The 72,089-nt window shown below is 37.3% G+C and overlaps 2 protein-coding genes across 7 annotated transcripts; both read left to right on the top strand.

Moving 5' to 3' along the window:
- Positions 1-14,227: 14,227 nt before the first annotated feature.
- On the top strand, positions 14,228-28,037 carry LOC139713939 (melanoregulin-like). Of its 6 annotated transcripts, none has more exons than XM_071625667.1 (7): positions 14,230-15,087; positions 15,387-15,704; positions 16,104-16,136; positions 20,656-20,815; positions 23,013-23,103; positions 23,710-23,876; positions 24,327-28,037. In XM_071625667.1, exons 2-7 carry the CDS (start codon positions 15,595-15,597, stop codon positions 24,426-24,428), a joined length of 663 nt encoding a protein of 220 aa, XP_071481768.1. In that variant the 5' UTR covers positions 14,230-15,087; positions 15,387-15,594; the 3' UTR covers positions 24,429-28,037. The 6 variants fall into 6 exon arrangements, with proteins under 6 accessions (XP_071481792.1, XP_071481768.1, XP_071481775.1 ...); XM_071625674.1 differs by having other exon boundaries at positions 14,230-14,596; positions 14,872-15,704; XM_071625683.1 differs by having other exon boundaries at positions 14,230-14,596.
- An 11,254-nt stretch (positions 28,038-39,291) lies between these two features.
- On the top strand, positions 39,292-54,150 carry LOC139713693 (RNA cytidine acetyltransferase-like). Its single transcript, XM_071625402.1, has 10 exons — positions 39,292-39,402; positions 41,201-41,334; positions 42,753-42,801; positions 43,464-43,566; positions 44,351-44,458; positions 45,262-45,431; positions 46,954-47,172; positions 48,207-48,280; positions 49,969-50,049; positions 53,399-54,150. Exons 1-10 carry the CDS (start codon positions 39,292-39,294, stop codon positions 53,526-53,528), a joined length of 1,179 nt encoding a protein of 392 aa, XP_071481503.1. The 3' UTR covers positions 53,529-54,150.
- The last annotated feature ends 17,939 nt before the right edge of the window (positions 54,151-72,089 follow it).

Below are 72,089 nucleotides of genomic sequence, written 5' to 3' on the forward strand. Positions count from 1 at the left end.
AAATAAACGAAATTCGAATAAAGAATTTAAAAAAGTTACTGTGTTTGTATGTACACCAACCAATGTGAGAGTCTTGAGGCCATCATCTCGTCCAGTTTTCTTCTGTGGTTGCAACCAACATTTTTTACTTTCTTTCATTTATTTTCCAACAAAAATTCAACAACGGGAGAGCATGTACCTGTACATAGTTTAAAATAGTAAGTACAACATTGTAACAAGTGCTTTCTTCGTGTTAGGATTTTATATACGATTTGATAACACTTAAAGCGTTTTTCTTTTGTCTGATTGTGTCAGCGTTATAGTTTGACTGTTGTACTTAGTTTGAAGTTTAAGCTCACGTTAACATGTAAAAGTGCAAAATAATGCTGCGTTCAAAGGTCAATATAATTAATATCATGTTTGATGTTTTTATTCCACTACTTGGATCCTAACGATTTAACTCTAGTTTTCCTTTTTTTAACTTAACATTGCAAAGTAATGATAAAATGAAATAATAGCGTGATCATGTACTTTTCTTCTGACATCATAATAACAAGAAACTGATGAGATGATGGAAAATATACAAACTATGCAAAATCTTCAACGTACCGAAATTTGGATCAGTGATTATTAAGTGTTGTTTTATCTTTATTTGGCTTTCATTGTGTATCTGTATGCACCGGTGAGTGCTTGTGTTCTTTTTTTTTTTGTACAGAAATACCAGTTTTAATTACTGTCCTAAATCCCCATATTTCGTTTGAATGAAAATGAATAATGTATACCATTGAAAAAAATGTGTATGTGCTGGTGTGGGGTATTATAAATAAATTTAAAAAAAGAGAGACTTAAGGGGCTGGTATAGTTTAGGTTAAGATGGGGGTTCAGGTTTGAACTTTTTGATAGGTAATTAGAAACCATTCACACGAAATAGTAGAGAGCATACTATACTAATAGGAATTCAGAGTTTTTCTGATGAAAGTCAGTTTTGAAATGGCAGAGATAACATAAAACAAAGTGATACAAGTTGTCCTAATAAAAGGCAGTACCCCTCTTCTATTGGGACCATTTTGTTCCTCAATATTTCAGCTTTTTCAACAATAATTTCAACCAAATAAACTTCTTAAAAATCTTCGTAGTATTTTATGCTCTTTAATATTTCATACCATTGATTTCTAAATATCTCGCAAAAGGTTAAGACCTGAATCCTCATCACAACTAAAGGCAAATCGTCCCATTAAATTGCCATAAATTGGCCACTCATAAATTTCACGTGTTTAAGATCGCTGACTTCAGGATGCAAACATCTTGAGCAATTTTGGCAGAACATGAGTCAAAATTTCGCAATCGCTTTGTGCGTGCGCGGGCGATGAGTTGCAGTTATACTCACCAACACTTATCAACGCAGACTCTATGACTCGGTATCAGTAAACAAACCCCAAAAGGGCTAGCACAAAACTGCGTCACTCCCAGCTGACGAGATATTTTGAAATTGCATCCCAGGTAAGCAGTTTCTTTAAGGGTAGTTTACCTCTGTTTTTTTTTTTTTTTTTGTTCTCTGACTCACTTTTGAAATTGTTGGTCTTCACATAATTATTATATTCGCAAAGGATTATGATCTCGCTTACTCTCACTCTATTCTCCTTCATTTTTCAGTGTCATAAACATGACATTGTGAAGAGTGACACACAGTATGAAGAGTATATTATGATTAATTACTTTACAACAATACTTGCACATACTTGTATACCTGTTCCATTGACAAAGACACGTAAATTTCCTTATATTTTGTAGGGAACTTGAAAACAATACATTCAACTCAGACTCATTGCAATGGTAATGTTTAACAATAACAAAAATAACAGGTAAAAAAAAATGTTTCATCGCGAGATTTAACAAAATCTGTGTGAATTAAGACCAGAATATTGTGTTTTCATTACGATTGGTGTATTTAGGTCCCGTTTACGTTTATGCAGTTGCTGCGTACTTTCAGAGAGTATGAGTCAGTCCGTTGTACCGATTGTTTCCGCAGTATGGCCGCAGTATGGCTGACATTCAATGTACCTCAACTTCCGCCAAAGTCACTCCATTCACGTTGTCATAACATGCACATGATTTTATTCACATTATAGCGCTGCTGCCAAGTCTAGTGCCAACATGCGTAGTAGAACTACCCAGTTTGTATGGCGAATGTACGATATTTTCCCTCCAATAAGTAAATTTCAACCTGATTTTTGGAGGAGAAGGTATAAGATTCCATGGACTATCTCACAGAATAACCATACAAAAGCAATGTGTTTCCTCGGAAGCAGGTACGCAAAGTTGCTCTGCGCAAGTGGGCTAAAACTGGTCACCATAACAAGACAATTTTCAGGTAAGAGAGTCCAAGCTAGCCCACAAAATCGCCTATATTACATTATCAACCATGCTTATTATTTCGTTTTGCACGTTCTCACTGCACCGTTGCATCATACTTGTGGACAAAAGTGGATAATAAATACAAGAACAAACTTCGTTTGCCGATTTCCATCTTGACTCGATCATTCACACTTTTCTCTACCACATTACTCCTGCATTATCTTTTCAGAGTCTTGACTTCTTTTCATCAATTAATACACTTATCCATTTATTGATGAATCCACTTGTTAGTTTGTCTATAAGACGTATTTATTGACTCATTTATTTCATATTATGAGCGCAAAGACTCGGGTTGTGAATCACCATCAGGTCGGACTTGGAACAGTCCAATGTGGAGTCTAACACATGAAATTAAAGGGACGGTACGTGATGTGACTGATTAAACAAGTAAGACGAAGGGCACACAGGAAGTATACTCCCCAAAGTGTACACTCACAAAATCAATGTCAAGGGTTGGACCACCAATCAACCATTTACCAGTCAGATTCTTTGACCTCAAATGGAAAAGCTTTCTGCCTTCTGTAAATCAATTCAATTCAATCCAATTTAATAGCTTATTTATTTACATCAAAGAAGAAAAAGAAAACTCGTTCCAAAGCGGTACAGGCTGTCAATTTTGATTTTTTTTATTTGTCTCATAAGGACAGTTCGTCGAATACATTATAAAGTATATGCACGAATCAATTAGTTGATCCTTGAGGCTTATGATCAACTATAACAATTTTCCTAGGTGTTTCGTAGATCTACTAACAAATTCTTTGAAATCACGAATGAACCTGCCACGAGGAAGATGCTTATGTTTTGCTTTTGCCTTGTTTCGTTTCGTGTGTGTGTTTTTTTTTTTCCGTCTTGTTTCTTTCTCCCAACGCTTTATCTCCCATCCCCGCCGACTCCGAGCTACGGCTACTTTAAACTATCTAAAGAAACTAAGAAAGAAGTTTATCGTTAGAATGTACTTTGCTTTGGCAGAGACAGCATGATTTCTTCATGAGTGCCTTATTCATTTGCTTATATATATGCATATTTATTTATGTATTTATTTATTCATTCATTCATTTATTCAGTCATTCATTAATTTATTCAGTCATCTATTTGATTAACTTGATAGGTAGATGTTTATGCATAGTTGGTAACCCACTTAGCGACAATAATGTTGTGGCCTATGAAAAGAAACGATGGGGCTGGCAAGGAGAGAAAAAATTTTACTCAATCAATCTTTCATAACAATTCATTTCGTGAAGCATAAAGCTTGACGTAGGTGGCGCCCCCGTCAAATTTGATCGTTGAGATGTCATGCAAAAAAAAAAAATCTAGGTAATAATAACAGGGTCCCTACTCCTAAAACACTTCTAAAAATCAAATAATATCCAAGTTTTCAAGGCAGATTACTAGATACTTCCTGCCATAAGACGAATAGCCTGTGACTATGAGTCAAGGATCATGGTGTCACGTGCTTCGATACAGTAATTCTAGATCTTCGTGCGGACCAACTGTACGCAATATTATCGTTTTCAACAGAATAATAAAAAGAGTTTTTCCCCTTTATATTATGTGTATATATGTCATGTGAGTATCTTTTTTGTGGATAATACTTTTGTCAGAAGTGGGGGCGGCTCACACTCCTCTTAGCAGCTGTGATTGTTAAACCAGTATTGTTAGTATTACTATATTAACATCATCATCATTCTTATTAACATCACTTCCATATTGGTTCATAAAAATGACATTTCTTCTTCTTCTTCAACAGAGTCTGTTTTTCGTGCTAAAGTGACCACGAAAGAATCGGGACAATCCGAGCCACGAGTCGACATCTCTGAGAGCTGTTCCAACCAGCACGTGCCTTCAGCAAAGAGGTGACTTTAGTTCCTAGTACTGATAAGGAAAAGAAAGAGCGATAAAAAGTAGATTGCAGAGTTAGCTGAATGTGTTTTAACCCTTTAATGACGGGAAACTTAAGTTTGTCATGGTGTTTTTCCTGTGGAAATGGCGATATCTTCTAACCAATTAAATGTAAATACATCTCACTGAAAACAGACGGCATGACTGTTTTTCATTATGATACCTTGCATGCATGCATGTATTTGAAGCTGATAGTATGACTATTTATATGCATTGTATAATGATATTATGTTGGAGAAAAGTAACAGAACGGATGTTTGATGTGAGCGTATATATCGACTATCAGGTCCTATAATGTTTTGGAAGAAGGATCACTGTCTCCTATTTGTTTTTAGCTGTCTGGTTTAAAGGTGCTGTATACCAGCCGTCTGTTTATTAGTTTAGATGAAGTCGCTGTTGTGCCCTTCTGCCTCGGTCATACGGTGGTGTATTCAGTTCTTTGGTTATTGAGTTCAGTGCGTGTACAGCGACTTATAGCTAGTTCGCAAGAACAAAAATAAAACGTAACGCACACGCACACAAACGAACAAATAAACAATATGAACACATGCAGCATATCATTTTTCAACCAGCGTTATGGTTCATTATTCCAATCGACTCTGTATAGTTGTATTTCACATTGTGCGGAGAAAATGTGCAGAAATTTGTTAGGTTGGTAGCTTAAATGAGAATAATATAGCATCATCAGCATCATCATCACAGTTATTCTTATTGTGTTTCTTGTCTTATTTTAATCATTGTAACATCGTTATGAAAATCATCATGAGTATATATTATGAAGTTGTGGAAATTAAATCAAAACATCACGTACACCGACTCTTGCTTTCTTTTGTATCGTTTCTGTTGTTAAAAGGATATAATAATTATGAAAAATACCTTTCCACACATATTTTTTTGATTTATTTTCTGTTTCCCTGAGGATTTTATGCATACACTATCATGAAAGGAAAACTAAAATGATTTATCGATTAAAGAAACCCTTTTACTAAATAAGCATATATTATACGATAGGCCGAACTCAACCACATCTGTCCTGGTGTCACCAAAACAGTTAGCTCTAGGCATAGCGCTCCCGATGACCTTCTGTGGCTGTTGAAAAATCTAAGCTCTATTAGTGGAACACTATGCCATGTTCAATTAAGTTGGCCTTATTTAATGGAGTAAAATCAACTGGCCGGAATGGTAATGGATTCATCAAGACCGGGATTTAGATAAACTTCTTTTCCTTACCCTGCATGATGATATCATATATTAGTCCCAAATACACATTGAGGCTGACAGACTTAAGCTCTCACGTCTCCTAATGAACTAACACAATATTCTTTATGTTTCACCTTTTTACCACGGCCAAGCAGATAATGTTGTTGCCGGTGCTGGATTGTTTGTCTGTATATTTTTGTATAATAACTCAAACAGTTATGAAGGATTTTGAGGAAAATTTTCAGGGAAAATTGACAATATCACAAAAGAACAAATGATTCAATTATGATTATGATAACTATAAAGACACTTATTTGTTTCAGCCATAATCTTATTTGTGTAATTATACAATCCTACATGTGCGATTATCGAGATCGTTTTATCTAATGACATTAACGCAAATGTGTTTGTATGTCTATGTATGTATGTATGTATGTGCGTATGTGTGTGTGTGAGTGTGTAACATATAATTCAATTTGTTTCCGGAAATAATTTTTACGCTGAATATGACCGAGGACATGGTGTTGTGTCAAATAGCCGAGATCACCTTGTACAGACAATGAACTTGAATGAAAAAGCAATCAGAAGAAGATTACATTTTATATTGATATTCTGTCTGCTCCAGAATGGACTATATAGAGATAATACACCAAGAGATTGCTACATGGGAGGATAGTCAATCACTGAAGCTGGCAAATATCGCTAAAAAGAACGCTAAGATTGACACCAAAGGAAAAGGAGAGGGGAAATGCGGAAAATGCAAGAACAGATGGACCAGTCATCACACCAGCGTGTCTTTCAATTTTAGGCCCTTGTCACGAAACGAAAAAGTAAGTCCCATTAGAGGCTTGGTTCCATTACTAAGTAATTGTTCCACTGAGAGATTTTTTTTTTCATTAGAAGCTTCTCAAAAGAAGATTGTTCGTTTGATTGAGTTAAGCATGTTCCCAAAACTTTTTCCCACTAGAAACTTGTTCCCATTAAAAAAAAAAAAAAAATGTTCCTACTACAGAAGATTGTTCTCATTCGAAGCCTGTCTCAATTAGAAACTTCCTGCAAAGCTTGTTCCAATTAGAATATTGTTCCCATCACTATAGCTTGTTCCCATTGGCAGCTTCTTCTTTTTTTTCTATTCATCGGAAGCTTATTCCCATGACACATGAGAAGCTTCTTCCCACGAGGAGCTGGGTCTCATTAAAAGTTTTTTTTTCCACTATAGAAGCTTGCTCTCTCATCCCTGAAAACCATTTCAAGATACAGTGATATTTGCGATTTTCCTGAATTTACATTAGTCAATTATGTTCCCAGTCTCACGATTGGTCGTTGCGTCTCCTTACTAGTCATTGTAGCGATTCAATTAACATTCAGATTAACGAAATGCATCAGTTCTGAGAGTCTGAGATAGATTTATAGGACAACGGATGAAATATGTCTTTGCCAATCTTTACTTCCTCAGTACGTCACTATTTGGAAACAGAAGTGCAGAAGATGTGACAATGCTTACAACATGGACATGAAGGACGACGAGTTTCGAAGAATAACCAGGACAGCCTTAAAGAGGTAAAGCCAGAGAATTCCAGACTTCTGATGCTCGTTCCTTTGGAAACTAGAGAAAACTTTGAAATCCTTGTATTGAGTTGAGAGAGCTGAAAAAAGTATGTGCATGAATACGTGGAATGGAAATAAAATAAATACTGAAAAAACAAGTGTATGCTGATTAGACACAAGATGCATGCCTCATGTACAGCGGCAAAGCTTTGAAGAAAGAGTCTCAAACGGGATGGAAGCACAAAAGTGTGGTTTGTCTGTCATTACTGTGAATGTCTCTTTAAATGTATGGCCTTCTGATTTATTTCATTTATCAGGTTAAATTGTGATCCCCTCTCATACTCTATGTTTTATTATGTTTCCTTTGTTGCCTTTTTATTTTCATAGAATGGAAGACCGTCAGCGTGGTATCAGAAGGAATAAGGACCCCAACAAAATCCGCGAAGGCCCCCCTCACAAGTGTCACCTATGTGAGAAATGCAACTGGGGCGATGGTCCATGCTGCGTGGATGGGAATGAGTGTAACAAGATAGGGACGAGGCGTTTGTAGCCTATATTGCGTTATATAGACACAAGAAGTGAAAGAAACTGATGCAAAACGTCAATCATATCATTATTCGGGCTTATCGGGTATCATTCTTTCTATTACACACTCTCTCTTTCTCCATCTGGGTCATTGTTATTGCCTGTATTGTGTATATGTTTCTCTCCTGCTTTCTTTCTTTCTCTCTCTTTCTCCCGTTGCAAATTTCTCTTTACTCTTTTCTCACTTAATTTCAGCTCCTAATACTCATTTTCAGAGAGAACCCATCTTTTAGTTTTCCAGTCATGGAGAAAATGCGATATGAGTATTACTGTGATATCCTGCTTTGACTGTTCTTACACCTTTCAGTAGAAAATGAATATTTTTTTGTTCTAATTAGCCCCAGGGGCAAGAATGAAAATAGTAAAAATCAACGCAAGTACATTATATATAAATTATCAGTGCCCTCAACTTCCTTTGATTCCCCTCACCTATTCATCTGTTGAACAGGGACCAGTTAAGTCGTTCCGTTAGTAATGTCTCTTACATGAGCTCGTCAAGCCTGCATGCATGTTGATACTTTGAAGGGGAATTTACCCAAGACATAAATTATGTGCGTTCAGTATACTGATGTATGCAGACTAACCCATTTGTGAGGTTTGGTACAAATCAGACAATTCTTTGGGAAAATAGAAATTTTGTACAGTTTGCGTTAAATCCATGTCATCGTATAGTCGGTGGTATCACGGTATGGGTATACAATACCAAAAAATACGAAGAGAAGTCTACATAATCTATTTGATGTTTTATAACTGACATATCGTGTTAACGGATGTATTTTTCTCATTCTTTCATATTGTTTTCATAATCATTCTTATCAGTGGTTAAATTGTTAATATCAAGAGCACAATTAATTATTGTACTTTGCCGGTTGCAAGCAGACAAAAATACACATTACATGCCTGCATGCAATGATAATAAGGGTAGTTGGTTTATATCAAAATCAGAGAAATGTAATATTCTTTACTCTGATATCACACTGTGTTTGTAGATTTCTAATCGATCAATGATGGCACATGGTTTTGAACTATTCTTTTTTAACACACTACGCGTGAACCCTTCGAGTGATTCCACAAACTTTACTCATGTATTCTTCTAATATTTCTGCGTTTTCTGAACCCACATGATATTTTGGGGTAAATCAAATTCTTTGTTTATCCCTGTTAAATGCATTCTTTAACATGAGAGATGATAATGATGGGCATTCTGATATAACAGACATTGTGTTTATTGTTATAAAAACATTTTCCAGCCCCAAAAATATAAATAAGAAAGAAAGCAGTGCGATATGGTCAGGTTTATTACACGGAGTAGAATGAACGACGACGTCTTCACTTTTTTGTATTTTTTGAGACGTTAAAGGAAGGAGCTGTTCATCTCATGACTCTAGTTACCGGTTTGTTTGTTTGATTGTTTGTTTAGCCAGATTAAATTTTAACGATGATTGTTGACTTGGAATGTCATTGACCTTTTCTTTATACAACTACTTGGCCAATCTCAGCCAACCTTTCATTCAATTCTCTTTGTTTTATGAAGTCTTATGAAATAAACACCCTAGTGACGCATAAATATTATCGATACTTCATATAAAACCGTATGCCCAGCTTACCATACACTGGAGGCATTGTAAAGCAAGCAAGCAAGCAAGCAAACAAACAAACAAACAAACAAATAGGTGATTAAAGCTTAGAAAAAAAGAGGAAAAAATCTTGAAAATATGACAATGTAACAAACTTTAGAGTATTGAAACGTAATTTACGTCAATACAATCTCACGGCGTTTACATTCATCTTGTTTCGAAATGACTACTAGTACTTAAAATCAAATGTCATGAACATTAAGTTTATTCAAACTCATAATATTCATTGTACTTTTTACAACTATTATAGCCTTTTATTGTGGGGCAGATATGTGAAAAAGATGCTCGCATCCGGCGGAAAGTATGAAATTTTGCATATAGGGATATATGGGGCGCTGCTTTCAAAAATTGCCGGATCCAAGAAATCTGGCCACGGGGTCGGCCGCCATTTTGAATTCCAATATGGCCGCCGTCAAAGATCCCTATCTTCAGTTCTGAATGACATAAGCCATTGAAATTTGATACATAAATGCGTGGTGATATGATGACCTCAATAACAGACTTATTTGATATGTCCGACAAGCTGCACAGCAGCCAATTTGAATTTTCCTACATAGTTACCATGTTGGAGTGTCGAAAATTTCTATCTCGGGTTTGTAAATTAGGCTACATGATTGAGAGCGCGTTTGTAACTGATTGAGTGCGTGCTGCTGTATTTACATTGTGACGTCAGTGAAAGGTGCATTATGCTTTATTTTTGCTGCATTTTTTTGGCATGCCCGTGAATGTCAGTCGTGATGTTTGTCTTCGCAGCCATATTGGAATTCAAAATGGCGGCCATTCGATGTTTGTCAGACACTTCATATTGATCAGTCATTATATTCAATAATAAATTATGTCAAAACGCTCTTGGGTACCAAATTTTGGTGCCACAGTTCATTCAGAACTGAAGATAGGGATCTTTAAATTTGTTTTTTGATGACGGCCATATTGGAATTCAAAATGGCTGCCGACCCCGTGGTCAGATCTCTTGGATCCGGCAATTTTTGAAATCAGCACCCCAAAATACCCCAATGCAAATTTCATACTTTCCGCCGGATGTGAGCATTTCGACCAATTTTTGCTACATATCTGCCCTATGTGAAGACGAAGAGAATCACCAGTTACCTATAATACAAAAACGTAAATCGGTAGCATCATTACATGTCGTTCACACACACACGCACACATAAAGCAAGTACAATATATATATATATATATATATATATATATATATATATATATATATGTATATATATATATATATGTATATATATATATATATATATATATATATATATATATATATATATTTGTGTGTGTGCATGTTCATATGTTCGTGTGTGTTTCGTTACTGTCATCGTGTAGATGATATGCATTGTATCATTATTATCTTGTAAAAATATCTCTCTCATTAAAGGGAACGCAAACCCAAAGAGCAATGTGGATTGAGTAAAAGCATTAACATTAGTAGAACACGTCAGTGAAAGTTTGAGGAAAATCGGACACTCGATGCAAAAGTTATGAATTTTTAAAGTTTTGGTGTTTGAACCGCTGGATGAGGAGACTTCTAGAGGTTATGACGTATGAGTGGACAACAATACGAAGAAAATATAAAAGGAATTCCACAAAATTTCACTTTTCTAGCAACATGAAAGAGTACTTAACTAAATGCTTTCAGAAAGCAGGGGGGATAAGTGCTACCCCTAACATATGTCAGTATCAATTTGATTGAATGTGTAATTTTCATGAAAAATGAATTTTTATGGAATTCCCTTTATATTTTCTTTATATTGTAGTCCGCTCATACGTCATAACCTCTAGTAGTCTTCTTACCCAGCAGTTCCAACACCAAAACTTTAAAAATATTCATAACTTTTGCATCGATCACCCGATTTTCCTCAAACTTTCACTGATGTGTTCTACTAATGTTACTGCTTTCACTCAATCTTTGGGTTTGCGTTCCCTTTAAGAAAATATGTGTGTTTATTTGTCTGTAAATCCTATCTTAAAATTTGATGAGCAATGTGTATGTATATGAATGTTTATGACATGCTTGTTGGTTTATGCGTATATAAAAACTTTTTAGTTGAATATAATCATTATCTGCTGAGCATTCATTCACTGAGTTTTTAAGCTTGAAAAGGTGTGTAATTGGAGGCTGTAAGAGTTTAGCGATATGATATAGGGTCTCTTACGAAATTGTTTATAGTCATCTTGTAACAGGCAGGTACATGGATAAAAGTCACTGAAGTGTGCTGCCTTGTGTAATTGCGGTGTGGTGGCTTTTCACCTTCAAAACCAGTTAACAATAGTTTTCTAGCCAGGAAAACAATTCAGTATTCACAGGTTTAATTGAAAGATTAATCAAGATAATGTATACATGTGGGTTTGCAGACTAGTAAACAAATACGCTATTTTTTCAAACGGGCTGTTCACGAGCATGATGAGAGGGTAGTATGAGAACTGAGACGACAAAGGAGGTGTAACTAACACAGACTCTGGCTGGAAACAGGGGGTAGAATCGGAAGGCTTGTTTATTGTGTAGGAGATGGGGTCGCAACAGAGTGAAGCGAGTGGTAAGAACACGTATCGTGATTCATTCATTCATCCATTCATTCATGCTTTATTTTCATTTCCAATCAATATACATAGGTAATACAAACGTCAAATGATAACAGATCATGTAACATTATAATGCATCTTGTTTCATAAAGGACTTGGTGGAAATGAAAATTGAGGGGCTGCTAAAAAGCGAACTTGTATAGTGTAGTCCCCTCACGTAGTCAAGTTACATTACTACAATACATTAATACATAGCTTACAAAACTACAATCCATGTACCGTACAAGTCAATCATCGGAAGTATACACTTTCATTATATCGATGGTAACATGATGGTAGTATATGGAAAGAAAAATAAAGTAAAATAGTGGCATGAAATATGGCGTGGGGAGGTGTGGTGAGAGAGGGGGGAGATGGTATGTAACGACGTTTGCATCAAGTTCATCATACTAATCACCCTGTTCTGTATCAAGAACTAGCAAAATTCCTTTAAGTGTGAACTTCTCTTTGCTAAACGGAAACTGGGTATTTCCATTTACCGCAGAGTAGATATGTCTTGCTCGTGGACTTTGAACGGACTTGTTGAGAGAATGATAGGAGTAATATAAGTAAACACAGTTTTGGTCATGATCACGTTCGCTGATCTCTCGACCTCGAACGTTCCCACTCTGACGGTATATAGACAAAGTTTGAAGTTTGAGGCGATACTGCCTTGCGCTCTTGAAGGCCATGCAGGCATGTCTGAACACTAGCCCTTGGCCTCTCATAGATACATGTACAGCTTTCGTACATAACATATCAAGTTCCCGTAGGCAACAATGGTAATAATATTGATGATAATACATTACATTTGTAATGGGCTTAATACAGTGTTTCTAAAAGAGAAGGTATGAGTCCCGCGTTGGGTCAAGTTAAATTCCTCGTGAGTGTGTCTTGTTGCCATCTAAACGTCCTTATTCCAATATATTAATCACTTCGTTTTGTACGGGACTGTTTTTATAGTGATCAATGTCAGTGAAACTAAGCTCACGAATGCATTCAATAAGCCAGTTCGCAGTTTCACTTTGCGCGTGAGCAGAAGAAAAGTCATTCGTACCAACAGGCATGTTTGATTTGAATTCACTGGGATAAGTAACTGTGATATAAATGATTATCCATGTAATCCTTATAAATGCTGCTTGCAGCACATCCACCTGACAGCAAGCGTGGTACTTGGCAATATCAATAGAAAGAGATTATTAATACGTTAAATGCGTAATAATAGAATGGATTCCTTTCTAAAGTGTTAATTGACAGATCATTCAGGTCATCTGGTCTGCGCAAGTTCATTTTTTGTTTGAACAGGATCAATGAATTCCATAAATCGTTAGGTAAAGCTTACGCATCATGTCGCTCTCCAACGAGTGAAGTGCCCCTAACTGACTGAGAAAAAAAGAAAGGTCATTCGGACCAACGTGCCCATAAGCTAACTCAGAACTGGCTTATTGCCACATTATTTAATGATATTAATGCAGAATCCGCAAGGATTTTGTGTGTGTGTGTTTTTTTTTTTACAAAAAGGCATGGAAGGAACATAAGAAACTATGTCGTACAATACTCTCCAGTTTTATATCTTCTTCTTCTTCATCATCTTTTTCTTCTCCTTCGTTGTCGTATCCAACATCTATAGCCATTAGATATTTTGCCACGACTTGGCACATTGCAGAGCTCGATATGACATCATTCAACGAACGGTGCTTTATCCACGAGTTCAATCAAAATGTAAAACGCAGGAGTTAACGCGCTAATTTTTCTTAAGAAATCTCTTCGTGCACAGCTTGAAAAAGACATCGGAATATCAAGGCTTTCTCGCGTTCTCTAAAATCTTAACAGGAGTATTTTAACTTCAGTTCTTGTATTTTTGTTTTTTTTATCTTGGACAATACTGTACTAGTAACAAGCATAAAGGCATCCTTTTTTCTGCCCTTATGGATATGGCATTTGAATGTTGTAAGCCAGTCCAACCAAGAATTATTCACACTTCACATGTAAGAGTATATCCTCCGATACGGGAATTTTAGACCATGAGTAATGCCTAAAAGTTCAAGTCCGTTCTAGAAGGTTGTTTGCTTTTTACTTTTCATGCGAAACCCTCGTATGAACATACTAGACACATGTTGTTTGGTAGTTTCTATAAGTGTAGACTACAAGCAGGCAGTTTTCATATCGGGTTTCAAATTACCTAGTTTTTAACATCATCCACTTCCGCGTTTGGTTGTTGGATTTATCATTCCTTTAGAAGGAAGAGACTAAATTAGCGACGCGCGTATAAAGTTGGTAATATTCAATCATACCGGCACACAATTTCTGACATTTCAAGTGTTAACGCGGAAACTACTCTCTATTACCACTTCCTTGTTAAAGTCTCTTTGGTTTAGTGTCTACTTGAATGCTCAAATTAAATTTCGTCGTCTTTGCGTTCAGTTCTGTATGCAGCAGTGCACTTTTGAGGCTGCATTGCTGCATTGTCATTCGTCTTAAGGCTTGAGAACATTGCACCCTGTTAATACTTGCACTGTATCAGCAATGATTTGCATTTTTGCTGCGACCAAAATCGGATTTCGCAGATTTTCGTTGATCACTTCATCACCTTCGCACATTTGTTTGGACTATGCCCCTGAAATATAGACCTGTGTAACTCGTGACCGAGTATCCATACGTCATCGAGTACTTGCTTGTGTGAACATGCGGCTGGATCAGTTGTCTGCTAATCACGGGTCTGATTTGTCTCGTCCTCCGAATGTTGTCATGTACGTATATACCTGTAGTTTTAGAGTATTTGGAACTTTTCATGGAGCGATAATTATTCCGACCTCATTGGTCGATGTTGAATTGAACTTCTAATGCAATTCTGATGAGAAGTCAGTTTGTCTACTGAATGATAAAGCTATAGCCATGAAGTATTAGTGTCCGCTAAGCGCCAACGTGGGGAATCGACCTAGTAATCGATTTATGTTTTCGACTGTTGCAACGCCTTCATAGATATGAATTGAAACAGATAGACACACTATCTCTCAAATGATAGGGTGCATCATGTCTTCGCCCTGGTCTGTCAAAACTCCGTCTGAAAAATGGCTGCCACGACTGGACTAACCTCAGATCGTTTCCATCTTCCTAGACTGACCATTGTTCAAAGCATGAAGCACGCCAGTCCGCACTGAGCTGAATACATCGATTAGAATGGCGTCTACTTCTCGCTTCTGAGGGCTGGCTTCTTAGGCTCTGTTAGTGTGCTTGTAAGGTATTGTTATTCACGAACTCTCAATTACGTAACAAGTTTACCATCCCACAATATCCACTAACATAGTTGAGAACTGTCTGTAGTTTACCGGCTATTTAACAAACTACATGTACAATGTGAAGCCATTGCATTTACTGATCTCATCAGAATTGACAACAATCAATTACTTCATATTTGGAGGATGAAAGGGAGCAACATTCAAAGGTTTTCTTAAACGCTGACTCTGTGATTTTAATGGTATAACATGTGATGTATCATCGTAGACGATGATATTGTGTGAAACTTCTAAACATACACAGGAATCACACAAGATTATCAGGGCCACATATCATAATGTGTGAAGAGCTTGATGGACTTGGATACAGATTATAAAGCAGATGATCGAGGGTGTCGTCGAAAGCCTGTTTGACCAGCAAGTGCATCACTGCGGAAAGGATAATAATACGAACAAGAAGTAAACAATCTGACGAGAGCAACGACCTGTTTGGTCAGCCCATCCGAGGCATAATGGCCATTTGCTGCCCATGGCGAAAACGAGATCGATATGACGATATCGATGATCGGTACGAGCGGATCTCGCAGACACCGAATGAATCGTCTTCTCTACTAGGAAATGGGTAAGTCACCAACTTCTTACACTGAATGATGCTGTCAGCTTAGTATTTGATATGTTGCTTATAACTTTTTTTTCCCTTACAAATGAAATAAAGTTATGGTCTCGGGCTACTGAACAAAATGGAATTATGCTCGATAGCACTGCACAAATTATTTGTCATAGCACATCGTCAAAATCGTAATGATCCAATGATTATTACGTCATAGCACTTCATTATGTTAAATTGGTATGTAATTCAGAATACACAGTTAATTTCGACATAACATAGAATATAATATATCTAATATAATCATATCGCGTAATATTATGTTCATTATTATGCATACGAAACACATCTTTTTCTATTGTCCCTTCGAACAATTTTTTCAAACTATGCTTTTGTTGTATTTTTCTTGCTTAGACGAGTCGGCTATATACCCGATCAACATCCCAAGTAAGCAACACTTATCTTTGCCAAAAACCCACCACGTTATCTGCAGGTCTCTATCATTGTTTAACGGGCCTGGGAGATTTATTTTTCAACGCTTTTATAGTCGTCTCACTCGTAATTCACGGTCCATGGGGTACCATTGATAGCATTGTACGCATCTATCAAAGCCAGATTATTACCCAGGCATGTTGAAGTGCATAAAATCTATACCTGGATGATCAACTTTAAGCCATCTAAAGAGAATGAAACCGAGATAAAACCATGTTGGTTGAGTGAGTGCAAGAATCTTAAAAATAATAGGAACACATCTGTGAAGTTTCAGGAAAATCGGAGAGTTGGTTCAAAAAGTTGTCATTTCTGTTTGACGACTCTACAACATTTCGTGACGTCATTCATAGACACGATATATAAAGAAAATACAACATACTGAAAAAGTATGTGATTTTATTGCAGAAACTTATTGCCCTTGCAGAAAACTGGACATTATTGACATCAGTATCAAGAGAAAGAAATGTGTACTTTTGATCTTTTAAATGAAATTTTGTCGAATTCTATTCAGTTGTAATTCTATTAATATACTATAATATTATTTTCATTATACGATTGTCCATGCAATACGGCAGCTTTGTTGTTGTTGTTGTTGTTGTTGTTGTTGTTAATCTAAAGAAAGAAAGAAGAGAGAAAAAATGGGGCCCTATACAAATAATTTGCCAAAGACAGCACTTAACATAGAACAAACATTATAAATCTTAGAGAGATATAAACAAGAATATTAAATATACCAAGTCTCCACGAGCTTTGATAACTGCTGTACTTTTCAATCCAGCAATGGCGGCGCTGAATCTTTAAAAAAAAAAATCGAACTTTTCAACTGATTGTCAGCTTTTTCTCAAATGCCACCACACTTGTTTTTTTTTATTGCTAATATTGCCGCATTTACGCAATCCATACTGTATATATATGTATATACGTATATATATATATATAGATAATGTGGCATTATCCCCCTTTATGACAGTGTGGAAAAACAACGCAGTGTGGCAGCAGAAGAACTGAAGCCATAGTATACGCATTTCAGAGGAAATCTCCTTTTGAGTTACATGTACCTAAATAGCTCCCCATTCGCAACGTCAAATGTCATGTTACACGTATAGACAGGCCTGAAACATGGTGAAAGTAGAGTATTTTCACACACACACACACACGCACACACAAAACCAAGCTAACAAACCCTAGCCTATACAAAGAACATAGTGTATTATGTGCCATGACTCGGTATCTTCATGTGAACGCTGACTTAAGTGACAATGTTTTAATAACTCTTCATAGTTCACACCTCTATCTTACTAACCACACCCTACACCTGAACCCGCAGAGGTCGGTGATAACGTTGACTCCCTGTGGTCAGAAATACGTTAGATTTTTCTAAGTTAGTTTTGAAACCACACCGACCATTTATATCATTTAATAAATGACGTCAGAATGGATAGCTCTTGTCTTGATGGTATTGTTTTCATACAAAATATCAATCCATAGATAATTGCAAATCTTTCCTTGCTGTTGCCGTACCTTCCAGTGTGAAGGAATTTCTCTTGATAGTGTGCTCTTATCCGTGTTAAAAAACTGCATGTCTCGCAATACGCTGCAGTGCCGTCCTTCTTCTTTAAAGGGGATGGCTAGTAACTGATCAGTGGGAATCAGTGGGAATACAGGGGGATGATTGTTCCAATCCTTGTGGGATTCATTTCAGAGTACATTATATCTATTGTTGGGTGAAAATTATTTGCTTCAGAATGGTCACATATTCAAGTAATGTGCTGTTTGCTTTTTCCAGGTTAGCATGCTTGTACAGTGACGGGGCATTAAACTGCACATTACTTGAATATGAGACCGTTCTGAAGCAAATAATTTTCACACAACAATAAATATATATAATCATGTACTCTTAAATGAATCCCACAAGGATTGGAACAATCATCCCCCTGTATTCCCACTGATTCCCACTGATCAGTTACTAGCCATCCCCTTTAACGTGCTTGTTTTGTATCTAGGATCGCTCTCTTTGATGACGGCAAAACCGATATACCTCCCATACATACTACATACATACATACATACAACATCTTTGTGTGTCTACTCTAATAGTACCAGTTACCACTACTGTCTTGGTTATTTACTTAGTGCTGAATAAGCATCCTTCCTTCATCTAGCTATCACTGTTGTAGCGTTGTTTCTACAGTACTTCTAAAAACTGTATACATGTTTCAGTTCCATTCTTGCTGCTCATCTTAATATTTGTTACAAAATTTTTCACTGTTGCAAAGCCACTCTGTAGTGTCCTGTGCTGAAAACGTTCTTACTGTATTGTTGTTCTGTCATGGATCTGTTATAGATTTTTGCTCGCCCTATAATAGAGAATTGCTGTTGCGTGTCATTGTTCGTTTGGTTTCCCTTTTTGTATAATAATGTGATCACCAGTCTTTGTCCACCGAAACAAACATGTGTTGCAATAAGCAAAGACATACAGTGTTAATTAGTTTTGTCACGTGTTGAATTGCAGTATCAACGCGGAAGTAAAATCGGAAGATGCCATAGTTAAATGGATGACATAGTTTTGGTTGAGTTGGGGATTCAGTTGTGTTTTTTTTTGCAGTATATTTAGAGACCACTTAGATAAAATGTTAAAGAGCATACGATTTTTAGAGGAATTTAAAGTTTATTTGAATAAAATTGGTTTTAAAATGGCTGTGATATTCAGAAACAAAGACAGCCTAATAAACGGTTTGGATTCACCTTTTATTGGGACCACTCTGTTTTACTTTGTTTTTGGATATCTCACCCATTTCGAAACGAATTTTCATCAAATAAACTTCAAATTGTTCTTTTCATTTAATGCTCTCAAATATTTCATAAGTGGTTTTTAATCATCTCGTATAACAAGTCGAAACCTGAATCCCCATCTCAACCAAAACTATACCATTCTTTTAAAGGTACATTTGCACACATGATATGCGCGCTGATTTTAGTTTCTGTCACCTTACGAAATGAAGACGTTTTGCCATCGTATATCAACTATTGAAATACACGTTACATTGTTTATATGTTTTCTAGATGACGTCAGGGATCAGCAGTCAAGTTTTTCCATAGTAACAAAACTCACACGCAATCTGATGCAAATCACTCTCATTTCTTAGAAAACAAATCAGCAAATATGAAAATATACGAGATACTGCCTAGTAAAATACAGTTGCGCTTATCAATACATTGCAGGGAATGGCTGGACGACCATAATCATTCTCGTTGTAAATCAGCCTGCCCTATCTTTTTTTACTGGTGGCATTGTCATGCTGGTGAAGACAAATAAGAGAAAAGAATAATTACAATTACATTTAATCATGTCCAACTGCATTCACCTGGCTTTCATAGATTAAATTTTAAAAAAAGAAAGAAAGAAGGTAGCATCAGTAGTATGATGTCGATGTTACCTGCTACATTATCCTGTCCAGTGTGTGTGTTAAAGAGGACATCCACCCCAAATAATCACACGTCAAATAAAAGAAGAAAATATTCCCTACAGAACGATATAAAAATGACAAAAATCGGATAAGAAATAAGAAAGATATGACATTTTAAAAATTTCATTTTTTTCGGAAAACATTTCTTGACCAATCCTTTTGAATATTCAAATCAGCAATATGACGATGTCATGTTCTCACAATTTTATATTTTATGTACAGAAATTACAAAAATCTCATGTTTCAGCTGAATGAATATAAAACTTGTCTTAAAACCACCCGAAATAAAAAAAGAACAAATGTTAACTCTGACATTATCTTGATATGGGAACATGCTTTTATTTGTACTAGCTACAAATAAAAATTTTCCGAATTGTATTACATCGTATAATATACAATACAAATTGTGAGGGTATGACATCATCAACTCGTTCATTTGAATATTCAAAAGGACTGGTCAAAAAATGTTTTCAAAAAAATATTGAAATTTCAAAATATTATATCTTCCTTAGTTATTGTTCGATTTTTGTCATTTTTGTACCATTCTAAGTAGGATAAGGAATATTTTTGCCTTTCTTTTGAAGTTTGTTCATTTTTGTGGTTGATTTCTTCCTTTTAATGGTGACCATATCATAATTGGTTGATGACATATCCAGACATCAGCGGTAAGTGTGTCATGATAACACTAGCAAAGCTGGCATGAGGTTAGAGTTTGTCTCCAATCAGTTCTTGTCATGTTCTTGTCAACATGTTTTAAAAAACTGCAAACATGGCATGTCCTTTAAACTTTGCGATATGACATGTTAACTACAGATCCCTGCATGTGCAACCCTTATTGTATGCTCATGGTCCAAACATATCCTACATCAATTTGCATTAATTGTACATATGGAATAATTCCCGTGTTTGTTGTCCTATTCCTTCCCAGTCCTTTTGAGTCACGACTTTGATGCTTGACCTAACCATCTCTTTTTATATTTTAAATAACTTGATAATTGTTTTGACAGTGACGGGACGCTGGTCGACGCCTACATCGCCAGTTACCGATCATGGGAGGACGACGTCAATCTCTGGTCCGACCCATACGACATCACTCACACGAGATGTGATCAGGACAAGGAACTCGATTCGCTCATCAGGAAGTGGCGGACTACGGCTTCACAGTCGGTACGGGCAACGCAGCAGCCACGTAGTCGTTCCTCAATAAATGTGATCACACAAACAGCAGTCATCATTTGAGCAGCAAAAGGGCTTAGTTATTATAACGCTGCACATTGTCTACAGAGTTAAAAACCATCTGGCTCTTAAGTCACCATGTATTCTAATCATAGATTGATTTTTGCATAGAGCACTGTTGACGATTATTGGTCCGAACCTTGAGGGAGCATACATTGTTGGGCCATTATCGTCTGTGAATAAATGGTTGGCTGATACTGTTACAATGTTAATAATGGTGAAGTCCTCTGAGAGAACAGTGCATACACCGCAAAGACTGTCATTGTTCCTTTGTTATTATCATTGTTTATATGTACCAAAATATGGATCGAGAATAATGTTGGGAATCGTTTTGTCCTTGTTTGTACGTCAAAATAATCATCATGAATATTTTCAAAGGTCAAGTATTCGAAGTGTGCTTTCAGGAGGAAAGTTTTCACTCTCTTTTTGCGCGTTTGTACAGGCCATGTATCGTGTAACCCTTTATTATTTAAGTTTTCTGTACAATTTCCTCTCGACTTTTCTACTAAAAAGTCATATCTGAAAGTTAACCAATACCGGCCTGACGTCATTACTTACTTTCTGTTAGGAAGCTTCATCATTCCAAATCTTTACAAACTAATCAAGTGCAGTCATCTTAGTCATTCATTTCCGACATAGATCATTCCATACTTAATTCTTATCAGAGCCTAGTTTCTTCATGTTTGAGTAAAGTTAACTTCTGGGTGCAAAGTGGTCTACTCAGATGCATGCTTGGGGGAGGCCAAATCAAATAAAGATAAGGACATGCCGAAGAGGAACCAAAGTCTGCGTTGCATGACCTTTTAACTTTCAAACAATCATCTCTAGAAGATATTTTGTTTGTTAACTGTTTGAAACTTTTAATCAGCAAGTTTGTGACGACAAACGTGACAAACTGCACGTATTTTTGAATGAGCATGAATAGCTTGATATCAATATTCTTTTTCATATTTCCGCTATTTTCCCCTCGTTTCCCTTTGATTGTTTCTGCCTTTGGTCTTCATGTAAAGAGGTTGTAGGCATCAATGTTTAGGGGTTCTTTACATTACATTCCTCGTATTGATTTCGTTATTATTGTGGTTGGGATTTTCTTTCTATAAGACCTTGAAGATACCTTTACCCTTTTTTTCGACCTCATAGATCGATAAGTCGACGACGAACGTATTCCCAGAATATCTTTTGCGCGATATCGTGACCTTCAAATTCAGACCATGAATGATAAATAATTGTTACCCCTACGTAATCAAGTGTGGTGTAGATACACTGGAATAAAGTTAAACACTCATTTTAACCCATGTACTATCCTATACGGCGTCTGGCAACAAGACGAGACAATCACGACAATATTCACGAAAGCTCTGTTGTATAAATAATGACACGGTTAAAAATATTTGCCCAGAATTGATTTCTCAACAGTGATATATAGATGCCCCGAGAAGAAGTCCGAGGGCATATAACACTGCTGAAAAATCATCGAGGGCAAATAGTTTTAACCGTGACGAGAAAAAACGCCTAATTTTGTTTCATATTATACCTCGTCCCATTTAACTTTTCAGATATTCATGCAAAATTAAGGTAATGGATATGAAATTGTGGTGCTACCGGTCAGAAAATTAGGAAAAGTATCATTTATTTTCACAATGCGAAAACAAAGATACGCGCTCAAGATACCTTTGAGCAGCAATACGCAAATATCTATACGCGATGACTGCTAGATGGCTGCTTGGCAGTATATCTAAAATTATTGACTGCACCTCTGACCAATCAGAATCGAGGTTCATCTAATGAGGTATATAAAGAGAATATTACTTTCAGTTTCCTCTCTTTGTCAGTAAGAACGTATTGGACAGAGGACATATTTTTGATGAGTGCCCTATATAATTACAGCTGCTTTCTATTCTTTGACAATGATGTGTTTTGGTCCATTGTTGCTACATCTTTTTTTTTTTTGTTTCGGTATCATTCTTTATTTCAATTCAGGTCATTTTCATTTCATGTAATGTCATTATTTTGTCACTTGTAGATACTTGTATAGTCAACCACTTAGTTCAGCAAACATGTCCAAACATGTCATGCTCTGGGGGAAATCAAGAATGTAAAAATAAAACAACATTTTTATTCCTTCCAGGAAAAGAAGACCATATATGAAAAGATCCAGGCCATCAGGCAGACAAGGAAACGAGTCCAAGAAAGATGGCTCAAAGTCCTCATAAAACTTGGTAAGTCTTCCTAGAAAAACGAATTGATATCTGTACATAGTGTAAGTCCACATCCGTTACCATGGTGAGGGATGCCAATAAACTCGTCTCTTTCTCTCCTCCCCGTCCCCTGACATCCTCCCCCATTCCGTTTGATTTATGTCTTTCTTATTTAACTTTCCTTCTTTTCAAAGTGGTGCTGCTGCTGGTAGTGGTGGGAGGGACTTGTAATGGTTTGTCATTTGTTTGTTTGTTTGTTTGTTTGTTTGCTTTTAAGACTCCCAATGACCAGAGGGATGGATATAGGACAATCTGTCTGCATACTCAATCGATTTTTTTTTTAATTCTCTCTCGGTCATGTTATAGTTTTCGTACGATTGCGTTTCTTATCGTCTTTCTCATATATGGTTGTGTTAAAGTCAGTACAGCTGTAGAGCACACTGGAGCCACTGTAGCAAAGAGTTGGGAGGTTGCAGTGTGTATCGCAGAATGTCTTACACACTACTAGAGTTGGCAAATTCTATCACAGAAAAGCTATTTTTGTATGCCCTTGCTGCACATCAATAAATAATAGGGTTTTTTTTTTTCTGCTCTTTATTTCCCCCGTCCATCTGTACCTACGTCCAGGTTTCGAAGCCGACGCTGGCCGGCTGGTGTCGATAAGCAGGGCCTCGGGCATGGCCGCTCCCGAGCCGCCGACTGAAAAGGCCACGGACTTCCATCACCTGCTCGTCTACCAGACCGAGATTTTCGGGGATGCGGAGGTGCAGGACAGACGGTACACCATCATCCTGGTGAGGCGCTAATTGTCGTAATTTTCCTAATTTCTCATTGACACAGTAGGCAGTAATACATAAAGGTTACTTTTAACAAGAGCTCTAGCATTTTTGTTTTTTCAAAGCCCACTCAGTTCTAATAAATCTAATGTAATAATCCTGATAACCACGACAGAATGAGAATTGGTGGTGGGGGTAATGATAATGAGCAGTGATGAGTGTAAATGATGTTAGTATTATGATAATGTCGTAAGATGGTAATATATAAATACCAGTGATGATAAATGATGTTAGTATTATGATAATGTCGTAAGATGGCAATATATAAATACCAGAGATGATAATCATAAGAATGGTAATTCAATATTATGATAGGCCTACATGTAGCAGTAATTTATAACAGTTTTGAAAATATTAACACTGCTTATGGCTGATTTGCTCTTTTTTCTATCATTTTGATATGTTCAGGATCGGTTAATAGATCTGGACGTGGCTGATGACTTTATTCAACTCGCTAGACAAATGTATCCCAGGGAACCCGCAGGTCTGCAGCAGCAAATCTCTGTTTAATATGCATTTCTTTTTGCACCGAGAAAACCGAAGAGCGAGAAAACTGGAGAGTACGGAGGGTAAAAAGAGTGGTCGTGGACCATAACAATAAAACGTCTCGATCGCTCTATGTCGGTGAAGGCTATCCCTTCGAAATCTGGTGGGATTGGAAATGGACTAATGCAGACACGTGCCACCGCGGCAAGGAGAGGCTGGGATCACATGGCTGGAAGTGCATAGCTCTGGTACGTGGTCGCTGTGTCAAGCACTTGAACTAGAGCTGTAGGGTTCGAATCGCACAAGAGGTTGACGCCCGAATGTGCTGGCGTATGTGCTCTCATGCCGAGTTTAAACTTAATCAATGGGAGGCTACCAATGCGAAAATATGGACCTTTTTTATTTCTTTGTTGGCGTTTTCCATAATGCGGAAATAATGTATCATAATCAATGTCATTTGGAAGACACAGGGAAACTCTGTTCAGATTTTCTCTGCCTCCAAGAGCTTAGGTTTGATACTTTCATGCACCAGGAGAGAGACATCCGGAAGGTAATAGCCCTTATGGCTCAGTGGACTATGATCGCGGACTCTGGAGCACGAGGTCTCTGGTTCGAGTGTAATAGCAGCAGCGGTTTCGTCCTCAGCAAGGCACTTTAAAATATCCTCATTGCCTAGTCCTTCGCAAGGACTATAGGCTCGTCGGTCACGTGGTAACTTGCTCATAAGTATTTAAGTACTTCCTCAGTGGCTAATTCAACGAAATCCAAGCACATGTACTGCTGTACACCTGCTGAAACGAAAGTCATTTCTGTCGTCAGTGAGGGCGCCCCTCCTTGAAAACCTGAAAAATACTTTACTCAACTTGCTTGTTTTCTCTCCCCCATATACTGTTGTTGTTCTCTTTAACGTGAATGTGATGTTCAGTGATAATTTCATTAACTTTTTTATAACCTTTTGAAGGAGATGGTATTCTATATTTTGTATTACTTGTAAGAATATTAAGACGCTTGTCATGACATAAGGATGTTGCAATAATCTTAGAGTGATAGTCGTATGAAATCGTAGGATTTATTTCGTTGAGAAAAAAAATTACCAGTTAGCATCTCTTTCCCACCAAGGAGGACTTTTAATTGAACACAGTTCAAGTAAATAAAGCTCCATTCTTCCCTCAACTTAGTGCTTTTTTTTCTATATGGATGATAATTCACTGAAATTGTGTGCCTTATCAGACGCAAGGCTTAATCAAACTACATTCATAGGACAGACAAAAGATCGCACTTTGACTCACCTTTGCCCAGCGAATCAACCACAGGTTTATTGTTTGTCGATGTTATACGCAACGATGTTTATCAGAGCCTCACCTTGACCCCCCCCCCCTTCTTAACATGTGTTGTACTCGATGCTATTAAGTATTGCATACAGCTACGTATGATACCAATAGTAGAAGACAAAATGATGAAGATAGGCCTTTGTCATAATATGTCTGTAGATCTTTATGATCTCACCCAGTACAGTCCTACGTATCAAATACATCACATACATTTAACAGATGATGGCATTCATTATTATCTTTCATCTTGAGGACAGAAATTTTGTAGCATCATATTGAGACGGAATGTTCCAGAGTATGTGCTTTCTCCATCTGTCTGTTTATTCATGCCGTAAATATATTATCATGTACTCGAATGATGACACGTTTACGATCACAATAAGCTCACGATATACTTGCATATCATAGTAAATGGTGCAAACTGACGCAAGTGTAAAAGTAAGATATCGTACAAACACAATATCTCGAGACAGTCCCTCCTCTTCTTGATGTTGTTTAAATTTGTTCAATTCATACCGTTCAAATGATAAGCGGCAATACCTTTTTATGTTCATGGTAACTTAAATGCAATGTAGGTTTTAATTCAAGCATATTTATACAATGTTACGTCTAAAAGACAGAAAGTGATGCTGGCACTCAAAATTGCATTTTGTGTTTTCCTTTTAAATTGATGATGGTAGTGTATGCTCTGACACCTATAATTATTATGAATGAAGATTGAAATACAGAAGTGACCACTGACTGAGAAAAGCATGATTTGTCACTTTTTTGCCTTTTAATGTGTTCTCACTGCATGCTCACTGTAATGTTGTTGTTTTGAATAGAAAAAGAAAAGAAAAGAGGGCTTCCGGCGAAACTTTTTGTCTAATATTTCGCATTTTCGTCGTTACCCAACTAAAATTGTGCTAAAACAGCGTTATTCCGCACATTTCTCATGCATAATTGTACATTTTGGAGCGAAAATCGACAGTCATGCAGACATACAAGAACTATTTGTTGGCTTTAAGAGTCACGTTACCGCTTACATCAAATCCCATGTCAACATGTCAAACATCAAACGTGATATTGTATTCACTTCAAAAGACATAAAAATAGAAGCATAAAATATCCATTAACAACTGTATTTTTCGAATTAAAATTCCTCCAGAAATTTCATAAAGCTCCAAGAATATGAATATCTGTCTTTGAAAATTTGTTGCTCTTTACTATTATTCGCGAATGAGTGTTCGTAGGCACTGGTCAGATCGCAGACATGAATTTACTATCGATTTGTACGTTGTTTGCCATATTCCTCATCTAGGTACCACAACCCTTCTTGCTTGAATCGTTCAACCTTAAGATCGTGGCCGATTATCCAGTTGTTGTGTACCATCACAGTCTCAACTCCTGAGTTTGCCGCCCTCCACTTAGGATCGAAGAAGAGGTTTCCATTTGGAAAGAGTGTTGGGTCCATAACGGCGCGTTTAAGGCCTTGCTGGTAGCGATCCTTCTTCAGCAGGTTGTTGAGAACCCTCTGGTCTGGTAGCGTCGGGTGTCGCCCCAGCTCCTTGACCCACTCCTTCACCAGTTTTATGCCCCATGGAGTCGAGCGATAGAGAGTGAACCCAGCGCAGTACACCGGAGGGTCGTGTTGGTCCTCTTGCAGCCAGACGTCGTGTTTGTCATCGAAGTACGGGAGGGGATTCTTTAGCCAAACGATGTCGACGTCCGAAAAGAGAACGTCGTGACCATTCTCGAGAAGACGGAGCACGTAGCTAGGTCGTTTGTTAACCAGTCGCTTGTATTCTGGCGAGTCGAAAAGCAACTTTTCACTTGGAGACTCCGCCTCGTCTGTGAGCAGGACATCGAGGTCGATGTCGGTGCGGTTGTTGAGGTAGTAATACGCGCTGTGATCCTCGGCTACTAGCGTGATTCCGCTGGAAATGCCGCACCGCTTGAGGCTCTCCAACCAGTTATCGGTAAAGTCTAGAAATGCCGAATTGGTCGAGGCCAAGATCACAGGGATAGATCGGTTCGTAGTTTTCCTTGGAAGGTCAACTCTAGAACGCTTTTTATGGCGGGATTTCCTGCCTCTGTCATTGCGATCTACAGTCATTTCTGCACTCTTCACTTTGAGGGGCAGTGGTGTAGCGTTTGGTCTATCTTTGGCTTTCGGTGTATCTGTTACAATCAGGTTTTTGATCTCCTTCTGTGGCAACAGATCGACTTCGTCAGATAGGGCATTTTTCTGAGCTAAGTCTTCTATCGATCCGGCATTCACCTGGTTGTCATCAAGATCAGAAATTGTTGTTGTAGTTTGTGTGTTGACGGTCTTTCCTTTTGAGTTTGCTTCTTCAGCCGAAAGCTTCCCGGCATCCGACGGAGCGACAGCGGTTTCAGCTGTGGCCCTTGATTTATCATCCTCACCCGATGACTGTGCAGGATGGTAGGTGGCTTCAGAGTACAGCGATTTCGGCATTAGTCGTCTGCTGTCCAAAGAGGCCGTCAGCCTCTCATGTAAGACTCCTGCCAGAGTAGAATTCAACAGGAAATATAATTAAAAAGAAATGCAAGAACTGATATATACACCACTAACTACCCCCCTAAAACACACACACACACCCACACACACACACACACACACACACCCACACACACACACACACACACACACACAAAGTATATGTTCTTATTGGCTTTGATGCATAATATCTGCAAGTAGTACGCCAGACGAAGAGAATGATAGAGGTTTCATCAAAATCTGACCTAAAACAGGGATTACAGTTCGTTATTTTGAAGGTTCGTTATTCCGAAAGTTCGTTAATCCTAAATTGAAATAATCGTTATTCCGAAGCTTAGTTAATCAGAAAACGAAATAAGGTACGTAATTACTAAAGTTCATTTGTACGCACCTTCTCTTCAATTTCAGATCATAACGAAGCTTATTTCATTATGTTTTGGATTAACGAAGCTTTTTACCAAGAATGTTCTTAAACTATTGACTATTTTGACTGTACACAGATGTTTTGACAATGTTTGTTATGACTTGCGTTATTGTTTGGTAAATCAAAATTTCATTTCATTTCAGTCTATCCAAAATTTGACAAAACTTTTATCATTCTGTTTTATATATATATATATATATATATATATATATATATATATATAAATCTTTAACATGGCGTGCATCTAATTGCATTTTAACAACTCTAATCTAATAAGGACGAGACCTGTTCATTGATAAAGCAAACAAGCCAACAACTCTCAAACAACGATATAATAACAACGTCAATTATGTTATAAATATTATACTAATTGGTCACTTTCATCACGACACTGCATCCCTGGTATTTCTTGGGATGAAAACTCATTCCTCAATAGTGATTTAGCGGGGAAAAAAGAATTGAAAAACGTAAAGAGCCAGAAAGTAATTTAATCCACTCAAAATGTCTAAAAGAAGCACCCAGTCGTCAATGGTAGGACACACGCTATTATTGATTATCGGGATCATCAGTCCTTATGATGACGTTACAAACATGCTCCTATCCAGTATGATTCCAACATTTCACAAGATAGTAATTTCGAGACGTCATTTTCTTCTTACCCAGTGCCACAAAAATGAGATAACAAGTTCATACAGGTCGCTGCGCATGGCTTTTAAAGTTGAGTGCCAAAGCGACTTGCAAAATGTTATCTGAAAAAAAAAAAAATATTTGATGTTTAAAGGGGTGGTAAAGTATTGGTTGAGATGAGGATTCAGCTTTTACATTGCGAGATACCTTGAAACCAATTTATGCCCTGATAAAGAGCATACAATTCTAAGAGGAATTAAAAGTGTATATGATGAAAATTGGTTTTGAAATGGCTGAGATATCCAACAACAAAGTAAAATAAAGCGAAAGTAAAAAAAGATGAGTCCCACCATTTATTAGGATCGCTTTGTTTTGGATATCTCATCGATTTCAAAACTAATTTTTATCAAATAAACTTTGAATTCTTCTTAGAATCATAACAGAAATTGTTTATATATATGAATGAGGACACAACATTGCTTCCTAGGCTAATTTCTCTTCTTTTCTCTTCTTTTCTTTCTCTCTACTGCATTTTTGGTGCAGTGTGCTGGAAAATATGTAGACATACCCCCCTACCCCTCACATATACAATAAAGGACACAGCGCTTGTTTGCATGAATGTGTGAAGATATTACACTGCAAATGCAACATTGACCTTGTTTCAATAAATGTATGAGGACATTACACTGCAAATTTACCACAGAAATTGTTTACATATATGAACGAGGATACAACATTGCTCCCTATGCTAATTTCTCTTCTTTTCTCTTCTTATTCTTTCTCTCTATTGCATTTTTGGTGCAGTGTGCTGGCAAGGGTGTAGACATACACCTCCCCCTCCCCCTCCCCCATCCTTATAGACTAAAGAACAAAGTAGTTTCGGAGAGAAATAAATGAGTGAGAATATTACACTGCAAATGCAACATTGAACTTGTTTCAATAAATGTATGAGGACATTACACTGCAAATTTGACACAGAAATTGTTTACATGAATGAGGACATTACATTGCTTCCTATGCTAATTTCTCTTCTTTATCTTTCTCTCTATTGCATTTTTGGTCCAGTGTGCTGGCAATGGTGTAGACATGCCCCTCCCCCTGATACACTAAAGAACACACAACTTGTTTGCAAAAATGTGTGAGAATATTACACTGCAAATACAACAATGAACTTGTTTCAATAAATGTATGAGGACATAACACTGCAAATTTGACACAGAAATTGTTATCATATTCAAACGAGGACATACCATAGCTGAGCTATCAGCATATTTATTGAGGATCCCTATAGAAACCCTTTGCAGGTATTACTTACCACAGATTCTTCCATATCTTCATGAGCATCTTTTCCACTGTTTCCTCCATTTACTGGGGTTTCCTTAGCCAGAGTGGACTGCAATTCATAAGAAAAAGACATAAAACATTTCATCATTGAAATATAGAACTATATGAGGACATCACAACAGCAAATTCATCCAAGAAATTGTTTATATATAAGAATGAGGACATTACATTGCTTCCTGTGCTATTTCTCTTCTTTTTCTCTTCTTTTGCTTTCTCTCTACTGCATTATTGGTGCAGTGTGCTGGCAAGGGTGTAGACATACACCTCCCCCCTCCCTTATACACTAAAGAACAAAGTAGTTTAGGAGAGAAATAAATGTGTGAGAATATTACACTGCAAATGCAACATTGAACTTGTTTCAATAAATGTATGAGGACATTACACTGCACAGAAATTGTTTATATATATGAATGAGGACATTACATTGCTTCCTATGCTAATTTCTCTTCTTTTCTCTTCTTTTTCTTTCTCTCTACTGCATTTTTGGTGCAGTGTGCTGGAAAATGTGTAGACATACCCCCCTACCCCTCACATATACAATAAAGGACACAGCGCTTGTTTGCATAAATGTGTGAAGATATTACACTGCAAATGCAATATTGACCTTGTTTCAATAAATGTATGAGGACATTACACTGCAAATTCAACACAGAAATTGTTTACATATATGAACGAGGACACAACATTGCTCCCTATGCTAATTTCTCTTCTTTTCTCTTCTTATTCTTTCTCTCTATTGCATTTTTGGTGCAGTGTGCTGGCAAGGGTGTAGACATACACCTCCCCCTCCCCCTCCCCCATCCCTATACACTAAAGAACAAAGTAGTTTATGAGAGAAATAAATGAGTGAGAATATTACACTGCAAATGCAACATTGAACTTGTTTCAATAAATGTATAAGGACATTACACTGCAAATTTGACACAGAAATTGTTTACATGAATGAGGACATTACATTGCTTCCTATGCTAATTTCTCTTCTTTGTCTTTCTCTCTATTGCACTTTTGGTGCAGTGTGCTGACAATGGTGTAGACATGCCCCTCCCCCTGATACATTAAAGAACACACAACTTGTTTGCAAAAATGTGTGAGAATATTACACTGCAAATACAACAATGAACTTGTTTCAATAAATGTATGAGGACATAACACTGCAAATTTGACACAGAAATTGTTATCATATTCAAACGAGGACATACCATAGCTGAGCTATCAGCATATTTATTGAGGATCCCTATAGAAACCCTTTGCAGGTATTACTTACCACAGATTCTTCCATATCTTCATGAGCATCTTTTCCACTGTTTCCTCCACATACTGGGGTTTCCTCAGCCAGAGTGGACTGCAATTCATAAGAAAAAGACATAAAACATTTCATCATTGAAATATAGAACTATATGAGGACATCACAACAGCAAATTCATCCAAGAAATTGTTTATATATAAGAATGAGGACATTACATTGCTTCCTGTGCTATTTCTCTTCTTTTTCTCTTCTTTTGCTTTCTCTCTACTGCATTATTGGTGCAGTGTGCTGGCAAGGGTGTAGACATACACCTCCCCCCTCCCTTATACACTAAAGAACAAAGTAGTTTAGGAGAGAAATAAATGTGTGAGAATATTACACTGCAAATGCAACATTGAACTTGTTTCAATAAATGTATGAGGACATTACACTGCACAGAAATTGTTTATATATATGAATGAGGACATTACATTGCTTCCTATGCTAATTTCTCTTCTTTTCTCTTCTTTTTCTTTCTCTCTACTGCATTTTTGGTGCAGTGTGCTGGAAAATGTGTAGACATACCCCCCCTACCCCTCACATATACAATAAAGGACACAGCGCTTGTTTGCATAAATGTGTGAAGATATTACACTGCAAATGCAATATTGACCTTGTTTCAATAAATGTATGAGGACATTACGCTGCAAATTCAACACAGAAATTGTTTACATATATGAACGAGGACACAACATTGCTCCCTATGCTAATTTCTCTTCTTTTCTCTTCTTATTCTTTCTCTCTATTGCATTTTTGGTGCAGTGTGCTGGCAAGGGTGTAGACATACACCTCCCCCTCCCCCTCCCCCATCCCTATACACTAAAGAACAAAGTAGTTTATGAGAGAAATAAATGAGTGAGAATATTACACTGCAAATGCAACATTGAACTTGTTTCAATAAATGTATAAGGACATTACACTGCAAATTTGACACAGAAATTGTTTACATGAATGAGGACATTACATTGCTTCCTATGCTAATTTCTCTTCTTTGTCTTTCTCTCTATTGCACTTTTGGTGCAGTGTGCTGACAATGGTGTAGACATGCCCTCCCCCTGATACATTAAAGAACACACAACTTGTTTGCAAAAATGTGTGAGAATATTACACTGCAAATACAACAATGAACTTGTTTCAATAAATGTATGAGGACATAACACTGCAAATTTGACACAGAAATTGTTTGCATATTCAAACGAGGACATACCATAGCTGAGCTATCAGCATATTTATTGAGGATCCCTATAGAAACCCTTTACAGGTATTACTTACCACAGATTCTTCCATATCTTCATGAGCATCTTTTCCGCTGTTTCCTCCATTTACTGGGGTTTCCTTAGCCAGAGTGGACTGCAATTCATAAGAAAAAGACATAAAACATTTCATCATTGAAATATAGAACTATATGAGGACATCACAACAGCAAATTCATCCAAGAAATTGTTTATATATAAGAATGAGGACATTACATTGCTTCCTGTGCTATTTCTCTTCTTTTTCTCTTCTTTTTCTTTCTCTCTACTGCATTTTTGGTGCAGTGTGCTGGCAAGGGTGTAGACATACCCCTCCCCCCCCCTCCTATACACTAAAGAACAAAGTAGTTTATGAGAGAAATAAATGTGTGAGAATATTACACTGCAAATGCAACATTGAACTTGTTTCAATAAATGTATGAGGACATTACACTGCGCAGAAATTGTTTATATATATGAATGAGGACATTACATTGCTTCTTATGCTAATTTCTCTTCTTTTCTCTTCTTTTTCTTTCTCTCTACTGCATTTTTGGTGCAGTGTGCTGGAAAATGTGTAGACATACCCCCCTACCCGTCACATATACAATAAAGGACACAGCGCTTGTTTGCATAAATGTGTGAAGATATTACACTGCAAATGCAACATTGACCTTGTTTCAATAAATGTATGAGGACATTACACTGCAAATTTAACACAGATATTGTTTACATATATGAACGAGGACACAACAATGCTCCCTATGCTAATTTCTCTTCTTTTCTCTTCTTATTCTTTCTCTCTATTGCATTTTTGGTGCAGTGTGCTGGCAAGGGTGTAGACATACACCTCCCCCTCCCCCTCCCCCATCCCTATACACTAAAGAACAAAGTAGTTTAGGAGAGAAATAAATGAGTGAGAATATTACACTGCAAATGCAGCATTGAACTTGTTTCAATAAATGTATGATGACATAAAACTGCAAATTTGACACAGAAATTGTTTACATATATGAATGAGGACATTATATTGCTTCCTATGCTAATATCTCTTCTTTTTCTTTCTCTCTATTGCATTTTTGGTGCAGTGTGCTGGCAATGGTGTAGACATGCCCCTCCCCCTCCTCCCCCCCCCCCCCCCCACCGCGATACACTTCAGAACACAGCACTTGTTTGCATAAATATGTGAGATTATTACACTGCAAATGCAACATTGAACTTGTTTCAATAAATGTATGAGGATATTACACTCCACAGAAATTGTTTATTGCCATATGAATGAGGACATTACATTGCTTCCTATGCTAATTTCTCTTCTTTTCTCTTCTTTTTCTTTCTCTCTCCTGCATTTTTGAAGCAGTGTGCTGGCAAGGGTGTAGACATACCCCCTCCCCCTCCCCTATACACTAAAGAACACAGCACTTGTTTGCATAAATGTGTGAGAATATTACACTGCAAATGCAACATTGAACTTATTTCAATAGATGTATGAGGACATTACACAGGTCTGCAAATTTGACACAGAAATTGTTTACATATATGAACGAGGACACAACATTGCTCCCTATGCTAATTTCTCTTCTTTTCTCTTCTTTTTCTTTCTCTCTACTGCATTATTGGTGCAGTGTGCTGGCAAGGGTGTAGACATACCCCTTCTCCCTCCCCCTCCCCCCTCCCCCTCCCCCCTCCCTTTACACTAAAGAACGAAGTAGTTTCGGAGAGAAATAAATGAGTGAGAATATTACACTGCAAATGCAACATTGAACTTGTTTCAATAAATGTATGAGGACATTACACTGCAAATTTTACACAGAAATTGTTTACATTTATGAATGAGGACATTACGTTGCTCCCTATGCTAATTTCTCTTCTTTTTCTTTCTCTCCATTGCACTTTTGGTGCAGTGTGCTGGCAATGGTATAGACATGCCCCTCCCCCTGATACACTAAAGAACACACAACTTGTTTGCAAAAATGTGTGAGAATATTACACTGCAAATACAACAATGAACTTGTTTCAATAAATGTATGAGGACATAACACTGCAAATTTGACACAGAAATTATTATCATATTCAAACGAGGACATATCATAGCTGAGCTATCAGCATATTTATTGAGGATCCCTAAAGAAACCCTTTGCAGGTATTACTTACCACAGATTCTTCATGAGCATCTTTTCTGCTGTTTCCTTTATTTACTGGGGTGTCCTTGGCCAGAGTGGACTGCAATTCATGGGAAAAGGCATAAAACATTTCATTATTGTCTTGATAGTTTCATAGTTGCACAAATAAGACGGTCATATTCTTAAATATCAACTGGTCAAATTTATTATTTCTCTCCTAAAATACTTGTACGATTGAGGGCATTATATTGCTGAGTTGCTTATTTCTCTTCCTCTCGCTTTTTTAATTCTCCACTGTTTTATTTATGCAGAAAATTGTCGCCATTTTGTGTTTTTTTTTTTGGGGGGGGGGACAATTGGGGAGGAAGACTTGAGAATCAAGTTTTGGCAAACAATTTTTTTTTCATTAAGCACCCTGGAATTTTTTGAAACAATTGATAAATTACCACTTAACAGAATATTCCTAAAGGACGTTTTCTGAGGGTTTATTCTGAAATGTGGACCTGTCTATCAAAGTGAGATCCTTTTTTTATAGCTAAGTTTAGTCATTTACACACTGTAAGGACCACCTGTATTACGTAAGTTCAGCAGGGTTTTTTTTCTTTTACAATGGAATTACCTTGAATGTCAAAGGTCTACTAATGTTAGGTTACTTTATAAGCAAGTTTTTCACATTTAAGGTCCACCTTTTAACAAGTGCATACACTAGAATAAGCAACAAAAACATATATATTCACTTACCTGTCGCCACGGTAAATTCTCTACTCCATAGTCGTATGTCAGTTCAACACCTTCTTTAAGGTCCACCAAAGCAAACAGGCACAGATGGGGGAAGCTATCATCAAATGTGACCTTTTTCATGATGCTATTTGGACGGATGTGTTCATCGTTGACCCACCTTGCCAGGCAAGAATTGCTATCTGATGCATCAATCCTGGAGAGAGTGAACATTTGTTTGTTTGTTTTTTATTGTTCCATATTCCACATTTCAACAAATACATAAAACATAAACATCACAATACAAAAGCCTGGATGAATTGTCACGTACAGCTTATAAGACAATAAAACATGTGAAATATGAGGAATCTACATAGAAGCATTGCTTGTAGGGTGTAGATTCCCCTAGAAAATATGAAAGGAATTTTACAAAAATTCACTACTCTAGTATAATGAAAGGGCACTTGACTAAATGTTTTCAGAAAGCAGGGGGTATAATTGCTACCCTGAACTATGTCAGTATCAAGTTGATGGAATGTGTAACATTCATGGAAAGTTTCAACAATAATGTGTTAACTAAGTATGCTGTAAGCTCTATTTGATTGTATCCAAAACCAAAACATGGAACACTATCTTTATCTCCAAGCTTCCATAGTTTTTGTAGATTTTATCTACAGATGTTACATATTTAGCAAAGAAATAGAAAGTTTTAAGCCCTAAGAACACATTTCTGTATGAAGTGACAATGGTTTAGTCTTAATAAAATGGAAAAATCAGATGCAGTTACTGCATATCATCGCTAGGGTATCTACAAAATGTCAAATGTTCAGGAGAGCCAAAAAACATGGCAGCCAAAGACTATATCAAATGGGAGAGCCTTCCCTTTGACATGCCATTTGTGGCTTCATTTTTGGGTAAGATGGCTGGGATTTGGACAGGACATCCCTTAACCCTAACTAGGCCGGGCTATTTAGGTAGATGATAGAGCCGGGGGTGGGGGGGGGGGGGGGGGGGGGGGGGGGGGCCCCAGATCTCGACCGCGCGATCGCGACGAAAATTGGCACACGCATTGCCTATGATGTAATCTAAAGTACCATGAAGTTAATTTTTTCAAAAATTATCATTTACACTAAATTATGCTAATTTATGCATAATGATGCATGAAATCAGACAATTTGGTATAAATCACTAAATAAAGCTCAAAACAGGCACATTTTAGGTGTGAATATTCTTTTTAGTGTCCTTAGCAAATGTAAGAGAAAAAAATTGCACAATCAGAATAAATTTCCTAAGTATTTTATTGTTTTTTGAATTTCTTATGTATTTCCTCGTTTTTGTTTTTGTTTTTTTCAATGAAATTTGTCCGTGACATTGTTCTGAACAAGAAAATGCATTATTAATTGATTTTAATCAATAAACCCCCAAAATAATCATACTTTTATGAAATTTGCCTCTAAACACAGTTTGCATTGAAATTGTACACAAATTCACGTTTTTGAGCAATTTTTGGTTTGACATGCACGTGCATATTTATGCGCAACTTCGGAACTGCGCACCCGGGCATCGCAAATTTGGTGTCAAAAGATGCGGGAGACTCGAAAGAAAAAAGTCATGAAACGTTGCGGCGATAGCTTCTCGCGATAGCGATACATCGCGCGAAACGTTGAGGGGGGGGGGCCTCGGAGGCCCCCCCCCCCCCCCCCCCCCCCCCCCCCCCCCCCCCCGCCTAGTTAGGGTTAACTGATGTGTGTGACCATTAATCCAAAAAAGTCATTTTCACCAAAATTGCAGATACAAGGTCTTGTCGCCCCAGCGATGATATACGCTTTTGCCCATGCCTGCTGCACAGTAACTCTGCATTACGGGAAGTGCACAAGTCAACACCAAAAAGTGTGCACCCGCTTGACGTCCTCGTGTTTTTGAGTGTGGGGGCACAAGATTACTGTATTAATTTGCATGTTGCGTATGTCCAGCGTATGGACCCGTCCGCTAGTGATGAAATGATTACATTATATGCGATTCAGATGTTACTTTTTACAAATGACTTTTCTGCATAGAGTAGTCAGTGTGTTTTTGATTCCATTTCAGTTTCAGGACAATGATTTTTCCCAGTCTATCAGGAGGCCCGAGTGGTGAGGATAGCAAACACATCCAGACTATCAGGGGGGTAAGCTATGGGACAGCATACAAATGACGCACAGGTCTGAGTGCAATCCGTCAGAATTGTGTGCATAAGGTAAACTAATAAGGAAATGCTTAAACCCACGAGGTGAAGCCGAGTGGGTTTTAGGCTAAAACTCCATAGTTACCGCATGCACACTATTCTGACTGATGCATGAAAGACATGTGCGTCATCTATGTTATAGAATGGGGGGGGGGGAATTTTTTTTGCCAGAAATCCATTTTTTGGTCATGTTACCTGATGGCAAATTTACGGGATGCATTTCCTTTTGGCTTGCAATAGATGAAAGCCCAAAAATCTTGCATCCAGTACTTCAAAATCATCTGGATTCATGGCAAAAGTACTGGATGCATGATTTTTTAGCAAATAGGCATCTCGTACTGAGTGCGCAAATGTTTATTTAGTGCTTCAAGTGTGCATACTCTTGCTACAAGTGATAAGTGAAACGATAACATATTTACCACTGTGTGGTAGCTTGAGGCCAGTAGATATCAACACACAGCTCTCGACCAATGGGATCGCAGGATTTTGGCTACTCTTTCAGGCTATTGGTCTTTTATCTCTGTCTCTCTTCTCTGAGACGAGATTGAACTTTAGCCCTTTGTGTACCAGCGACTTTGGGTGGAGTGTCCAATGCTGTGAGGTTTTCTCTGTCAATTGGAACTCAAAACACACAGCGGGTTAATCTCCATAATCTTACAGACTCTGTTTAAAGGGAGAGTCTCCCCAAATGAAGGCATCAATATTAGTAGAACACATCAGTGAAGTTGATGGAACTCTTATAAGTTGAATCGCCTACTCAGATGGTGATCAGAAATTAAGACTATAAATTGTTTCATCTTTACACTTATCATGATGCTCGTAGACATGTTTCAGTCACCATTCAAAAGAAGAGACCAAGTTAGGGAGTTAAAAGTTTTAGAAGTTTTTTAGGTTCCCCTATCCTATTTGTATGAACAAACTGGCGTTGTCTGTAATATTAAATTTGCATGTTGTAATTTCTTGACCATACAGCATTGAGATACACTGCTAATAAAAAGTTTTCTATCAAATGATTTAAGTAAATTTTTGTAACAAAAATCATTTGATAAAACCTTTCACTCTTTTCTCCTCTCTCCCAAGATGGGCTATGGCGGTCGAGCTCTGAACCTCCTACAGAAGTACTACCGGGGTGAGTTTCCCAGCATGACGGAAACAGCTGAAACCAAGACTATCAGCACAGTGGAGAAAGAGGTAAGGCTTCAGAAGAATGCGATAGTCCATGGTGCACTGAAGCATGGACATGGCAGCATTTTGTAAGTTTAAATGTTTTTTATAACATTTTGAGCAGTTAGTGAAGACAATATGACATAAGACTTGGTCAAAATTGAGTGCACATTCTGACATGTCAGAAATTTTCTCCTGAAAAGGGATAATATGTGTGCCTTATTCTGTCACTGCGATTCTTGATCACGAGTTCAACCTGTTCTGAAATTATCTTACAAGTCAAAATTTGCACAAGATTATACCTGTGAAATATTAGTTAGGTTCTCACGCTGTTCCTAAACTTTAAGTTTAGGTTAAAAACTTAACTCTCGATGATTAGCTTGTAGTTTAGCACGGTGTGGATGCACTCAAAAGTTAGCAATCTTAAAGTTTAGTCATCTTACACAGGGTTCATCAAGGTTCATCTTAGGGTTTAAGCTCTCTCCACAAGCCACGGGGGGTCCCCACTTGTAGTTTCGCTTTGTGTGGACAGTCACACAATAATCAATGAGCTCATGAGTTAGCATGCATTGCGTCTCGTTCGCTGCGCTATTTCATATGGGCACAAGGTCATCCAGCAAAGACTCTGCACTTCCGTTGTAATCATCGAATGGGGCTCGCTTGTAAGTTGTAACTTAAAGTTTAGGTGCGTGTGTGAACTTGAGTCATGAATTCACGAGTGGAGCTAATCATCGACTGTTAGATTTTTAACCTAAACTTCAAGTTTGGCAACTGGGTGTGAACGTAACTAGTGAGTGTACAGTGTTTATAGTACAATGTATATTGAATGGCGATGAATGAGAAACTATGGTATATTGTATGAGGTACATTTAGGGCCAATATTGTGTGAATCGAGGATGAGTGCAATTTTGGCCCTAGTGAGGGACTAGACAGAGTATGGTGTATTATTTCACAGCCACTGACAAGGGTAGCCTATGGGGAAGTGATACATTGTTCTATGCATTTTCCTGAATATGCTGTTGTTTTGCACAGTGAGAAATCAAGCAGACGAGAGTGAGTACACATTTTGAGTGCACCGTTAAAACATCCTGGAGCGACAATATTTGTGTTTGTCAAGATATTTGTGTAACTGTCATAGAATTTGATCATAAAAGCATGGTGCTACATAAGCACTTACCCGTTTGCCCAGGGCAAGTGAAAATCAAAGTCAGGCAAGTGTTTTGGAACAATGAGAAAATAATGCTTGCCTGAAATTGCCTGAAATTGCCTACTTGCCTGAAAAAAGAGTGACTAAATATTTTGCTTGGGCAAGCAAAATATTTAGTCGCTCTTTTTTCTTTTTCCTTTTCACAAATGTAAAGGCAGCTATACAGAAGCCTCAAAATCATGACTGTTTAGTAATGCAATGTACTTTGATTCATCTATATTCTAAGCAACTTGCCAACACTTAGATGTAGAATCTGTGTACACGAAGAAGTCCTAATGCAATGCAACACCAACACTCGATCAAACCAAGTTTGTTACTCCAACATGTTTGAGCATGCAAACCAATATGTGCTTTATCAAGCTCTTGATATACAAGTGATTTTGTCCATCATTTTTTTTTTTTATATATATATATCTTTGGACTTTACTTTTGGGCAAGTTAAATTCATGTTCGGGCAGTGTTTTGCAACAATTTGAAAATTTGCTTGCCAGGCTGGGCAAATTGTAAAAAAAAAAAAAAGTTGTGTAACACTCTGATAAAAGTTAGTCTCTTTCATGAAATCGTCATAGTAAATATTCATTTCCAAAACCAATTGTCCTTTTGTTTTTAATTTACAAGGCTGTCGGCTTGCTGGAAGAGGTGATCTCCCCTCGGAAGAACTTACCCCCTCTATTGGCCAAACTGAGCGAGAGACCAGCCGAGAGTCTGGACTACCTTGGAGTGTCCTACGGTCTGACAGCTGACCTCCTCAAGTAAAGCCACATCAGGGGGGCATTTCATGAACCATTTTAGTTGGATACTTTTCTAACAAACTGTTACAAGCTACTGAAATCCTTGCAACTAATTGGCTGAGAGCAAATTTTAACTCTTCATAAAATGCCCCCAGGGGGTGCATTTTTTCGTTTGTCGGACAAAATTCTTCATAAAATGCACCCCAGGGGGGCATTTTTTAAAGAGTTTTGTCTGACAAGTTTGTCGGACAAATTCGCTCTCAGACAATTAGATGCAAGGATTTCAATAGCTTATAACAGTTTGTCCGAAGAAATATCTGGCAAATCGTTTCATGAAATGCCCCCCTGGTGCCACCCACTGTTCATCTTTTCATTGCTAGGCAGCAGAAGTTTTTGTGAAGCATTTTTTTTTCAATTAGTGTACCAGTGTATGCCGCATTATTCACATCTTTTTTTTCTACTGTATATGCCTTATATTTTTTGAGTTGTTTTTTTTTTTCCAATTTCCCAAGTCTGATGCTATTCACAAAATCAACAACATGCCAAAACATTAATTCTGATCCCGAAATGCGACATGCACGCATACATTTTTCCGATCATCACTGTACATACAACTGTACCAATCACGAATTTGATCTCTCGCAGAATTGCTGGTTCGCGCAAATTTAGACTCGCTAAATACTGTAGATGTCGCATGTAGTTTAACTGTACATACTGTATCACATATAGTCTAACTGTACATACAGTACATGTGCAATTTTTTTTTTTTTTTTCATTGCCAATCACTCTACTTTCCACACTGTCACCTACTGTCACACACCCATCCCAGTTAAGCTTCAGGGACAAGTTGCTATCCGGATTATATCTTTCAAGGCCCAAGATATATTTTTGACATTTTTCTTTATTGCTTTTTAATAATGTAAGTGCTATTTTTACCTGTTGAGGAGTGAAAAGGTGTTCATGGCAATTCATGTGTAGAGTTTGTTCTTCATTCTGTTCTGTTCTATATCATATTGAGATAGCACAGATTAAAGTCTGTACAAATTACACACACAAAAAAAAAGATGTGAGTCAAGGATTGCTTTAACTGTCACGATGAGGTATAAGTTTTTATCCTTCAATCAGTGAGAGTTCATCAGCTGACTTTGTTTCTTTGTGTATCAGTAAAGGGATAAATCCCTCCTAGAAACACATTCACAGTTATAGAAAATGATAGTTGTAACACTAATAGCAACGTTTCAAACCTTTGCAGCTGTGTTGAACCCACAAACTCATTCCACGCTCATTGGATTCAGAGACGAGCAATCTTACTCACTCAGCTTCCATGATAAACTTTCACCTCTCGATGGCAAAGAACACTACATACAGCTCTTCTGTCGTGTTGAAGTTTGTATACTATGCATTCACAGCTGTTCTATATTTCTTGTTATGATCTCCAGATTCTGGAAGAAGGCCGGCTTTGTTCCAGTCTATTTGCGGCAAACAGCTGTAAGTATCGTTTCAGTCACAGTGTTTTGACGTGATACTATTATTGTGTGAAGACTTGATCAATTTGACAAAGGTCGCCTTTATGACCCGAGCTAATGTAGAGCTATGTAGGCATTTCATGTTCTTCGCAATTTAGATGCATCAGAGATAAGTACTGTAAAGAAAAAAAATATTTGTGGCATGAAATTTTCAAAAATTTGAGCCAACAGCCATTTTCGTGGCGTGAAAGTTTTGTGAATTGTCAGTGGCATTCAATACAGGTAGTGTAGAGAAGAAAGCTTTTCAATGTGTGTATTTTAGTTTTGTGAATCTTGGCTCTCGCGAAATGAATGAAATTAAAATGCACAGGAACATTTCTGGTTTTACAGTTTTTTGCTTGTTTTTTTGTTTCTTAATGGAGCACAGAACTTTCTCACCTTTAACTAGAATGGAAGACATGATAACATGTACAGCTGGTTCAATAGATCTCGCAGGGGCTTGAACCTAGGTCCTTTTGTTTGGAAGGCAGATACATTTAACCACCAAGCCAGCTTTAATACCATCATGATTTATGATCATTAGACTGTGACACATCTTCCAGTGGGTGGAAAACATTGATGGTGATTAAATGATGTTATCAAGACAGCCTGAATCCATTTTCGTCATTGTTTGTCCTTGTCCAGAATGATCTCACGGGGGAACACTCGTGTATCATGTTGAAGACTGTCCAGGAACCTGACACCGAGGGCGCTGATCAGGATCCGTGGCTCGTCGCATTTTGGAAAGGTGATTTGCCCATCAGAAGTGTCTAAATGCATATCATCAAACTACCTTGAGAACACTTCCTTGGGAGATAGCATGCTCCATATACTTGGACTACAGTGCCCTGCGCCTGTTGCTTTGTCTTTACAATAAACTTTGTTTCTTTATTTCAAATGAATTCACTCCAAAAGTTAATGAGAGTGTAAATAAGACTTTCATTTGAAGCCATTGTACTTAATCAAATTATCACTGTTGAATTAAAATCAGCAAGTATCTAACAGCTCATCATATTTCATTCTAAAGTCAGAAAACAAATTCCTGAAAAAAGATCAGTTACCAAGGTGAAAGTAGTATCTTTCAATGTTCCAAATTGTCTTCTTCTTTTAAGTGACATGCATATTAGAGGCAGACCAGTGAATATTCAGAGGATCGTATCGTGCATGTCAATGTATACCAATATATTTTGATTGCATTTGAGCATAATTTTCTTTCTCAAAATGGGCAGGGAATTGAATTGAAGTGAATGAAAACTATCTGCATTTATGTCAAGCATTATTTGATGCACTGATATTGCAAAATTTGACTAGCTTAAAATTCCCAGGGCAACATGCAAAAAAAAAAAAAAAAGTATGTCACTATGCTTTGGCAGATGATGAATACAGCCAGGTCAATTGACATACTATGAATGGCCAAATGAGGGCTAGATCATCACACCTTTGTTGTTCAACCAAAAACACTCTAACCAGAGGACAAACTTTTTTTTTCCCCACATCATGCTTCGTCCTGTATTTTTCATCCTTTTTCTTAGATTTCAGGAGACGGTTCTTGTCCCTCTGTGCCTACCAGTTCAGGGCATTCACACCGGCCCTGGGTCTCAGTGTGCTGCACCACAAACAGTACAAAGTGGATGCTAGAGGTGGGCCTTCTAACTCTTGACGTGCTAACACAATTTTACATGCATGGGACTGTTTATATTTGCACCATCAGATACAATTTGACATTCTCTGACATGCTTTATACAGTACCTTTCCTCCAATGTGACTGATTTTCATTTGTTCTTTTTTTTTAATTACAGAACTCATATTTTCTTTTCTTGAGTAGAATTATAATTATAATTTATAAAGTAGAATTTGTGATATTATTACTGGTTGTGGATAACCTTCAGTTGTGCATACAGTACCACCGAAATCTTTTCTCATAGATTTCACTACTGAGTGTTGACCAAATTGTCTCGTTTTAGGGATTTTGAGTCTGTTCTTTCATACCTTGAGTCTATGACTGTGTATGGGCATTACAAACTGTTATTTGAACTGTCTGAATTTTGGTGTACAAATATTTAACATTTGGCTGTGTGAGATAGTGTATAAATATTAAATTCATGATACAAAGGGATGCTAACTGTTACTTTTATGTTGCAGAATTTGGTTCTGTTTTATGCCAGCAATCTCGCAGGTTTCTTGGAAAATACTGCCTGTCCCAAATTATGTTACAGGTACTTCTCATTTCTTTTTACGTGAAGTTAAGAATAACTCTGTCCATGTAAAATATACCTTTCCAACCCTCATGAACTTACAATGCTGTTTACACATTTGGAATTCCTGGATACATTGAAAAAGGTTGTTCATTTTTGGAATTGCCAGATGCTTGATGAATAATTTTTTTTTGGAATTTAGTCTTGCCCTTTCCTCCTCTCATTCTTGTGTTTCCTTGTTATGTCAGGCATGACGGCGTCTGAGTTAGAGCTCTACTGCACCAAGTACGATGTCCAGCGACTGGAGCTGTACTCCAGAAACATGGCTGACTACCATCTCATCACAGACCTTCTGCCGGCCATTGCCCAGCTTGTCTTCCTCAAGAAGCTTGACCTTCACCTCTCTGCAGCCCAGTCGGTATGATCAGACCAAAAAATATAAATGATACTGTCCATCCATTCTCTTGCATTTAACCCTATTCTAACAGGGGGGTCAAATTGACCCCCCCCCCCTCGACATTTCGTGCCCCGATTCCGCAACGTGCAGAGATTTTGCCGCGTCGTTTCAATAGCAGATCTTTGCGATCTGCTATGAAGGCCTTTCATTAGCCCTCAATAGCCAATCACTAAATATTTGTGTACAGTATGTCTAACACAATCATGATCTGGATCGTAGAGTCATCATGGTGATCGTGTCAGATCAATTTCAATCATGGCACAAATTGTGATAGACATGTAGTTCTAAGCAAAAATTCCATGGTCAGCTAATAATGGCTAATCATACTGTGCATCTTATATGGCATGTGTCAACCCAGCATAGAGCTCTTCTTGTATTTAGTGAGTCCATAAGGGCGGTAACAAGTTGAATTCCTGTTGCCCTATCGGTGACTGTGAACCAAAAGTATCGTTCAATCGCTCAGTATATAATCTTGTTGTAGCATGTGTTACTTGCAAAGGAGTTGTTCCTATCTGATCATTTAATTTTCTAATTGCTGAAACTAGCAGTATTCCTTTTCACATGCAAATTTGCAATTGTTGACAAAGGTCGAAGGTGTGCTCTCCGAAGAGTCAATATTCTTTCAACTCAATACTCACACTATGTGGCAGACAGGTCTCGGGTAAATTTGAGTTTATATTTAATATGGTAAAATGTTTTCATTAGTATTGTATAGTCAAGAAATGGTTGTATGGAAGCACTTGGCCAATGGTCTTAAGTCCCTCTAAAGGACTAAAGCAATAAGGAGAAAATGCTTATCCTGCATCCAAAATGAGGGAGAAGTCTGTGAAAATTTTGGTATTACTGAATTTCCAAAATACATCAACTGTATCCTGTCACAGTTTGTGATAAAGAAGAGTGCGAAGGCTGAAATGGATCTAAAATGAAATGAGCCCAAATTACAAATATACTGTAGTGTTTTTGAAAAATAATGGCATTTGGCAAAGAAAGCAAGAACAAAAAAAAAAAACCCACAACATTGCAAATAGATTCTGGGTTTGGTTTTGAGAATGAAATTAAATGAAATGGGTGTTGGAATGAGAAAATGAAATGATTGGATTTTGAGAATGATATGGAATGACATTGGATTTGTTTGAGAATGTAATGAAATGAAATTATTGAGTTTTGAGAATGAAATGATTAAGTTTAGCAAATGAAGTAATTAAAAGTAAATTGATGGGAATTATGAGAATTGTATAAAATGAAAAAATATGAAATGAAATGAATTGAAATGATTGGGTTTTGAAAATTGAAATTAATTGAAATGAGTTAGTTTTGAGAATGAAATGATTAGGTTAAGGGTAAGCAAATATATAGTGATATGAATTGATGGGGTTATGAGAATGAATGGAATGGAATGAAATGGAATGAAATGAAAATGATATACAGTATGATGCATGTATTAATTAGAACAATCATTCCATGTCTGCTACATTTCACTCAGGCCATCTTGTTAGGTCTCGGTCTTCAGCACAAGACTGTGGACACACTGGAGAAGGAGCTAGACCTACCAGCCTCCCAGATCCTGGGTCTCTTTAACCGTCTGGTGCGGAGAGTGGTCTCAGAGATCAACGGTCTGCTGGAGAGAGAGGTGGAGGCGGGGATGGCGGAGGAGAAAGCTGTTACCATGGAACCCACCAAGCAGACGATGGCTCAGGAATTGGTAAGACTTGAAAGAGAAGAATTTACTTTGTCTGTGGCTGCTGTCTTTGTTTGGTCGTTGTTGTTGTTTTTTTGTTGTTTGCTTGTTTGTCTGTTTTTGTGTATGGTTGTTTGTTTGTGTGTTAAAGTGTTTTTATTCATACCTTATCAGAAGGAAGTCTGTTTAAAAGCTTTTCGTATTGCTTAGTTGTCATGCTGTACCCACCACATATAAATGAATGTGTTTGAAGTTGTGTAATTCCTTTTTAAAAGAAAGCTATACAAGATAATAATTTTCGATAAAAAGTGTGGATAAACTGAGCTCCTTATAGAATGTGTAATACATTTTTTTTAACTCATTTATCATCAAATTTATTTATTCTACAGTTGCTAGTTCAAGTAAAATTATATAAGATTTTGTGATGATAGTGCATTGAACAGTAGAATTTGGTACTGCAATTCACGTTGTCTATGGAATTCTCATGCAAGAAAGTTGTGAACTGATAATTCATGATTAATCATTCAATCATGCAACTACATTTCAACATGAATCTTTTGAAGTATTAATGTAATTGGCCCCAGTAAGAAAGAACACCAATTTTCTCATGTCTCGCATTGCGTCTCTTTGTTTATTTTAGAGGCATTATTTACCATTTGCACATGAAACAAAAACCCAGCTTTTGTGCTTCAAAATGATTCTAAAATGTAAGGGATTTTAAACAAACAATGTAAAAACGTTATTCAGTGTAATCAATGTTAAGTATTGTTAAATATACAACATGTGAACAGTAGTTATAATAGAATTGTTTCTAGAAAAAAACATCCACAGTTATGGTGTAATGAGGAATATTAGTGATATCTCCTTACATTTTATGTTCTTGTTTTATTGCACAATTTTATATGGTAGGATGTTTTGTGATGCAACTGACCTACACATGTGCGTCAAACGTAATAACTTAGAACATTTTTTAAACTCTCAATCGTAGACGATGCCTTTAATCCATCAAGTTAGGATATGAGAGAAAAATGTTTTCTTTTTCTTTATCTATATCATAGGAAGAAGCAGCTGCAGAAATTGAGGCCAAGCAGAAGAAAGAACTGGAGAGATTGAAGACAATGGATCTCAGCCAGTAAGGAAGATTACTTAAAATTTGTTCAGGGCACTGTTTCATGGAAGTTGTCAGTCTCTGACAATTCCCGTGAAGTCCTTGCTTTTGATTGGCTGAGAAGCTCGGTCACTGACTGTTACTAATAGTGATTTTCAGGGTTCCATGACATTTGCTCTTGCAACAATTGCCCCCATGAAACATCTGCATGATAAGTCAAACGTAAATTCTACCCACCAACAAGTAAAACCCTTTACCCTAATTCTAATCCTCATATCAAATTAATCCAAAAACCCATCACAACCCTAACCCTAACCCTAAGTCCTTGGAGAAAATAAGACTGGAGCAATTGTTGCAGGAGCAAATGTCGTGCCACCAAATGTCAGAGACTGACAATTTGTCAGGGCTGACAAATTTCATGAAATGGTGCACAGGCCTAGAAGATGATAGCCTTGGATTGGTGTTGAAATATGGTGTGAAGATTTTGGAGGTGACGGCATTGATCAGCAATGGGGACTGTTTCCATGGTAATGATGATAACAATGAGAATAAAAGACAGATGCTGATGATGGTTGTGTTGGAGGGAAATTCCATCGTGATAGGAAGTTTGTATAGAAATAGAAAATCAGAGATGTGTAGGTAAGTGAAAGTGTAGGGGGAAAAATCGAGCACACAAAGATTTTATGAATTATATAAATTCGGAGAGAACAAGTGAGCTGTTGCGAGTGCTCTTCAAGCGTTCTTCGTGCATCATGTGTTTTAAATCTACCTTTCTCAGATACATAGGGGATAAGCTATGGTACTGCCATGTGTAAATTAGATTACATGGAAGGTGAACTTGGGATACTCGGGTGAGCACAAGACCCGGGTTTCTTGTTTTTCTTCCACTTTCTCAGTAAATGTAAATTACTGATTCTTAAGAAGAAATGTGACCCGCTACAACAAAAGGATCCGAAAGTCGGGTGATGACAGTTTTCTGAAAATGGCATGACATTATTCCCTTACTCTCCTAATTTAATTCCATATATAGCAAAATCCATAAAAGTACCCGGTTGCGGAGATATTGATGATTATATAAGCGCGTGTCAAGTGGTTGAAGAAATCAGAGTTTCGAGATAAAAGCCTTCAAAGTTTTCCTTCCGACGCTATCATGATCAAGGGAAGGCGAGACAGTTTTCACCGCTTGACAATAGAAGGCACGCTCCTAGCGACCTCCACGATGTTCATTCAAGCTTAGCGTCAGGCATTCTACGCACGACCAATCACTAATCAGGATGCCACGCACTGACCAATAAGATCACTCCCTCGTTACTAGGGGCGGAATCTAGCTGAGGCGCTAAATCCAAATCTTCGGACACGGTTCTTTTACGTTGTAAGTCGGAAAATCATGGCCAAGAAAAACGCTGATTTATTGCCTTTCCTTTAATCATTTAGCCTCGAAATTTCGACAGATGATAGACAAAACATTAGACTACAAATTTATGTCAAAAACAGAAATCCGATAGTTTTGACCAATTTTGGTGATGTGACTTCAAACTCGATTTTCTCGGCTCAGCAACCAGCGACTTTAGGATCCTTTTCTTGTAGCGGGTCACAAATTGTCTGAGACTAGAGGACATGGTATTCCTTTGCAAGTGATTAGTTTTGGTTTTGTGAAGAAATGTTGACCGTAGAGTAACTCAGAGGGTGTTGGATCATGATTATTTCTTCAGGTATGCCATCCGGGGCGAGGAGTCTGACTGGCAGGAGGCACTCAAGTCTGGAAAGAGCAAGAGCAGCATCAGCATCAAGGGGTGAGAACCAGCCCAGGATGCGATAATGATGAAGATGAGGAGGATGAGGAGGAGGCTGTTGAGGTTGATGATGGTGATGACGATGGTGTTTGTGATGATAGTGATCATGATTTTGATGATGATTGGGATAATGATTATTACCATGATGTAGTTATTGATGGCAACGTTGATGAGATGATGAAGATGATGATTCTGATTATGGTTATGGTAATAATGATGCTGATGATGAAGTTGATAGTGATGATGATAATGATGATGGTTATTATGATGATGGTGATGATGATGATGATTGCAATAATGCTTATAATAGCATACATAGATACTAAATCTGTTTCTTCCAGCAACTAAAATAATCCGATATCTGTTTGATTGATTTCCATCCAATATTTACGAATGCAGGATAGTGTTGATAGAATGATGAAAATGATGATTCAGATTACGATAATGGTTATAATGATTATAGTGATAACGTTGATGGTGGGATGGTGATTGTGATGATGGTGATGATTTTGATGATGATTGTTGTAATGATTATTACCATGATGTAAATATTGATAACAAAGATGGTGAATCTGATCATGGTAATGGTTATTATGATGATACATGTATTAGTGATGAAGTTGATAGTGGGATGGCGGTGATGACAGTGTTGATAATGATTATAGTAATGAATATGATGATGATGAAGGTGATGGTGATGATTGTGATTATGGTGGTGATGATGATTGTGATAATGGTGGTGATGATGATGATTGTGGTAATGGTGGTGATGATGATTGTGATAATGGTGGTGGTGATAATGATTGTGATAATGGTGGTGATGATGATGATTGTGATAATGGTGTGATGATGATAATTGTGATAATGGTGGTGATGATGATTGTGATAATGGTGGTGATGATGATGATTGTGATAATGGTGTGATGATGATAATTGTGATAATGGTGGTGATGATGATTGTGATAATGGTGGTGATGATGATGACTGTGATAATGGTGGTGATGATGATAATTGTGATAATGGTGGTGATGACGATTGTGATAATGGTGGTGATGATGATAATTGTGATAATGGTGGTGATGATGATTGTGACAATGGTGCTGATGATAATGATTGTGATAATGGTGGTCATGATGATGATTGTGATTATGGTGGTGATGATGATTGTGATAATGGTGTGATGATGATAATTGTGATAATGGTGTGATGATAATGATTGTGGTAATGGTGGTGATGATGATTGTGATAATGGTGGTGATGATGATGATTGTGATAATGGTGGTGATGATGATAATTGTGATAATGGTGGTGATGATGATTGTGACAATGGTGCTGATGATAATGATTGTGGTAATGGTGGTAATGATGATTGTGATAATGGTGGTGATGATGATGATTGTGATAATGGTGGTGGTGATAATGATTGCGATAATGGTGGTGATGATGATGATTGTGATAATGGTGGTGATGATGATAATTGTGATAATGGTGGTGGTGATAATTGTGATAATGGTGTGATGATGATAATTGTGATAATGGTGCTGATGATGATTGTGATAATGGTGGTGATGATGATGATTGTGATAATGGTGGTGATGATGATAATTGTGATAATGGTGGTGGTGATAATTGTGATAATGGTGTGATGATGATAATTGTGATAATGGTGCTGATGATGATTGTGATAATGGTGGTGATGATGATAATTGTGATAATGGTGGTGATGATGATTGTGACAATGGTGCTGATGATAATGATTGTGATAATGGTGGTCATGATGATGATTGTGATTATGGTGGTGATGATGATTGTGATAATGGTGTGATGATGATAATTGTGATAATGGTGTGATGATAATGATTGTGGTAATGGTGGTGATGATGATTGTGATAATGGTGGTGATGATGATGATTGTGATAATGGTGGTGATGATGATAATTGTGATAATGGTGGTGATGATGATTGTGACAATGGTGCTGATGATAATGATTGTGGTAATGGTGGTAATGATGATGATTGTGATAATGGTGGTGATGATGATGATTGTGATAATGGTGGTGGTGATAATGATTGCGATAATGGTGGTGATGATGATGATTGTGATAATGGTGGTGATGATGATGAATGCGATAATGGTGTGATGATGATTGTGATAATGGTGGTGATGATGATAATTGTGATAATGGTGGTGATGATGATAATTGTGATAATGGTGGTGATGATGATTGTGATAATGGTGGTGATGATGATTGTGATAATGGTGCTGATGATGATTGTGATAATGGTGCTGATGATAATGATTGTGGTAATGGTGGTGATGATGATGATTGTGGTAATGGTGATGATGATGATTATTGTGATAATGGGGGTGATGATGATGATTGTGGTAATGATGATGATTGTGATAATGGTGGTGATGATGATTGTGATAATGGTGCTGATGATAATGATTGTGGTAATGGTGATGATGATAATGATTGTGGTAATGGTGATGATGATGATTATTGTGATAATGGTGGTGATGATGATGATTGTGGTAATGATGATGATGATGATGATTATGATGATGATAACTGTGATGATGACTTGAAATTAATGGTGGTGAATGATGACCAGATGAAAATTGCGATGATGATGATGATAACTATGATGATGACATGAAAAATTATGGTGGTGAATGATGATCAGATGAAGATTGTGATGATCACATGATGATGACGAAGGTGGCAATAATGGTGCAGTTGATGGTTTTGATGGTGATTATGTACAGTTGTACTGATGATGAAAATGATAAAATGTTGATGATGAATATAATGATGTTGATGATAATAGTGATGATGGCAAGTTTAAAATTGATGTTGGAACTTGTATGAAGATGTTAGTTATGGATTTAAATGATAGTCATCTTGATTTTTGTAGCTGCATGCTTATGTAAATTTAGATGGATGCAGTATGGAATGAAGATGGTAAGAATAATGTGATTATGTTACAATGATGTAAACGAAACTGAAGGTGATGTTGAATATGTAGATGAAAATAATGATAAAGGCAAGAAAGTAGGGAAGGGATGGGATAAAGTATCCTTTATAATGATCCTGAGAGTATTTTTGAAATTTTTTATCTGAGTGATTTTGAAAGTGGAATAGGAAGAGACAGATGATGATTACCTTTATGTTAATACTTGTGAGAAATAATTCAACATGAAAAACAGAAAGTTGAATCTCTCATCCAATATCTAATAAATTGTCATTCCTTTTATCCATTTGCATTATGGGTGTTGTATCTGTTACTATTAAAATTTGCAAGTTTTTTAGCTGCGTTTTCAAATTAACTTCTTGGCGTTACACAGGACCATCCAGAAAAAGTTGCCAGAGAAGAGGAAAGGGGAATCCAAGAGTAAGGAGAGGGAGGATGGACAGAGTGGTGGAAAGAAGAAGAAGAAGAAATTCAAGCATGGAGCAAAACCGGTGAAATCCTAGTTGCATATGGTTGCGTCGAACAGTCTCGTGATCTTTTGTAAGACTGGCTTTTGCAAAAAGGAAGCTACATGTAGATGGATGGCGGAAGGATGGATTCTTGACAATGACGGCGTCTTGAAACACAGCTCCGGCTCTGATGACATCACGGTCATGTGACTCTTTTCATCTTCTCATTTAATATGGCGTATACTTACATCACCTCTGGTATACCTGGAGTGAAAATGAACAGTTCGCCATGTATGGTACACGTAGGAGGGATTCACTAGAGAAAAAAAGATATTTTGCTGGAGTCACTAACTGGCTCATGAGTGGATCATGTGACGTACCTCACAGCGATTAGATTTTGGGAGAACAGATTTTTGGAACAGGTGTCTTAATAACTCTCTCTCTTGGTTAATCACAGATAAACATGGAGTTCCCTACCTGCAACAGTGATGACGTAAGAATGAAATGCATCATTAGAGATAGTATGATAAACTGACTTTAACCCGTTGAGGATGAGTCTCGAGTATACACGAGTACTTGGGCAAGGTAGTATCTATGAGAAATATGTATTGCAGCAAAATCAGCGCGTTCCTCAACAGGTAAAGAGATAAATTGCAAGTTACAGAAGAAAGCCTTGTGCTTTCCCATTTTCTAACTTTTCCCAGCTGTGATATACCACAAGGACCACAGGTTACTGTTTTCACTTGTACCGTCGTCATTCATTCTTGAGATGCTGATTTCAGGTCTCGGTGGACAGGAAAATAAGCTCCCCCCCCCCCCCCCCCCCCCAATCGGGTTCAGATTACAGGAAGACTGGAACCAATGTCTAAAGGATGACAAGTTGAATAGATCTGCTGTAAATTTCTAAAGTGGAGGAGAATGCTTTACTGCTTTGTGTAGAGGATAACTTTCCCTGCCACATCCTTATTTCATGAACAAATTATTCTGGCCTTTTGTTAGGAGCTTGGGCACTCCTTCACATGCAAGATGCTGCAATGTTGGTCACAGAATTGAGATGAAATGTGCACTCATACATAGAACAACTTTTTTCATTCCAGGTAAATGAAAGTTCGTAATTACTCCCCCCTCCCCCCCCCCCCCCCCCAATTTTTGAATGGTAGTGCTACATTTACAAAGTTCTACAGTAGAGGCCTGATTTTAATTTAGCAACAACAGCAACTAGGAATTTTATGTCGATGTAAGGCAATTTGTCAATCAATTGTAGCCACAGCAACGCTGTTGTACTTGTTCCTTTGTATGTAAGAAGAGAGTTGTGGTGTTAGATAAGGCATCCTTATACCTAGATGCGCATATGTGTGCATCTGCACTGACTATTGAATAAACATGCATATAATGCATAGGCATAGTTCAGCATTGTATATTGAATTATATCAACTGTTTGAAAGTGTCGATCTCGAGGACTGTTTATGATCGTGTAGCTGCATGTGTATTAATTGTGTCCATCTGTAACAAAAGACTGTTAGAAAAGACGCACACAAACATGCACACCCACACACACACACACACACACACACACGAGAGGAGCTAGAAGACACAGGAAAAACAGTCATGTAACATGTATAACTCATGCATGATTCTCCTGTTATCTTGTGGCCTCATTACCCTGTAAATATGCAGTCTTAGGTCTGTGTAGGCCTATAGCCAGGGTAACTAACTCTGGAAATGCAGTATTGTATTAATGATGAAGAATAGCAAAAAAAAAAAAAAGAAAAAGAAGAAAGAAGAAGAAGAAGGAATTGTCACCTGCCCCAAAAAAGTTTCAAGAAAAGTTTTCTTTAAAGAATCGTTAGAAGAATATAAAATCTGTAGATATAAATGCATGTGATCCACTTCTCAAAGGCAGGAACTGCAAGGGCAATAGTATTTCCGGTGCTCGGAAACCATAATTTCAAATGTAGCCTCTCATTGCATGGTTTATTCCAGGAATTCCGTAAGGAGTGGTCACCTTTATAAAATTAGAGGGAGGGGGGGGGGGGGGGGGGATACAAGCGCCGCCCATTTTTTTTCTTTTGTTTTAACAAAAAAGATGGGGCGGGGCACGCCTCCCGATGGACTCCGCCCTGGATCTGCCCTGGATCTGTATTAAAATTGTCAAACTATATTACGGTTGCGACCTATACTGAGACGCACTGAAGTATTTTTGTTGTAATTGCCTTTTGATAGAAAGGCATGTTTGAATGTTTGAGTATACAAAATATAACTGTAATCGCTATAGAGTGGAAAGAGCAAAACTTCTATTTCTCTTCATGAGTCAAACTCTGACTTTCAGCATATTGGCACGCGTTGCATTAATTTTGTTTACGTAATTTTGTTTGTAGGGACTGCTTATTGTCCCCGCCGAACGAGTTCGAGTAGGGGACTATGAAACGGGCTCCGTACGTGTGTGTCCGTGTGTCCGTGTGTCCGTCCGTGTGTGCGTCCGTGTGTGATCCAAATGTTCAATTTGCTACTTCTCTGTCATTTATGAGCCAATTTTGATTCTGTTTGCTTTATATGATAGCACTACATGGGAGCTTTGAAACTTCTACACAGAATTTCAGTTGTGACCTTTGACCTTGACCTTTGACCTATATTGTACATTTTGCTTCAAAATGCTACTCCTTTGCCATTTCTAACCCAATTTCGATTCCGTTTGCTTTATGTGATGGCACTAGGTGAGGGCTTCAAAACTTTTACACAGAATTTTGACCTTTGACTTCTTTGACCTTTGACCTTGATTTTTGACCTGTATTGTACATTTTGCTACAAAATGCTACTCCTTCGCCATTTCTAACCCAATTTCACTTCCGTTTGCTTTATGTGATGGCACTAGGTGAGGGCTTCAAAACTTCTACACAGAATTTTGACCTTTGACTTCTTTGACCTCTGACCTTGATTTTTTACCTATATTGTACATTGGCTACAAAATGCTACTCCTTCGCCATTTCTAACCCGATTTCGATTCTGTTTGCTTTATGTGATGGCACTAGGTGAGGGCTTCAAAACTTCTACACAGAATTTTGACCTTTGACTTCTTTGACCTTTGACCTTGATTTTTTACCTATATTGTACATTTTGCTACTAAATGCTACTTCCGGCGGGGACATATCTTACGCACCGCGTAATTTCTACTTTTCCTTGTGTAATTTCAAGTGACTGCCGGTTTCCCAGCAACCGCAACACATCTTTATTTCAGTATACCGTCTGACCTCTCTAATCCTAATTCCAGTTGACTAGATTTACTGAAATAGTTCATGACCAAATCCCTATCACGACCCTAACCTTAACCCTTAGTCTATGGTGAAAGTAACACCGGAACAAATGTCGTAGGAGCAGAATGTCGTGTCATCTCTAAAAGCAGCATATTGTACGAGCTTAATATTCAACAATTCAACAATCTATTTTATCTTAATACATTTTGGAATTCACTTCCAAGTTTGCGTTGACACTGTGACCACATTTAACACTGAAAAAACAAAAAATAAACAAATAATGATATTTCATTAAGGTATTATTTATGAACAGTACTGCCAAATGCCATGCTTGCTGTTAGGTGGGGGTGCAGAAAATCATTATTTAAAAAGATATCACATGGATAATTGTCACATATGACAGATTTCCCAGGGGTATTCAAATGGAAACATATTATGTAAATGCTGTGCTGTGACGTTATGTAATTCCAACAATCTACCCTTAATCCAAATTAAAGGAAAAATACTCGGGGGTTTAAGAAAGGGTGATAATCTTGACGAAGAAAAAAAAAAGCTTCCATTCACTTGGCATCTTCTTGAAGCAATTAAGAAGAGTGAAGTGTACTGAGTAAACTGCAAGCCTTTACCCTTACAATCCTTCCAACGCAGAGGTCGGCCGTATTCATCTTAAACATATCAGTTACCTTCAAAATACCTTTCTCCACTATGTGTATTGAACATAGACTTCCCGTGAAACAAAATGTATTTATTATTCGAGATTATTTGATTGGGTATGCTTAAAGGGATCGTATAGTTTTGGTTGAGACGTAATTTCAGGTTTCTAACATTTTTTGGTGAGATAATCAGAAACCTCTTATGAAATATGAAAGAGCATGTAATTCTATGAGGAATTCAACGTTTATTTGATGAAAATTGGTTTTGAAATGGCTGAGATATCAAAAAAGAGCGATTCTACTAAAGTGTGGGACCCACACTTTATCACGATCGCTTTGTTTTACTTTGTTTTTGGATGTTTCAGTCATTCCGAACCCGATTTTCATCAAATAAACTTTGAATTCCTCTTAAAATGGTATGCTCTGTACTATATAATAAGTGTTTTCTTGGTTTCTCGCAAAAAGTTAAAAGCCCAATTCTCATCTCCACCAATACTGTACTATCCCTTTAATTCTCTGTTCTGAAGGAGGGACCACGTTTCTAATACACTGTACCTAAAAAACCACCATGAACCATTAATCTTCACATTTGAAACATCAAAGTTGCAGAAGACCAAAAATTCTCCTCCTACAGATGCTAAAAAATTTCAAACAAATGGATTTCCACCCTTTTTAACATGACCCACACAACCTCTACACCCATTTTATTGGCATAACATTTGTCTTATCATAATTAATGATTGATAAGACAAAATGCCTTTTGCTGCCAGTGATCTTTTCCCACTTTCTGCGTAAAGTGGAGTTTTAGAACTGGTCTATTATAGGCTTATTAGCCCATACCAGGGAGGTGTTTGAGGAGTGAAATCTCTATCCAATGAGTGTATACTTAAGCACAAATTCCATAGCATGACAATTAAGTGCTCATAGCACTCCACTGGCTTTTGTTTTCCATGCTCCAAGAAGCTCTTCCCTAGAGTTTTGATATGCGACCAAATAAAATGTTTTCTTTTGTTTTCAATAACTTTAAGCTATATTTCAGAAGGAAATGCTGTAATCCTGTGTGGAACTTGTTGGTTATAATATGTTACAGAACAGAACAAACCCTTTTCGTTTTCTTCATATCTTCCTGTTACCAATGCCCCAGGACTGACAAATGGAACATTATTATCTAATAAAAGGTTAGTATACAGCTATCTTGCGCGCATTTCAGCATATTTTTGTATGCCAGGTTTAATTAGTACCTAAATGTGAAATACAGTTAAACTCGCATAAGTCGATCTTTTCGGGACTGAGCAAAACACATCGACTTAGGCGAGTTTCGACTTGTGCGTAAGTCGAAAAAAAATCGACTTAAAGTTACACCACGCGTACATAATGTATACTGTATGTATGTTGTCTACTCTGGAGCCGAGAGCTGGAGCGGTGTACCCGATATTTGCCCTCCAGCAATACACTCTATCCACATTGATGCAGGCCAGGGCTCCACATTAACTTTTATTTAGGTGGCCCCAAAATGTTTGATTTTTATTTTTTGGTGGCCCGAAAAAAAAAACAAATTAACAAGCAAAACTAAATCGGTCCTACCTTCGGACCGAAAATTACCGTTATTTATTTCTCATTGTAAAAGCATTCATCCACCATTTGTACAAGTATTTTAACACCTTCCGGAGCCGAATGTTACCGTTAATCATTTTCAAATGTAAAAACAAGCAACCGACATTCATTCTAGGATCTTACGGAGCTGAATATCATCCTTATTCATTTCCGAACGTGAAAGCAAACATCCGCTTTTTATTTTATCATCTAACCGAGCCGATTGATACCGTTAATCATTTCCAAATGTAAAAGAAACAATCCGTTACTTATTTTAGCATCGTACGGGGCAGAATATTACCGTTATTCGATCTCCAAATTCAAAAGCAAACACCCGACATACATGTATATTTTATGATCGTAAGGAGCCGAATGTTACTGCTGTCCACTTCCGAAATTGAAATGAATCATCTGACAATTATTTCAGCATCGTAAGGAGCCGAATGTTATACTGTTTTTCATAGTCGAACGTCAAGTCAGACAGCCGACATCCGAAAAAGGGATATCATTCGACATAATTATATTTTAGCGTCTTCCGGAGCTGAATGCTATTGCTATTTACTTTCAAACGTGAAAGCGAACATAGCATTTATTTCATCATCGTATTGAGTTGAATACTATTGTTATTCATTTCCGAACGCCAAAGCAAACATTCAACATTTATTTTAGCATCTTCCGGAGCTGAATGTTATTGCTATTTACTTTCGAACATAAAAGCAAACATCAGACATTTATTTTATCACTGGACGGAGTTGAATGAATGTACTATTGTTATCCATTTCCGAACGTCAAAGCAAATATCAAACATTAATTTTCCCATCAAACGCAGCTAAATGTTACTATTATTCATTTCGAAGTTTAAAAGGAAACATCCGGCAGTTATTTAGCATCGTATGGAGAAGAATATTACTGCTATTCACTTCCGAACGTAAAAACAATCATCTGACATTTATTTCAGCATCTTCTGGAGCCGAATGTAATTGCTATTTACTTTCGAAAGTAAAAAGCAAACATCAGATATTTATCTCATCGTCGTAAGAAGTTGATTATTATTGTTATTCATTTCAGAACGTCACAGGGATAATTCGAATTACTTTAGCATTTTCCGGAGCTGAATGTTATTGTTATTTACTTTCGAAAGTAAAAGTAAACACCCGGCATTTATTTCATCATTGTACCAAGTTGATTATTATTGTTATTCATTTCCGAACATGAAAGGGATAATTCGACATTTACTTTAGCATCTTCCGGAGCTGAATGTTATTGTTATTTACTTTCGAACGTAAAAGTAAACATCCGGCATTTGTTTTATCATCGTATGGAGTTGAACATCATTGTTGTTCGTATCCGAACGTCAAAGCAACCATTCAACATTTATTTCAGCATCTTCCGGAGCCGTATTTTATCCTTATTCATTTCCGAATGCAAAATCAAATATCTGACATTAATTTCTGCACCGTACAGAACTGAATCTTATTATTATTCATTTCCAAAAGTATAAGCAAACATCCGACATTTATTTTAGTATTATACGGAGTCGAATATTACCGTTATTCATTTCCAAAATCTAAGAGCAAACATCTGACATTAAAGTAGCATCTTATGGAATCGATTGTTACCGCTGTTCATTTCCAAAACTGAAGGCAAACATCCGGCTTTTTTGGTGGCCCGGCGTGCGTTTGTGGTGACCCCGGTCGCAATTAACCATTCGCGAAATCGTGATTCGATTCGCGAAAAGACTCCGCTAAAATATGAGGCATAGATCGCTACACTCGGCAGGGGCTACGTCGTCCTTTCACCAGGTCTCGTTACAAAACCAAAATCTCGCGTGAGTTCTTGCGTTACCTATAGTTATGTTAACGAAACACCGTTAATTTGCGCTTGGGATCGTTACTCATCGTTACCACAAACGTTTATTTTCCCGATCGTTAGTTTGCGTTACTAACCTTATTCAGGTGAAGCCGCTTGCGTTTTGAAACGTTAATGTTTATTAACGCAAAGTTTCCTTTGGTATATAGTATATGTAAATAAAAACTGGCGTCTCGTGATTTTGACAGTGATGTATTACACAATAAAATCTTATTCGACTTAGGCACAGTGAATTCAATGGTTTTTCCGTGAAATGTACTTGGAATTTCATCGACCTAGGCGAGTATTCGACTTACGAAATTCGACTTGTGAGTGAATTAATACACGTAAGTCAATGGGGAAAAATCGGGACTTTTTAAAATCATCGACTTGCGCGATTATTCGACATATGCGATGTCGACTTAGGCGAGTTTAACTGTATGTCACATTTGATAATTAGCTTTTGTATGTTTCCTCGTGTTTAGTAGCATTTTGCAGTTTAAAAAGTACATCTTTTGCTGATTTTTTGCTCGCCTGTCATGGTCTCTACATACTCAATTATTGGTGCTGAAATATTGAAAGGGGGCCAGCGAACTGCTGCTCGCTGGGTTTGTTGTGACTGAAGAATGATCCAATGCATACCTAAATTGAAATGTCTTTTTTCGAGGCAAGTCTTCAACACCTGCATGCGACAGAGCGCATAAGTTCTGGACCCTACTTCTAGGCGGCACGGAACATGGATACGGAGGGGAGATTCTTGTTTCTTCTCCTCTTCAATAGCACCTTCCTGGCGTATACCATTGAATACAGGACAATGAGATGAACAATTCACTATCTCCATGCATGAAGACACGCCAGGTTTTCCTTCTGACGAGATCATCCAAAGCTAATCAACTATTAGTTTTCAGAATGCTCCGGAAGAACATTTTTTTTTTAAAGACACCAAGTAAAACCTCTAGATGACATCATAACAATACAGCATGGATACCAAGACGGTCTATTCGTATGGGTACGTTGGTAGGAACTTGCACATTGATAAAAACGGAGGAAATAAATACACGTGTACCTTTCTTTTCGTGGTATTAGCCATTATACTAAACACACTAAGGGAGATCTAATACATTCTTCGTTATCATTATCTCTGCATACAAATTACAAAATTAGAAACTTCCAAACCACTCAATTACCAGATGACCAAACAGCGCCCTCTCAGGCGAGAACAAAAAAAAAAAAACAGTAACAGCAACAACAACACACACGCATGAGTATATTTAAAGAGGAAATCCAAGCCAAATATAAGTTAGTCTGATAACAAAGAGTAAAATATTACAATTAGTTTAACGGTAAAACTGCGATTGAAATCGGGTGAAAAATAAGGACGTTAACATGACATTTTCAAGTTTCGCTAAGTTTTCAGGAAACAGTTCTTGAATTATGCAAAAGGCAAAGTGACAAGCTGTCATACCCTCACAACTTGCCATAATAATAGTTTGTACATAAAATTGTGAAATTTTCAGTTTTCATTCAAATGCAATTATGCCAGAGGCCCAAATCCTGATATATCTAAGTGATCACTGTTCTGAAGTTATTCAGCCAGGAATAACATGTTTTAAACTTTAATGAGAGAAACATTGAATGTTTGTCATTTTTGTACACGATCAATGGAAAATTGTGAGGTTATGACATGGTCAGCTCACTCATTCACATATTCATATCCACCGTACAAGAACTGTTTTGCAGAAATAAGCAAAATTTCATAACTTAGTTTTTTCATCCGATTTCAATCAAATTTTTATTGTTGAATTCGTAAGATTTTACTCTTTTTTTATCAGACCAACTTATTTTGGATTGGATGTCCTCTTTCAAAGCAATTTCAAGTCCCCATGAGCCCCTCCCCCCCCCCCCCTCCCCGACACCGCGTAACCGAGTCCTTTGCAATTCTTCCAGGATTGATTGAAAGAAAGGTATTAAATGATTTGTAAAGAAATACAAGCCATGGTATATGCCTTTTCCAGAGGCCGCCATCAAACTCAAGCTACAGCTCAAGATGACGGTCTCCTGCGTATTGTATGTATTAATTCGATTGAATGATCAATGATTTTCCCATTGTTTTTGTACGATCATAATGCACCTTATACAATATTTCATTATTGATACATTATTATTTATATCCATTTTGTATTGAATATAATGCGATTTGTATTGGAAAATTGTTTGTTACGCTGTATGTACATTGTTAAAAATGCAGAAATAAATCAAATCAAATAAAAAATCAAAAGTAATTTTCCACCAGGAGTAGATTTTTTTCTTTCCTCTACAGAGGTACTTTATTCATTCATTTCCGAAACTATACAGAGAGCGATTTTTTTTAAAACAATTGAATGGGCACATACTCAGAAAAGTATACGTTCGTCATTGTTTAAATGATCTCATCATGTTTGATTATATAATCACAGAAACATTATCTAACAATGTTTAATTTACACAACTAATCAATATCTCTAAACTATTGTATGAATGTCCTTGAAATAAATGCATCATGTATATTGTTTATAAGTTGCATACTGAGCATGTATTTTTGTTTATATTCGTTGCATTTGGACTCTGATTCCACTCCAATATTCAGTAATTTCTTATTTGATAAAATTATTAAAAAGGAACAGATGAGATCTGCGGTTATTCATTCTGTTTTCCTCATCCTGCACTAAAGAAGTGTACCGCGTTTGCAAAGTTCTGTGTCTAGATTTACAACTTTTCTTAATTGGATTTTTTGCCTTCCGCGATGAATTGTGATAGTAATTGCGGTATGCATGTTTTCAGTATCTACGTAAAATCTCAATACGCCATTGATTTCAATTTCTGGGGCGTAATTTCCATTAAATCAGTAGCATCTCTTCATGTTTTTAAAGGTATAAACATATCAATTGAAGATGAAATGATATGTGGTTATTCGAATGTATATACTGTAGAACCACTTTTTCTCTTCTACACACCAAATTCATAATTAACAATAATCTGTATACTATCAGACTTCCACAAGTAAACGTTTGTTCTTTTTGAAATTCTATCCGTTCTGAGGAGACAAACATGACAGAACAGGACAGCGATTATTACGATATAAAGATTGCAAGCTATAAAATGATATGTACAATACACACATGTATGATGATGATTTTGAATGTAAAACAGATAAATGTTATTCAAAAATGTCAAAAAGCAAGGTTATCATGAAATACAGAAAACTATTATCTTTTCATTGACATTGTACTCGTTACAATTAAGCACGACATAATAATTATCATTGAAGATACGAAAACTGTTACACTATATTTTCAATATTTCTTTGTATACAATGTATAAAGGGATGATATACTATTACATGTCCGTCTCTTGGTGCATGGGCTCCCAACCTTCTATGCTACTTTGATGCTGTTTTAAATCAATCTTTGCACCAAATCTTTTCAACTAATAGAGGCCCACACTCTACTATTACTATAGTGGGTTCCTCTTTTTTTTTCACACAATGCATTCTGACAATTATTTCTCTTTCGTTACTTTGCCAACCATTGTACCAGAAATGCATCCTTCTGTAAGTTTCTTATTGTTTTCTTTATATGGAATCAAATGTGAATTATCACTGATTTTGGAGTGACGTCAGGGATCTCTCCAAAATCTTCGAATGATCTCTGACGTCACTCCAAAATTAGTGAAAATGAACATTTTCACTAAAGATTCACTTCAATTTGACTCGAAACTCACTCTTCTGTTATTCATTCCTTCAAGAGTGAAGTTTTTCATTCTTCTGTTTTTATAGATTTCGTAAGATACATACATACATACATACATACATTATGCATATGGACGATAAAAGGACCAAACATGAAAATGAATGATTAGAAAATAATGTGCTCGCAAAGAGTCAACATTCAAAACGCAAAGTATAGTATGAAGACGATTAAAGGTGATATATCAATTGTATACAAGAAATATACTTTACAGGCAGGTGGAGGAACGTTTGTAGCTCAATCACCACATGGCATTATGAAACATTGGAAGCCGAAATCGATTTTCATATTCTTTAATTTAACTACTTTAATCCTAACAGGGTCGGGGGGGGGGGGGCAGAATCCCCCCCCCCCTTTCCTCCGGTTTTAGCATAGCCAAAAAAGCCCGGCCTGATTAGGGTTAAAGGAAAGAGAACATACAAGTACGACATAAGATACGCATTAGATTAAAGGCTGAAAATTGTTTGATCCTAAAAATCGCATTTTCGCAATCTACATTTATGTTTCTGTATACAATAATTATGTAATAACTAATGTGTAATATAAACAACCAATTATATACAGTCGAAACGGCAGGGTTTACTGGAGAAAGATGCGAGAAAAACAAGGGAGCTACTCAAGAGCGTAACACCTTTTTATTTTCCATAACCAAGTGCCTCCCCTTAAAAAAAACTAAAAACAAACAAACAAACAATCAAACAATCAACAAAAAGGGAAGATGAAGCAAAGGAGACAGGATTGGGAATTTTGTTGTTTCAGTAAACTTCATGATGGTCTCACAGTTTAGCAAGTGGTTACGTGAAGACAAAGCAAACAGAGCACATGATTTTCGGCTGTTAGAAAATGAATAACTATAGAAAAAAAAGGATACTATTGTAAGATATGAACAAAAAGCACTTTAAATCAATTCATTATATTTACGTATGAAGAGTTTGTTCATAAAACCGATGAGTCCGTATTTGTCAATTTGCGATTAAAGGTTAAGAAAAATGAAGAGAATAAGAAAATTTTTGATTCTTTTGACCATAACTTCAAAAATGTACCTTCGTAGAGTGACCAATATATCATTTAAAAGGTATTATTTTGTACTTTATGACAGAGACCGTGCTTCAAAATCTTCAAAAATGGACTTATCGGTTTTTGCGAACAAACTCTTCATATCAAGATGTTGACAAGAGATGCGAGCATCTGTCGCCCGTGAACTTGACTATCGCAAGTTCGCCTTCCATCATTCTTGCAGACTATTACCGTATAGGCCTAAAATAGACCCGAGGGTCGCGTGATCGTGAACGGTGAACCTGACTATCGTAAGTTTGCCTTCCATTATTATTGTTCTTGCAGCTAGACTATTACCTATGATAACGCATAAGAGAACATGACTATCGTAAGTTCGCCTCCCATCATTCTTGCAGACTATTACCTATAGGCTAACTCTCTAGCAAGCGGTTACGTACATAATTATGAATATTACTCGTCATGGTGACCTACAAATTTTAAAAGCTATGCTTTTAGCTGGGTCACCCCATTTCCGTTTGTATTAGTACCCTATATTCTGTCAATTCATGCTGATATATTACTGTATTATGAGTCAATATTATGTAAACAACAATGCAATGCAAAAATGGAAATGAAACAATAAATCAATTCAATTCAATTCAATCAATTCAATTCAATTCAATAGTTAATGTATGACAATAGACCCGGGGGTCGCGCGCTCGCGAACCTATCATATCGCTAGTTCGTCTTCCATCATTCTTGCAGACTATTACCTATGATAACGCTTAGATAAGAGAACCTGACTACCGCAAGTTCGTCATCCATCATTCTTGCATGCAGACTATTACCAATAATAACATATATGCAATAGAACCGGCGGTCGCGCGCTTGTAAATCTGGCTATCGCAGACTATTACGTTAATGAAAACGTTTAGAAAACTTTGGATGGAGGTGGCAGCTTCGAGGCCTTGCATTGGGCATGGTGTCCAGTTGCAAGTTCTATCATACTGGCACAAATTCATCTGCCAAGTACAGGTGTATGTAGAAAATTTGAAAATGCATTATAAGTGCATATAATCCTCCTGGTTGTCGTTCGAAGAATTTATTTTTCATCTTTATTCTTTTTAATTCTCTAATATGGTTGTTCTGGTGTCTCCTGGGGTCGGGGTGATGAAATGAAACTAGTCATAATGGCTGGCAAGTTTGGTGGCAGATTTGATTATGTGTTTTCAAGAATCAGATGACAATGCGAAAATTTAATGAGGCCCAAATTGGTCCCCCTCCTAGCCCACCTCCGGATCTGTCATTGAAAATTACTACAGTCACCATAATAACACTCATTGCACTTAGTTAGCATATCCTTTCCGTTTCTTGTAAAGTAGACTTGAAAAGATAATCTAATGTAAAGTTAATTTGGAACTGTGAAAGAATTTCTCAGTTTGGCCAAAATCCACTACATACCACTGGGTATTCTACCTTGGGGGTTTCAAGTGGGGAATGGTGTCCCTTTTGCAAGTACAGATACATAATTATTCTTCCAAATTAGCGATACTAAATACCTGTCAAGTTTTATGAAATACTACTGTCCAATTTGAAGAAAAGGATATAAATGTGAAAATTGGGGTCATTTGGTTCCATCCTCCCTTTTTCTTCGCCCATTCCCCTATCTGCACCGAACAAACTTGAAATGTAGTCGCCAATCTACTAGCTTAGCTCATCACTTAAAGGTTTGAGATTTGTAAAGATTATAATTTGGAGGTTTTGTCGGTGGGGTGGGGGGGGGGGGGGGGGGGAGAAGGCGGCATTGGGTTTGGAACACCACAAAAAACATCGAAATTGCAACACCCATCAATCAAAATCAATGTGTCCGACGTATCAATAAAGCAGGTTAACAGTGTTGGACCAGCACATGACTTGGCAGGATCATGTGGAGTATACATCTCAAGCAAAATTGGTTCAAGGTTGGCCCTATTTCGCAGAGTCAGAGTACCTTACCACAGTTAGTGCCAAACTGCTCGCTAATTCTCCTATTCTCCCTTATTACGACTATTGCAGTATCCCATGGAGCAACTGCGGTAAAGGAACAAAAGATATCCTGAATAAGCAACATAAGCAGTCGGCAAGAATTGTCCTTAAAACAGACATGCTCACTTCTACCTCCGAAATGTTCCGTATACCTTGAAATGGATTGACATGGAAAAAAAGGAAGTTTCAGAAAAGCAAACTATTGTTTGATGCGCACCATCTTATTTGTGTGACATATTCACATTGTCCATCCACATGGATGTATAGATACACGAAATTCCGAGAATTTTGGTGTTATCCTTTCAAGAGTACAAACAGAATGTGGTAAACGTGTCCTATTATCAGTTAATGGTGCTTTACTGTGGAATAGCCTGCCACCCTCAGTGCGAAATGCCCAGAGTAAGAACGCCTTTTGTTCACAGTATTTGAAATGGTGTTCTGGGTAATACATTTTATAATTTTGTTTTTGCTGGATGCTGATTTATTTTGTAATGAACAGATTGTATGTTGTTGAATATTGTATGATTATTGTTGATTATTATGTATTATGTTGTATTTTGAACTGTAGAATAGAATAATGTATATTTAAAGTGAATTAATAGTTTAGTATAGGTAATAATTATGAATTTGGTATACTGATAGAAAAATTGTTATGTTGTGTTATTTTTTTTTTCATTCACATATATTTTGATATATGATATATTCATACTTATTATGGGGTGGGGGCATTTTTTATAAATTCAGTCAGCAAGTTGGATTTTATTTTTCATCCTGGTTGCAAATGGTTATTTTTAGTCTGATTCCTCATTTTCTCATATTCTTTTGTTGTGATTGTTATCTCGTATGGATAATGTATGTGTTTACAGGGCCCCCTGGAAACAGTACTTGATTACTGACTGGGCCACCCTGTATAAATAAAATGAAATAACAATGATAATAATGATAATGATAATAATGATAATGATAATAATAATAACAATAACAGTACTACTACTACTACTACTACTACTACTACTAATAATAATAATTGTTCTTTGGGGCACAATTACGGAATGTTGCCCATGCTACCAGAAATAGATGCCTGGGCACCACTTTTAAAGAAATGTTTTGGTGGTCCAGCACATTTCAGGTCTACCTGCCTTGACCAGGGTTGTCAGATCGTGGTCAAACTCAGTCTGTTAAACATGCAAATCGAAGTTTTGTTTTGTTCATTTTTTTTTTTTTTTGGGGGGGGGGAGGGTGTCGAATTCAAGCTCAAATTTTATCTATCCAATGATAACATTATCTATCTAATGCAGTGATCGAAGTAGGCACACCCATTTTCATTTCAGACATAATGTGGCGCCATGGAAAATCATGTTTATGACTCAAGGTAATATTGAATTCTTTATAGACTTTATTCAGTGGACTTGTTATAGTCATGATGCGTGGTATTAAACTCTTGTCATAGCTGTCAATAGTCACGTCGTATATTTCTTATGGTTTACTATTATTTTGATGTTTTATTGAGCTATAATTTTCTTCTTAAAAAGGACGTGGCTTATGAAGCAATGTCATCATACTATCATTATTGACATCATGATTATCATGGATTATTTAAATTATTATTCTTATATTTCCTCAAATGGTTTAAATGTCGATATTTCTTCGTATTGACGTTATGAGACGGCGTAGACTGGTTAGTATGTTGTATGTAGTTACATTATGTCGACAATATACATTTTCTTGATAATACGTACAGAACCGGTCTAAAAACGACTACAATCAAAATTGGTCATCATATCATTACCTAGCTGCAAGTTATGGGTTGTGGGCCGCGAAATTTTTGGGTATTAGGAATGTCCGTTCATATCACTTTCGGCACTTTCGAAAAATATAAAGTCAAACCTGTCAATGACCGCCACCAAAGGGAGACGATCAAACTGGCTGTTGTAATACAGGTGGACAATAGACAGGTTCTTTAACACGCATCTTCCCTTGGAGGAATCTTTTTTAGGGGTCGTGTGTACGGCAAGTGGCCGCTATAGAGGGGTGGCCGCTGTGCAATTTGTGACCGCACCATCAATACTGCCCGCTTGTATTTCCAGAGCAAAACGGTGGCCCTCACTAGGGTTTGTGTGAAACTGATTTTTTCGAGACTGTTTTGCAGTTTTAGTTATGCCGCCTGTCTTTGAGTATACGATCAAGTCATCTTTGATGCGCAGAGTCCGCTTGCGTCTTTCGTTCACGCTGGCTGGCGGAGAAGGGCAGGCTGCTATCAGATGTTTCATGGCAATGCGCGATAAGACTGTCGTAACAAACGCTGCTACAAAGCCGATCCATTTCTTAAAATCAACATCTTCTTCAAAAGAGATGAAAAACACTGAAACAAGAACTAAAAAAACGATCACTGGGAGGCAGATTAGAGAGCGCGTTAGCACGAATTTCCCAAAGGGAAGATATTTGTTGACGAGAGCTTGAAGCAACACACGGGGAACAAACGTGGGTGTATGATCGTCCTTTTCTGACGAAATGCAACAGTGAAGAATCGCGTTATCATTTTTCAAGGAATCGACCTCTTTAGCCATATCGAAAATGTCAAAGAATAAGATTGAATATGCGTCACTAAAACCCGGTGAATTGCATAAGACGTAAATGGTTACGATTACACCAAGAAGCCAAAAATCTGTGATCTCGTCATAGAATAACGCTAACCCTACAAGATATAAGAGTAACACTTCCAGTATCATCACCACCACAGTCAAAATTCGCCATACGCAGAGGAAATATACAATGATATTGTACAATATAATTCCTTTCAGCCCTTTCAACCTATCATAACACCCGATCTTAATTATCAACAACAGGCAGCCAACGACGTAAGGCACACTAAAGCCAATGTAGTTCAAACATGATGTAGGATGGTCATGACACGAGGATAATAAATCACGTATTTTAGATGGACCCACGAAAAGTAAAGAGAGTAGGTGATGCCCGATTTCAATAATAACTAGACAAATGAGCAATTTGAAGTCGTTTGCGGTCTCTCTGAATTTCCCTGATAGGATATGTAGCTCAATTTCACCAAGAACATCGACAAAATCTTCTGCCTTCAAATCTGCTCCTGGTTTGTCCTGCCCATCTTCCTTTGGTATCAACTGCTGTGTGTCTCCATCCTCCACCAGAGGTGGTTGTACCATAGCATCTTCTGAGGGAGCTTGACCAGGGGGATCGGAAGAATTACCTGCAATTCTGTCCATATCTCGCTCGCGCTCGCTGATTACTTGCACCTGCTCGCACTTCCTTCTGGAAACGTAGCAATTTAAAAGAGCAATTAAGAGCGAAATCAAGGGCAGGACAGTCACTGTGCAGCTGGCAATAGTGATGTAAAATGTATATTCAATTTGTTCGACTTTTTTGTCAGGATTTGAGTGGTGACAATTGTAATCTGACAAACTTCCGTGTAAACCATACATGAGAGAGATAAATCGAGTTCGACCAAATCGTGGGTCCATTTTCTTAACTCGACATAGCGTTATGTTCTTAGTCTGTCCAATTTTCGCAACCTCGAAAAGAGACTTGGCAATACACTTCTCCTTCTTGCTCTCATTCAGCTCCCAGAAGGACGAAATGTTCAAGGAAGCATCATTTTGTTCGTAGTTCGTAGTCTCCAAGATTACGCTGGAATAAGTAGGTGGGTTTTCTGGCAGAGTAAATACAGAATAAAGATGTCTGTTTGGGGGTGTCTGTAGAAGGAATTTACCATATTTACCCTTTGTAAGCATCCACTGTGCTTGACAATCAACCTTGTGGGAAGGGGAATCTGGTGCGTTGCAGCCGTTCACAGACACATTTAGTACTATCAACTTGACTCTTTTACCCGAAACGGTTTGGAGATCACTGAAAGCCTGAGAAAGAGGCACAGAATTATTCCGAATTTCGAGCCTACATGTCTCTTGTAAGGGTTGACCTGATGTAGACGCCGAAGGAGTCGAGTTCGGTGCTTCCGTCGATGTGCTTGCGTAGACAGCAGTGACCATAGCTGCAGCGATGACCAATGCATAGAGGCCGTGGAAGATTTGACTCTTGGTTGGCAAAGCCATTCGGACAGATATCCGCTTCGTTCCTGTTGATCAATTGATGACTCCCTGTCCATAGGCGAGAGTAGTTTGGTGATGATCAAAAGACAAACTCTTTTTCGATATTTTTGGTAATGTTATATCGTCTATATCACTTCAGTCAATTTTCATTACAACATTATTTCTTACCCCAAGGTTCCACAATTATGTTTTCTCAATTTACTTTGTTTTGATTATATGTAACTTTATTCTCTGTTACCAAAGAAAGTGAAACGTTTATGTTCTTTTCGAAAAATGAAATAAAGTTTGAATTAAATTGAATTGAACTGAATATGTCAAGCATGTTGAAATATACAATTTTACAATTTTGTACAATTTAAGGCGAATCATATAGGATGGGGTCATC

Source organism: Diadema antillarum, unplaced genomic scaffold (genome assembly GCF_040938485.1).
Source record: "Diadema antillarum isolate AM-2024a unplaced genomic scaffold, OU_Dant_1.0 scf00000044, whole genome shotgun sequence".
Classification (NCBI taxonomy): domain Eukaryota; kingdom Metazoa; phylum Echinodermata; class Echinoidea; order Diadematoida; family Diadematidae; genus Diadema; species Diadema antillarum.

Bases quoted from the DNA above. Each gene is read 5' to 3' on its own strand.
- LOC139713939 (XM_071625660.1), top strand. From the start codon at position 15,595: ATGGCCATTTGCTGCCCATGGCGAAAACGAGATCGATATGACGATATC. The intron at 20,816-23,012 runs GTACGGGCAACG...TATTCCTTCCAG, and splicing joins GGACTACGGCTTCACAGTCG to GAAAAGAAGACCATATATGA. The intron at 23,104-23,709 runs GTAAGTCTTCCT...ACCTACGTCCAG, and splicing joins CAAAGTCCTCATAAAACTTG to GTTTCGAAGCCGACGCTGGC.
- LOC139713693 (XM_071625402.1), top strand. From the start codon at position 39,292: ATGGGCTATGGCGGTCGAGCTCTGAACCTCCTACAGAAGTACTACCGG. The intron at 41,335-42,752 runs GTAAAGCCACAT...TATGATCTCCAG, and splicing joins CTGACAGCTGACCTCCTCAA to ATTCTGGAAGAAGGCCGGCT. The intron at 50,050-53,398 runs GTGAGAACCAGC...GGCGTTACACAG, and splicing joins AGCAGCATCAGCATCAAGGG to GACCATCCAGAAAAAGTTGC.